This window comes from Bos javanicus, chromosome 10 (genome assembly GCF_032452875.1).
Source record: "Bos javanicus breed banteng chromosome 10, ARS-OSU_banteng_1.0, whole genome shotgun sequence".
NCBI lineage: Eukaryota > Metazoa > Chordata > Mammalia > Artiodactyla > Bovidae > Bos > Bos javanicus.
In genome coordinates, this window is record NC_083877.1 from 43,563,948 (window position 1) to 43,636,036 (window position 72,089).

At 38.6% G+C, this 72,089-nt stretch overlaps 1 protein-coding gene across 1 annotated transcript; it reads left to right on the forward strand.

The window, feature by feature from the left end:
* The first annotated feature begins 38,074 nt into the window (after positions 1 to 38,074).
* On the forward strand, positions 38,075 to 51,351 carry TMX1 (thioredoxin related transmembrane protein 1). The gene is made up of 8 exons (XM_061430972.1): positions 38,075 to 38,350; positions 41,130 to 41,245; positions 42,530 to 42,575; positions 44,590 to 44,718; positions 46,636 to 46,681; positions 46,784 to 46,885; positions 47,000 to 47,066; positions 49,731 to 51,351. Exons 1-8 carry the CDS (start codon positions 38,199 to 38,201, stop codon positions 49,907 to 49,909), a joined length of 837 nt encoding a protein of 278 aa, XP_061286956.1. The 5' UTR covers positions 38,075 to 38,198; the 3' UTR covers positions 49,910 to 51,351.
* Positions 51,352 to 72,089: the final 20,738 nt, after the last annotated feature.

Sequence of the window (72,089 nt, forward strand, 5' to 3'; positions counted from 1 at the left end):
AAACCTGATTTTCATTAAGTCCTAAGACCAGATGTGTGATCTCAATTAGAAGGCAGTGAGTCTCAGCCCACGGGTTCAAGTCCCAAACCAAGTTTTGGCCGGGTTCAAGCCCCATCTGAGGTGTCCAGTCTCAGGTGTGTGTGTGTGTGCTCAGTTGCCAGTTGTGTCCTACTCTTTGCGACCCATGGACTGTAGCCCACCAGGCTCCTCTGACCATGGGATTTCCCAGGCAAGAATACTGGAGGGGGTTGCCATTCCCTACTGCAGGGTTCTTCCCAACCCAGGGATTGCACCTGTGTCTCCCCCATCTCCTGCATCGGCAGGCAAGTTTTTACCACTGTGCCACCTGGAAAGCCCCTGTGGTCTCAGGTTGTTCAGTCATTCAGTCATGTCTAACTTTGCAACCCCATGACTGGAGCATGCCAGGCTTCCCTGTCCTTCACTATCTCCCTGAGTTTGCTCAAACTCATGTGCATTGAGTCAGTGATGCCATTCAACCATCTCATCCTCTGTCACCCCCTTCTCCTCTTACCTTCAATCTTTTCCAGCATTGGGGTCTTTTCCAGTAAGTCAGCTCTTTGCATCAGGTGGCAAAAGTATTGCCACCTTGGCATCAGGTGGCCAAGTTGTGGTCTCAGGAGCAACATGTAATCCTAACACAGGATGGTCCTGTGGCATCACCAGGTGGAGGCAAGACCACAGACCCTGGAAAACAAGCTGTAGCTTGCAGCTGAACCTCAGTTCTGGCTGCCACTGGAAGTCCATGTCTTTGTAATTTACTTTCCCTGGAATGAATCTGTGTAGCACTAGCTCAGGTGATCACCAGTTTCTGAACTGAGGTGTTGCATGAATGTGTCTGGTTAGGGTGGCCTCTATCACATGCTGGTGCCTAGTTACATGGGAGGTGGGAAAGAGTTTCTGGTTTCTGTCATGAGAAGGACAGGACTCAAAAGATGAAGAATTTCCCAGCGTAGGAAGGGTAATCCAGGAATAGGGTATCCCAAAATATATCAACTGTCTACCCCATGAGGGCTTGAATAAAGTGTCTCTTGCCTTCTAAATTTCTTAAATCCTTTCTTGCCTGAGAAGTAGAGTGCCTGAAACACTGAAATGACTTTCCTGAGGCTTCTTAAGAAGAAATGTTTAGAATTCAAAGAAAGCTCTGAACTTTTAAAATCTAGAGTTTTCAGACATTGATTTAGTAGGTCTCCTAGTCCATTTAGCTGCTATAGGAAGTAATGAGCAACTTAAATGATGCCAGTGTGTTTAGATGGACTTCATTCTCTTCCATGTCTGCCTCATCTCACCATTTTTTTTTAAAGCACTTATGTTTTTCTTCTTGTTTTATTTTAAAGGCCTAGTGATGGATGTGAGTCTGAGTGAACTCCGGGAGTTGGTGATGGACAGAGAGGCCTCGCGTGCTGCAATTCATGGGGTCGCAAAGAGTCGGACACGACTGAGTGACTGAACTGAACTGAACTGATCACTATCTACTGATAGTAAAGTTTCACTTTTTTTTTCAAATTGGAAGATAATCACTTTACAATGCTTTGTGTTTTCCTGCCATACAATGAAGTGAATCAGCTATATGTATACATATATCCCCTCTCCTCCCCTCCCCCTCCAATCCCACCTGTTTAGGTCATCAGAGAGCATCAAGCTGAACTTCCCATGTTTCCCACCAGCTATCTATTTTACATATGGTAGTGTATATGTGCGTGCATACTAAGTCACTTCAGTTGTGTCTGCCTCTTTGCGACCCTATGGACTATAGCCCGCTAGGCTCCTCTGTCCAAAGGATTCTCCAAGTGTATATATGTCAATCCTAATCTCACAATTTGTCCCACCCTCCCCTTTTCCCCCTGTGTCCACAGTCTATTCTCTACATCTGTGTCTTTATTTCTGCCCTGGAGACAGGTTCATCTGTACCACTTTTATAGATTATTTTACTAATTCATCTAAAAGAGAAAATATGAATGAATGAAAGAATATTGAATTGGCAATATATACATATATTAATATATACATTATTTGAAAACATTGTCATACAAATAGCAATTACTGTTATTATATACAATAGTATATAATCAAAGTACAATAAAATGCTATTTATTAACCAGATGCACTCTAATAATCTATTGCATTGATCAGAAATTTGGAGATACAACAGACTTCTAGAAATCTGACTGCGTTAGTTTGGATTCCCTAATAGCAAATGATGAATGAAATGAAGATAGTTGATTTGGGAGGTGAAAAGGCAGAGCACTGATAAAAGAGTAAAGAAATGCAACAAAGAAGGAAAAGTAGCCAATAAGAGGTGCTGTCTAGCCAGCTCTCCATGTAAATGGTGCTGTCCTCTCCTCTGTGGCCCCATCTTCATTCTCCTAGTAGTTTCTTTCCCTCCTCTTCTGTTCTCTTCCTTTCTTGTTCTCTTTTCTTTTTTTGTATTTCCCTCTGCCTTAGTTCCTCCCTCTTTCAATCTTTCTATCTCTTTGAGGGTTGGGATAGTCCCCAAATCTGTTTCTTTAATTTTTTCCAGTTAATTTCAATCCTGGTAAACACCTGGAAGAACTCCCAGCTAAGTGCCAGTTGTTTTATCTGGGTTATATTCTCTTTATTGAGTAAAACTGTTGAGATTATTCCACAGCTTTAGAAAAACAAAGAGATTCAAATTTGGGGGCTTCTCTTCTCATCTTGGGTTGCTAGATATAGCAGATAAACATACAGAACATGCTGTTAAATTTAAATATCAGATAAACAGCAAATAAGTTTTTAGTATAAGTACATATCCCATTTAATATCTGGGACATACTTGTGCTGAAAGTATCCACTGCTTATCTGAAACGCAAATGTAACTGGACAGCCTGTATTTTATTTGGTGACCTAGTCTTAACTCACTTCAAAATTTGCTCTTGCTTTTATTCCATGACTGACCTAGCAGCAATAATTGCAGTTCAATGTTCATTTCCAGCTCTTAAGGCCAAGGAGATATAGGCATGATTTCATCATTTATGGTGACAACAATTATTACAAGAAGTGCTTCATTTGAGAAACTTTCCCTCTGTCTTTGTCTTTTGAAACTGAAGCATTTCCAGGATTACATGGAATAATAAAATTAAGAGTACAATTATGATGTTGTTAAGTGGTAGACAGAAATTAAAAACCTGTTACTCAAGGCAATTCTCATCTACTGCACATGGCCTTTGTGATTACCTGGTAATTTGTTAATGTGAATATTTTGACATGCATTCAGGGAGTTCTGTATAGTATCTGTTGCAATAAAGAGAATTCATATGTCTCATACACTGGCATACAACAATACATCTATATTTTTCCATTTTTATCTTGATATCTTTATCACTTTTTGGGCCTAATTTAGAAACTTAATAGTTGAGGGTACTGGAATTCTCCAGTTCTCCCCTGCTAACCATCCTGTCCTCTGGCCTTGTTCCTCTCATGGGTGAGTCTAGAGAGGGATTTACACAAAGAAAAAAAATAATGAACAACAAGGTAAAACAACAAGGTAATACTATCTCATTACCCGAACCAATGTCCCCACTGTCAACCTCTGGGACATTAAATTGACTAGCTTCTCTATCTGATACGCATCTCATCATGATTACTTTCTGAATTGGTCAGACTCTTAATAGTGTGTCCTATTTGATCGTACACAGTGTGGAGACACTAGAAACCATGTAGGGCACAGCAACAAAATCGACTACAGTGCAAACAGTGCGATCTGTGTGTGTGGAAAAGATTTCTTGAGGGGAGAGGAGTATTTTTTTCAGGGAGAAGATTTTTTGACATTGTTTAGAGTTGTCAATGAGTGGTGAATGATGATAACAAAAAGTAGACTGATTTTTATTCAGTTTTATGATTGTTTAAAAAATGTCTACAGAAAGCACAACTTTCTATTGAGTGCACCCAGGTGGTACGTTCCCATCTCTCTGTTCTTAGAAGGACAGTGATGCACACACAGGGAAAAACTCTGAGGTAGGGTAACAAGAATTATTTGAGAACAGTGCTGTGCAAGGTAGGCATGGGCTATGTACTGAGACTGATTTGTGACAAGTACAGAAATTGACCCAAGCCTTAGATTTTTTTTAATAGCAACTTAATTTTGCTGATATCCAGGAGAAGGCAATGGCATCCCACTCCAGTACTCTTGCCTGGAAAATCCCATGGATGGAGGAGCCTGGTAGGCTGTAGTCCATGGGGTCGCTAAGAGTTGGACACGACTGAGTGACTTCAGTTTGACTTTTCACTTTCATGCATTGGAGAAGGAAATGGCAACCCACTCCAGTGTTCTTGCCTGGAGAATCCCAGGGACAGGGAGCCTGGTGGGCTGCCGTCTAAGGGGTTGCACAGAGTCAGACATGACTGAAGCGACTTAGCAGCAGCAGTATCATTTTCTAGTAATTCATTTTCATTGTACTTCAGCAAAAAGTTGGCCTGTGACAGTGGGGAAATTTTTAAAAAATCATCATTTACCACAGATACTTTGAGAAACACTAGTTTATAAGCTTCCTGTTGAATTACAGGATACACTTGAAAGTCTTGATTAAATAAGATGGTGAATGAATTGATGAATCTGAAAACATACCAAATGCCTCAGCTTGAGGAAGGAATGAACTAGAAGCTGCCAAAGCTGATTATACTAGAATATAACATGCTGTGGTAGGGCACTTTTAAACATCAGATTCTATCCTGGAACAAACTTGATATGGTTCTCCAAGTGTAAAGCTTGTTAACATGGAGAAGATCAAGATATATTTAGATGGGTGCTTTCATTATTTACTTGTTGTTCAGTTGCTAAGTTGTGCCTGACTCTTTGTTGTTAGGTCGTTAAGTTGAGCCTGAGCCCATGGACTGCAGCATGCCAGGATTCCCTGTCATCTACTATCTCCCAGAGTTTGCTCAAACTCATGTCCATTGAGTCGGTGATGGCATCCAACCCTCTCATCTCATTATTTCCTTACCTGAAGGTAACTTATACGCAGAGTACATCATGAGAAACGCTGGGCTGGAAGAAGCACAAGCTGGAATCAAGACTGCCGGAAGAAATATCAATAACCTCAGATAGTGCAGATGACACCACACTTATGGCAGAAAGTGAAGAAGAACTAAAGAGCCTCTTGACGTAAGTGAAAGAGGAGAGTGAAAAAGTTGGCTTAAAGCTCAACATTCAGAAAACTAAGATCATGGCATCTGGTCCCATCACTTTATGGGAAATAGATGGGGAAACAGTGGAAACAGTGGCTGACTTTATTTTTCTGGGCTCCAAAATCACTGCAGATGGTGACTGCAGCCATGAAATTAAAAGACACTTACTCCTTGGAAGGAAAGTTATGACCAACCTAGACATATTAAAAAGCACAGACATTACTTTGCCAACAAAGGTTCGTCTAGTCAAGGCTATGGTTTTTCCTGTGGTCATGTATGGATGTGAGAGTTGGACTATAAAGAAAGCTGAGCACCGAAGAATTGATGCTTTTGAACTGTGGTGTTGGAGAAGACTCTTGAGAGTCCCTTGGACTGCAAGGATGTCCAACCAGTCCATCCTAAAGGAGATCAGTCCCAGGTGTTCATTGGAAGGACTAATGTTGAAGCTGAAACTCCAGTACTTTGGCCACCTCATGGGAAGAGCTGACTCATTGGAAAAGACACTGATGCTGGGAAAGATTGAGGGCAGGAGAAGGGAACAACAGAGGATGAGATGGTTGGATGGCATCATCGACTCAATGGACATGGGTTTGGGTGGACTCTGTGTGTTGGTGATGGGCAGGGAGGCCTGGAGTGCTGCGGTTCATGGGGTCGCAAAGAGTCGGACACGACTGAGTGACTGAACTGAACTGAAGGTAACAGACTAGAACCAGATAACCCCTTGGGAACAGTGCTAACCTTATATTCCTTTTATGGCACAGAATATAACTAATTGGAAAGCTATCAGGAATAAAATTAGTATTATATGGATGGCTGTGTGCAGAAAAGAGTAGGAGGGACTCAGGAATCAATCCCAGAGCAGTGGTAATTCAGTTCAGTTCAGTTCAGTCGCTCAGTCATGTCCGACTCTTTGCGACCCCATGAATCGCAGCATGCCAGGCCTCCCTGTCCATCACCAACTCCTGGAGTTCACTCAGACTCATGTCCATAGAGTCGGTGATGCCATCCAACCATCTCATCCTCTGTTGTCTCCTTCTCCTCCTGCCCTCAATCTTTCCCAGCATCAGCGTTTTTTCCAATGAGTCAGCTCTTCCCATGAGGTGGCCAAAGTACTGGAGTTTCAGCTTTAGCATCATTCCAACCAAAGAACACCCAGGACTGATCTCCTTTAGAATGGACTGGTTGGATCTCCTTGCAGTCCAAGGGACTCTCAAGAGTCTTTTCCAACACCACAGTTCAAAAGCATCAATTCTTCGGTGCTCAGCTTTCTTCACAGTCCAAATCTTAGGCAGTGTATAATTGAATGCATTTTTGACTGAATTAGAAGATGAATGAAAGCGTCAATGTCTAAGTAGCAGGGATTTCTTTCTGCCCCAGTTTTAGTTCTGATTCTCCCTCAATTCTTCTGTTGTTGAAATCTTAAAATGGTTTGGCATTTCCTTTTCAAAAATGCCACCAGTCATGATTCAAGTAGCAGCTTAACTCCAAAATGCCAACTTTCTCTATGTTAGAACACAGAGTAGAAAGAAAAAATATTTATCTCAGGGGATTTTAAACCTGTGACTTTTATCATTTCAAATGTAGATATCATGAGTTATAATTATTAGTTATCTTCATTATTCATCCATTCACTTCATACTTTATGGTGTATTAGGAAATAATCCTTTGGCAAATGAATGGACTAGATGGATAGAAAGTAGATTGGTATATATTTAATTCTGAGGAATGCAAGATGTTCTTGCCTGTGGGAAAGGGGGGATTTTTTTCCCCCCTCCTTGAATCTATTATGCTTGGAAACATCCATTGTTTCACCTGAGAAATCCATTGTTCTGGATATTCCAGTAGTCAGTGGGCTAAAAAATGTAGGTATTTTGGGGTCCAAATGCTTTATGCTTACAATGTTTCTTATGAACACATTCATGTTTTACTGGTTTTTTGAAAAAGACAAATCAGAGATATTTCTTACATAATCATAGGCACTGTAGAAAACATTTTGAACTGATAATCCATTATCCAACATTCTGCCTTAGTCAAATTGCTACTGTGTCATAAAGCAGACTGCAATATTTTAAATAAAAGTCATATTAAGAAAAAATCTTATTAGGTAGCTATCTCATGACCTTGTTCAACATCCAGATCCAGTGTATAATCAATCCTGCCTCCATGAAATTCTTTCCATGTCTAGCTTGAATTTTTCCAGTAATTATCAAATCCCTCTTTAGCTTCTTTCAAGAATTACTTTGGTAAAACATGGCTGTAGGACAGCATGTGGGACCCACATTCACAACCATTTGATAGTTTTTTGATTGAACTTGAAATTTGGACTTTTCTTACCCATTTGTATGATACAGGAGGCAAAGTAGGACTTTCTTGATGGGAGCAAGGCAGAACCTGAGGGAAGAGACAGAAGGAAATAAAGATGGTGGAGGCAGCTGTGCCTCCTGGAGTTTAGACCGCATAGAAGGTTTTACATCTCCAAGGTTTCCTATCCGTAATCCCCATACTTGCCTGGAGCTAATCACTTCTGCCTATTTATCATGTATTATTTCCAGAGGGAACATTGCTCTAAATAAATTCCAAAATTTACTAAAAGAAAGACCCAGCAAAAATGGTGGGTGAATGTAGAACTTATTAATTACTCCTGGTGAGGTGAACTGTGGGTGAGCTTAATGAAGTCTTTCAACACAACATTTCAAATGGCTGATAGACTTCCACAGGCTCTGTGAACACAAATGCACAGAGTATTTTCACTGATCATAACTCATGGAGCTCAACTTTGAAAAGCACGCAACGCAGTCCACTGACCATAAAACAGGCTCCTTTCTTCCCATGAACTAAGTTAGAGCTCTTTTACGCACATAACCTTAATAAAGTATTCTAATTTTGTGACATGAAGTGGAACAATAAGCTATTATACAATTTTCCTTCTCTTCCCAAAAGACATTGAATGTTAAGGTATACCAATATTATTGATAGTTGTCATCAGTGAACTGTTGGTTTGAGGCTCTACAAAACAATTTATATGAGATTTCTCTCCTTACATTTCAAGAAAAAAAATTATAGGTTCAAACATTAGTGTAATAGAAAGTTTGATTTTTGGCTTTTGTGACCAGGGAGACTGGAATTCCTAAATATGTGTGTGTGTTTGCTCAGTTGTGTCCAACTCTTTGCAACCCCATGGACTATATATGGTCCACCAGGCTCCTCTGTCCCTGGGATTTCCCAGGCAAGAATACTGGAACGGGTTACCATTTCCTTCTCCAGGGGATCTTCCCGACCCATGGATCAAACTCCTGCATTGGCAGGTGGATTCTTTACCACTAAGCCACCTGGGAAACAGAATTCCTAAATAACTGCACTCAATTTTGACATGTAAAATCTTATTTAATCTTTGTGTTATTACTATTTTGTTACCTCTATTTTTGTTCTTGAAAATTCAACCTTTGAGTCCCCTGTGTACTTGGATTAAAACAATATGTAAATATTATATTTTACTAAAGATACAATATCTTAAATGGTATCTTACTAAAGGATGATTACCATACTTATATTTCTTTTGATAAATTTAACTGCTGTCTGTCACTATTGGTATTTTGTAATACTTAAGTATAGAGATATTATTTTATTTGTTGTATTTATAGAAAATGGTGCCATTTGTATTAGAAACTTTTGAAAATTTTAATGAAATGCATTTATAAAATACAAAATAAATGTCACTTCTCTATGAAAATTCCAAACAGAAAGAAGTATCAGTGAAAACTAAGTTTAATCTGGATAGATTTCCTGTGTCATTTAAAAAAAATAATGTCATTTAAGAAAAATAAGTCCATGCATTTATCACACTTGAAGTCTGGTGCTTTTTTCCATAATGAGAAAAAATAGTACTTATTTTTCTTGGCTAAACAATTTTGAATACAGTACTCCTTTAAAAAAAAATACCAGAAAGGCTGGCTTCATGGGCCTGCCAAGCCTCTGGGTGGTCAGCTTATAGCTACCTGTATGTGTTCCCTAGTTTCAATGGCATTTGACCTCAGCAGTCCCCTTTCAGTGGAAATATGGAAAAGTGAAGACTTCTTAAAGCCATGGAGGGAAAAATGTGCATCTCTCCTGGGATGAAAACCTCCAGGCATCCAGCACACATGACAGAGGGCTGGGAGGCCCAGAGTCACCTGCTGCCTTGGTCCAGCCAGTCTCCCTCAGAAGGAGCTTTGCCAAAGGCAGCTCAAAAGCAGGGCCAGATCCTATGGCAAAAGCAGCTTTGTTCCATTCTCTGCTGGAGCTAGTTCCTTCTTATTCTTTGCTGTTTTTTAATCAAGTTAACATATGCTACACCAGTGGCTACATGGGCTGGTGGTAGCAGAGGAGAAGGCTGAGACAAGGGAAGATGAGTGAAGTGATGATGAAGGATTACATGTCCACTCTGTCCAGGAACGGTGTATCCAGCGCCCTAACTCAAAAAACAGGGATAGGCTCTGCATTTCCTGCTAAACTGCTGATGCAAGATCAGAGACAGAACTCTGTGCTGCCCCAGAACTGAGTGCCAAGGGATGGTATCTCTTTGATCTCAGAATCCAAATTCCAGATTAAAAAAAATTACCATGTCCTTGAATCAATTTACACGACTCAATTTACATGTTTGCAAACTTGAAAGTTCCAGGTGGCTCAGAGACCTCCTTTGAGTGAGTGAATTTTTAAAATTGTTTTTCTTAAATATATTGAAAACATACAAAGACAATATAACTTTAAGTTTAGGTCATTGGTGGAATTTATGTATGTTGGGAAAATAAAAGGGTAGAGATTTAATTAGTTATGGTCATCTGAATACAAAGAGCCTGAGATGAGTATCGAGGACTTTAAGGTATCTTACCTATTCATCTTTTGCTAATGTTTCATTTGAATTGGTCTGGTTCCTGAATTTTAATAGTCACCATTTTCAGCTGTTTCATTGATTGTCTCTCATTTGTTTTCCAGAAGCCATGTTTTCTTCAAAAGCACCTCATAAATCACTTTTTCCCATTCTCCTTTCAAGCAGGGTATGATCTTTTCTACCCATAGATATTGTGGTACCATTTGTTCTGAATCCAAATGATATAAAATAGGCTGTAAGCCACTGCTAACATTTCTATTTTTGTATCTGCCCCTGCTTTTTGTAAAAGATACCTCCTTTGAACACAGCTCAGATTTCTGTTCTTAGTTAGATTCATGCAACATCTTAAGCTTAATTTTTTTGTTGTTGTTGGAAGTAATTTTAGTTTATCTAATTTTCATAATCCTTGCATTTCATCAGGGTGAACCAGAAGTCTGCAGAATCACATTACTTAACAAAGGAGTAGCTAACAAACCCTTAAAATGTTATTTTACTTCTTATGGAATGATAATTATCTTCAACGCTGATTGTCATCATAGGCTGATGCCACAAGAGGAAGCCCACTGATGCACTGGCAGACTGTTGCACTTTATAAAGATGAGCAGGTCTTGAGTTTGGGAGTTCGGGTTTTAATTTATGCAGGGAGTGGCTAATGTGCCAACATCCATTCTATATACCTGGCCAGTAAGAACTGCCCTTCCCTCCTGTGTGGGATCAGGATGGACTCTTGCCATGGATGGTGGCTGCTTGGCCCATGCTACCTGCCTCCTCCTTTTCCTTCTCTCTCTACATCTCAGCTGCTGTTCCCTGAAGGCCCAGACCAACTGTGTCTTGTAGCAGTGGTGGTTTACTCACTAAGTTGTGTCCAACTCTTGCAACCCTATGGACTGTAGCCCGCCAGGCTCCTCTGTCCATGGGATTTTCCAGGCAAGAGCACTGGAGAGGATCTTCCTGACCCAGGAATTGAACCCAGGTCTCCTGCATTGCAGGCAGATTCTTTACTGACTGATCTATGAGGGAAGCCCAACTGTGTCTTGAGGCCCATACTAATCAGATTGGAGCCCACAAAGCATTTAAATAGATGGACAAAATACTCTTCTCAGTTTGCCAGAACCCCAGGGGTCTAATCCCAGTTTCTAAGCCCTTTGCTAGGGGGAGAAGAGCTCCAGACTATGACTTGAATTTTGAGATGGAACTTGCAATAGATGTTCGCAAACCAACAATGTAACTAATGATGCTTCTGGGGTCCAGGACTATGAGCACATTACTACAATTTATCTGTGTAATTCCTATGACAACTGGAGAGATCTGACAATGGAAAACACAGAAAACTGTGCTCTGTTTTCATGGAAGACTTCTATCATGAAGAAATTTTCTAATCACACTGAGGATTACCAAAAGCTGTCAATGTATTACAGATCCAGTTGCTCCTAAGCTCAATTTATATTTCCCAGCCTATTTCCTATGTCTAAATGGTATTTTCCCTTCAGAAAGAAAAATTATAATCCAATTATAAGATTTTCTCTGATATTTGTAAGGTGTTTCCTTCAGTTTCTGTCACCTGTATTTCAAGATGGAGAGAGCTACTAGTACTTTTCCAGCCTGTTTGAAAGACATAAGAGTAGCAGACAGATCACTCAGATAACACACAACATACTTCAAAAGCTATATAAAGGCTGCAAGTGGTTCTACACCTACTCCTTTCAAAAATATGAACAAGAACTTCTATGAAACAGAAATGTCATTCAAAGGAAGTCAAGACAAAGTAATACACTTTATATATATACTACATTCATGAAAGAATATTAAGCTCTGGTAATAATACTCTTAAAAAATTCTGGATTAGGATGGAAGAATCTTTTACTAATGAGATAATCTGATCTTTGGGAGATGTGATTTTGAGTAGAATATTGTCTGACTGCATTATATTTTGTAGAGAAGATATTTTACATTTTGAAAGGTTCATTCCATTGGATCTTATTGGTATAAAAGAAGTAGCAGGTTTTATAGTTTTACTAAGTAAGTGAATGAAAAGCTTATTGTACTCCCAAATATAATATACTTAAATCTCACATTAGACTACACCAAGCAGAACAAACAAGTTACAGATCTTCGATTTTAATTTCAGCTTCATACCACACTGGGTACCATTCCCTACAAGCATGGTGTTAATGTATTTTATGTGAGGTATTCATCAATGACACCCTGATGTGTCAGGCTTCCAGTTACACCCAGCAGGTTCCTATAGCCTAACAGATGGCCCACTATTCAAACACATCGGAACACCTGTTCTTTAGGGGACTTCTCACCCAGGCTTTCTCCCTAAACTTGAAGAAAACTTTTTTCAACACTTGTAGAAGTCATTCCATTATCTTTTATTACACAAAAAGATAGTTTATATTTCAGATCTCTGTTGGTTTGGGGAGGCAGAGCTGGAAGAGCATGTGCTTGAGCCCCCAGTAGGTTTTCATTTGTTTCTGATTCTGAAAGCTTCAGAGAGTTTGTGTTGTGGCCTGTAAGCAGATGAAACCATGGAGTGGGTCCCCAACAGCTACCCTCTGCTCACTGCACCATCTGCTCTGCAGCTGGGACAATATCAGAGGAGGGTTAGACAATTAACTTACGCTGCCGAAGGCCACCTTTAACCTAAAAAGCAACTACTAAATTGCCCCAGATGGTGGATTAATGCCAGTCCATGGCCTATTTAAGATGATATGGGCAGCAAAATCCTGAGATAAAGTGTTTAATTGATTTTTTGGGGAAAAAAAATAACTTTTAAGGGACTAGTCATTAAAGGTCTTACTTTAGAGTTTCATTTTTAATCTGCAATTATTTGAAGATACAACTGTACATATTTAGATAAAGTATTCCCAGTGGCATAGAAAAAAGAGCCAGTCATAGAACCTTAAATTATTTTGATCATGAGGAGTACTAGAAAGATCACTGTGGGTTGTGGCAAAAGTCAGGCATAAAAATCCCTTGGAGGAAAAAGTAATCCCTTGGATGGTTCTCTAAAATTCAGACTCTATAACTGACTCTGTTTTCCAAAAGTATAATCATAGGCAGTAATTATTTCATTGGTGTAGCAAATTAGTATTTTTACATGTTCAACTGCAACTCAAAATTCAGGTGTTACTGGTAGTTTGCATTAGGGCAAAATGGTAACCTATACTTTAAAATAGAATGCAGCCAAGACATGGTAAAACTAAATCTCAAAGTTCGTCACTAAAAGGCAAATTAATGAAAACAGAATTAGGCCATGAGGCAGAGGGATATCTAATTGTAAAATGAACCAAAGCAGGTCATTAAATTGACAAACAGGATGAATATCTGGTTCTCTAAACCAGAGCCCATTTGACAACAATCACTACATAGGAAAGCTCTTGACTAGGCATATAAAATAGAGGACAAAGGGCAAAAACGAAGCTTCCAGAACTGGGGACAAATTAAAATCTTAGTAACATTATTATCTGCATACTTCTTCACAGAATAGTCTACTGCTGTTTACAGCTGCTTGAGCTCACTTAATCAAATATATTCTCTAAAAAATGTTCTAAATCCTTGTAGTGGATCGTAGGAGTGGTCTGAGAAGGGCAACAGTGTTGAAGAGCAGCAGTCTGTAGCTGTAGCTTTGACTTTCTAGAACCAAATGGGTCATGAGAGAGTCAAAGTGAACATAAGGAAGACTGCAAATATATGGGGTTCTGGGGAACCAGTATTAAGTCAGATGTATCTAGTCAGTGACGTCGTGGGGGTAAGGCCTAAAGTCAAGTCAATAGAGATGAAAGGAAAAGAAAAAGAAGCTAGAATGGTTTCCAGTTATTGTCATTCAGTTCAGTTCAGTCGCTCAGTTGTGTCTGACTCTTTGTGACCCCATGAACCGCAGCACGCCAGGCCTCCCTGTCCATCACCAACTCCTGGAGTTCACTCAAACTCAAGTCCATCGAGTGGGTGATGCCATCCAGTCATCTCATCCTCTGTCGTCCCCTTCTCCTCCCGCCCCCAATCCCTCCCAGCATCAGAGTCTTTTCCAAATGAGTCAACTCTTCGAATGAGGTGGCCAAACTACTGGAGTTTCAGCTTTAGCATCATTCCTTCCAAAAAGAAGTCCCAGGGCTGATCTCCTTCAGAATGGACTGGTTGGATCTCCTTGCAGTCCAAGGGACTCTCAAGAGTCTTCTCCAACACCACAGTTCAAAAACATCAATTCTTCAGAGCTCAGCTTTCTTCACAGTTCAACTCTCACATCCACACATGACCACTGGAAAAACCATAGCCTTGACTAGACGGACCTTTGTTGGCAAAGTAATGTCTCTGCTTTTGAATATGCTATCTAGGTTGGTCATAACTTTCCTTCCAAGGAGTAAGCTTCTTTTAATTTCATGGCTGCAATCACCATCTGAAGTGATTTTGGAACCCCAAAAAATAAAGTCTTACATTGTTTCCACTGTTTCCCCATCTATTTCCCATGAAGTGATGGGACCAGATGCCATGATCTTAGTTTTCTGAATGTTGAGCTTTAAGCCAACTTTTTCACTCTCCTCTTTCACTTTCATCAAGAGGCTTTTGAGTTCCTCTTCACTTTCTGCCATAAGGGTGGTATCATCTGCATATCTGAGGTTATTGATATTTCTCCCAACAATCTTGATTCCAGCTTGTGCTTCTTCCAGCCCAGTGTTTCTCATGATGTACTCTGCATATAAGTTAAATAAGCAGTGTGACAATATACAGCCTTGACGTACTCCTTTTCCTATTTGGAACCAGTCTGTTGTTCCATGTCCAGTTCGAACTGTTGCTTCCTGACCTGCATACAGGTTTCTCAAGAGGCAGGTCAGGTGGTCTGGTATTATTGTCATATCTCCCCATAAACCCTACTTTGGGTTTGGGAGTAGGAGAAGGGAAAGAGGGAGGAGAAAAAGAAATAGAACTCAAGGAGAAAGGGAGGAAAGAATATAAATGTGAAAAATGAAATAAACACACCTCAGAAATACTAATGGCTAACACATTTTGAGAACTTACAGTGCCAACTATGCTATTTTGGTTTTAAATAGGTACACACATATTTAACACACTTACATAAATATATAATATATTATAAATTGAACTTATTCTTTAGGATGACAAATCGTAAAAACAATATGAACTGGTGATGTACCGGTGTACTAATTAATGTTTAACACCCAACACTCAAGAAAAAAAGGCCTGAGTTGTACTGTTTGCCTATTTCCACATGTACATACACTCCACCATAGCCAATTTCAAGCTACCAATCTGATATTACTGAATATGGGACTTGGTCAGAAATTCACAGGTCAGTTCAGTTGTTCAGTCGTGTCTGACTCTTTGTGACCCCATGAATTGCAGCATGCCAGGCCTCCCTGTCCATCACCAGCTCCCAGAGTTTACCCAAACTCATGTCCATTGAGTCGGTGATGCCATCCAGCCATCTCATCCTCTGTCATCCCCTTCTCCTCCTGCCTCCAATCCCTCCCAGCATCAGAGTCTTTTCCAATGAGTCAACTCTTCACATCAGGTGGCCAAAGTACTGGAGTTTCAGCCTCAGCATCAGTCCTTCCAATGAACACCCAGGACTGATCTCCTTTAGGATGGACTGGTTAAATCTCCTTACAGTCCAAGGGACTCTCAAGAGTCTTCTCCAACACCACAGTTCAAAAGCATCAATTCTTTGGTGCTCAGCTTTCTTCACAGTCCAACTTTCACATCCAAACATGACCACTGGAAAAACCATAGCCTTGACTAGACAGACCTTTGTTGGCAAAGTAATGTCTCTGCTTTTCAATATGCTATCTAGGTTGGTCATAACTTTCCTTCCAAGAAGTGAGCATCTTTTAATTTCATGGCTGCAATCACCATCTGCAGTGATTTTGGAGCCCCCAAAAATAAAGTCTGACACTGTTTCCACTGTTTCCTCATCTATTTCCCATGAAGTGATGGGACCAAATGCCATGAACTTCGTTTTCTGAATGTTGAGCTTTAAGTCAACTTTTTCACTCTCTTTCACTTTCATCAAGAGGCTTTTGAGTTCCTCTTCACTTTCTGCCATGAGGGTGGTGTCATCTGCATATCTGAGGTTATTGATATTTCTCCAAGCAATCTTGATTCCAGCTTGTGCTTCTTCCAGCCTAGCGTTTCTCATGATGTATTCTGCATATATGTTAAATAAGCAGTGTGACAATATATAGCCTTGACGTACTCCTTTTCCTATTTGGAACCAGTCTGTTGTTCCATGTCCAGTTCGAACTGTTGCTTCCTGACCTGCATACAGGTTTCTCAAGAGGCAGGTCAGGTGGTCTGGTATTCCCATCTCTTTCAGAATTTTCCACAGTTTATTGTGATCCACACAGTCAAAGGCTTTGGCAGAGTCAATAAAGCAGAAATAGATGTTTTTCTGGAACTCTCTTGCTTTTTCCATGATCCAGCGAATGTTGGCAATTTGATCTCTGGTTCCTCTGCCTTTTCTAAACCCAGCTTGAACATCTGGAAGTTCACAGTAGCCCACCCTTATGTGCTATTTGCTCCATATAGATTAAATAACTGTAAATAATCTCAGAAATATAAATAAATGTAAAACTTAGTAAAATAATTAAAAATAAGTTTTGAGTATTTGCTACCATTGGTTTAATGTTATTTATTAAATTATATAAAAAATTTTAATATAGGCTGTCTTTAACAATGACTTGCAAAATTTCTGGAAATGTAACAGTTGGCTTTTTCACACCCTTGCTTATGAAAGAAGTATTTTTATTATCCCTGCTTTACGTTAATAGGAAAATGAGGCGGAGAGAAGTTTAGCGATTTGTCCAAGTTTCCATAATTTGTGAATGACTGAGCTGAGAGGTAACAAACTGGCTCCAATGCTTTTCTGCTTCTCTGATGGGGAAAATATGACAAAACAGCCCCCAGTGGCCCCAAATCATCTCTATGTGCATGCTAATTACTGGTTGTGGGAAAAATTATTTTGTAGCTCTGTAGTGGGGAGGGCAGTTTTAAGAAGGGTTGGATGACTCTCCAGCCTGCATGATTAGAAGGTTGGTGAGAGGGAATCCCCAAGTAGCTAAAAAGGACTGCTTCTTTCCTCTGCCCCCAGGAGCAGGCTGCATCTGAACCCAAGCTATGATGCAGAATATTGTTGAATATTCTTTGAGGAGAGTAGCAAAGTAAACTTATTTTTCTTTTTAAATTAACATAAACATGAGATGTCATTTCTGGCTAAGATGAACGAATTTATTGAATTATAACACTGTTTTGGGCTAAAGCCACATTTTCTCCAGAATCCACAGAGATTTCTGAGGTCATAATTCTCAATGAGAAAGACACAATATTTAGGGGTGAGTGAGGAAATGTTACCATTCAAACAAAGAGTTTGTTATGAGAATTAAGTAAACATAGATGATCATCACTACTACCAACAGTAAACTGACAACAGTAAATTACTTTCATTCATGACTTTTGATGATTCTCATTTTGTGTATATATTTTGAAATTATAATTATTTCAAAATTTAGAACAGAATAATATATATCTTATAGAATAAATCAAATACTTTAGAATAGAGCTCTAATATTAAGCTTGATATTATGTATAAGATTTTCTTTTCATTATAACTGCAAATTTTAATGATTTGTAGCTCATAAAAACAATTTACATTATTAAACTGTTTTTTTGCTATGACATTTTGTGATGAACTAATTAATAACTTTAGACTCATAAAGTGAATATCTCAGTGAATTAATTTTATATTTATAACCTATGATCCTAGGCTGCATATTTATGAAACTTAAGCAAGTAAAAAAATCCATATTCATTTTTTGACAAAAATATAATCACTTCAAAAATTATTTGAAGTGAATACCTACATAACAACATTCATTGCTTGAAGGATAATTCATTTGCATTATGAATTTATGAAGATTGTGCCTCTTGTGGTTTCCATGGTAACAATAATAAAACAAGTTAACTGAAAGAGGTTTCTCTTAATCTCCATAAAAGGGGTTAAGGCCCTTTTACAACATATTCAAGTTTGAAGCCATCAAATCAAATTTACATTCAGTCAGCTTCAAAGATGAAAAAGGTGATCAATACACTTGAATGTGATTTTCAATAACCAAACAACACAATTATCAAAATCAGCACTAGGCATGTGTCCTTCATAGTATAAGGATAAAAAACAATGTTGTAATCTATTTCAAATATCACTAAACTATTCACTAATACAGTTGCTTAATGAGCCTATAGCCTCATTAATTTTCTTATTCAGGTTGTCAGTTTTCATTCTACTAATGAATATTGGCCACATTGATTGATCATGAGTTCTCTGGCTGCCAGAGGTGGAGGCCAGGTCATGCTAAAGGCAATGGAAAGTGAACTCAAAGGAGAGTTGTAAAGATGGCAGAAGAGCTCTCATTGCGGTATCTAGGCAGTGCCATCAGTGGACTCAGGTAAACCTTAGCCCCTGCTTCAGCTACTATATATCCATTTTTCCTCTTTCATGCCCATCCACAGCCAGTGTCTGCTCTAAAGCCTTACAGAGCCACATAACATTTTAGACGTCTCAGTAACAGAATTCACTAGCCAGGCAAGGACTGTTTCATGATCAATAAAACGTTTTCCTTTACCTCCTGGTCACATGGCTAAGCCACAGTTCCCCATCTCCCTTGCACATGACTGAGCTATGGCTGAAAGAGGGCAAAACCATGCTGACCATTTCTAGGCCTGACCTGCAAACTTTCTATGTGATCATCTATACACATTTCTACGTGAACAGAGAAATCAGATCCTAGTGAGTCATAGCCACATGGGGGAAGCAGACTCTGGATGACCACACTGAAGGCCATCTTCCAATCCAGAATGCCCTCATTAGGTTTTAAAAGAGAGCAAAAATAAACTTTTATTGTGTTAAGCCATTGACATTTTGAAATTTGACTGTCATAGTAGTTAGCCTTATTTACTCTACTGCAATGGGGAAGGGGAAGTAGTTTTATACAGTATGAAATTTTTTATTCTTGATGCCTTTGGCAAGGCTGCCCCCTTTTTGTTAAAGCCACATTACTGTTTTCAGTGGAGTGATGACCCATGACACTTAGCTAACCAATAGCTATTTTTAGTAGGAAAACAAAAAGTATTACAAAGGCCCAGTGAATTGGAAAAAAGTAAAGATAAAAATACAAAACATCTGACTTTTATGATTGCATTGCATAATAATACATATAAAAATCATGAAAAACATAAAAATATAGGCAGTAATCTCTTTTTAAATAATGAACAGATAAATAGAATCCAACATTTAACTGGTGAAATTTCCACACAGAAGTTGCTGCGATGAGTTCATTCACACTCCTTTCCAGGGCCGAATATACCATCTAACTCATAAGATTCTTGAGAGTCCCTTGGAATGCAAGGAGATCAAACCAATCAATCCTAAAAGGAAATCAAGACTGAATATTCATTGGTTGGACTGAGGATGAAGCTGAATCTCCAATACTTTGGCCATCTGATGTGAAGAACTGACTCATTTAAAAAGACCCTGATGCTGGGAAAGACTGAAGGCAGGAGAAGAAGGGGACGACAGAGCATGAGATGGTTGGATGGCATCACCGACTCAATGGACATGAGTTTGAGTTTGAGCAAAATGGCATCATTTTCTGATAGTGAAGGACAGGGAAGCCTGGCATACTGCAGTCCATGAGGTTGCAAAGAGTCAGACAAGACTTAGCAACTGAACAACAGAATATAGAAAGGAAACACAAGTAAAAAGATACTTAGGAAAACTTTATCAGTTAGGAGGTCCAGCCCTGTGAGATTTTCTATGAATCATGGAGCCCTGTGATATTTCCACATGATCACTGCCCCATTTCAGATATATATAAAAGTCACACGCTGCCACAAAGCTTAACATTAACCGGTATTGCCTCCATAATCTCTCACTTTTCCCATTATATCTTTCAGGCTGTTTTTAAGTTTTTTTTTGTTTGTTTTTTTGAAATAAGGAAAAATGCTTCTTTGTTAGGATGGATGTCTTCTGCTACTTTGAGGCTTTAAATAATGGCATCATTTTCTGAAGATGAGCACTTTGGATTGCAAAAACTAATTTTTTAATGACATTTGATTTCACTTTATTTTCTACACATGTACTGTGACACCATTATAATATTATTCTTGTCAATTACACAGCAGCAGGGGACTTAATTTTCTTTTGACTAGAGAAAAGTGTATAAAACACTGGTGAAAATTTGGCTTTCATTCATAAATTATCTTTTCTTGACAAACAGGCACAATGGAGAGAAGGTTTTGAGAGAATGGATTAAACATGATAATTTGGAATTAGGTTCAAATGGTGACTAAATGGGGAAAGGGATAAGAGATTGGGCCAATACATCTGTTAAGTCCTTAATAAACTATTTCATAAGGCCTATAAGGACTAAGCTCATAGATATTATAATAACATCTAAACCATGATATCATAGAGTGGTTAATTCTTCTAAAAAAATTAAACATCTTCCCAGTTCTGACAGTCTGTAGAATGAAGTTGTTAATCCCCAGGTGCTAAAATCCATCAGACCTGGTTTGAATCTGGTTTCTGCTGCTTATCTGTGTCTTGGGCATTTTGTTTCTTCTCTTTCCAAGACTCAGATTTTTCTTCTGCAAACAGATTAACAGTGTTTGCTTCCTCTGGCTGCTGTGAAAATTAAACAGCAAAATATCGGGACACCTCTTCATCTGATGCCTTGTGCACAGTTATCATACAATAAATAGCTATGGTTTTGATATTATTATTGTTGTTGTTATTGTTACTATAATATAGGCAATAGGCCAAAATTGCTACCTGCAGGGCCATTGGATACTAGCGTAACATATTAACCTATGAAGTGAAGCTTTTTATGTCTTCTAAAACCTGTTTCCAACTGAAAATATTTTTCAGGCTTTCTCATTGTGATAAAAAGAAGCATCCTCTGCCACCTAGTGGCTCTTTATGACCAGTCAAGAAAAAAACATAAAAAGACACCCTCCAATCCCCACAAGAGCCACCATATTTATTTTAACAAAGGAATCGCGCTGTAGATTTTCAAAAGAAGCAAAACATAGTAGAAAAAATATAATATATTAAATTGAATTTATTGAATTTAATATATTATTTTTTCTTAATAATTTTCTATTGATCAAACTGTGTTTCATTATTTAATTACTAACAGCATCCCTGCAGAATGACTGGGAGCCTTTATGGCTTATAGGGGCACAAGTAAATTCCCTGGTTTCTTCATGATAGAGGTGGTACATAAACATAAGGATTTCATCTTCAATGCTTTTAAAATACAAATATCACAAATGCTGATTTTTTCTTAAAATGTGGAGATTTCAGGGGCCTTCTATTTCTAAACCTGTAAGAACATGTTTTTTTAATTATTATTCTTTAACTAAATGTATCTGTTTTACATAAGAATGATAGTTCACTGGCAAAGGAAACAAGAAGAGTCATCTAGGGAGAGGGGACGCTGGAAGCAAAGGCAGTATGTGTGTCACAGCAAGTTCTGGAGACTGCAAGTAGTTCTACATGTTTGGGCTGTAAGGTTCATGGTGAAAGCAGTGGGTTGAAAGGTAGGTGAGGCCAGATTCCCAAAGGCCTGGCCTGTGATGTATCTGGATTTACATCTGTGGGATATTAAGATGCCACCACAGATCTTTACAATAGAAATTGTTCTTGTTGTTTAGTTGCTAAGTTGTGTCTGACTTTTGTGACTCCATGGACTGCAGCACTCCAGGTGCCTCTGTCCATGGAATTTTCTGGGCAGAGTGGATTGCCATTTCCTTTTGCAGGGGCTCTTCCAGAATCAGGAATTGAATCCACGTTTCCTGCTGGGCAGGTAGATTCTTTACCACTGAGCCAGCTGGGAAGCCCCACAACAGAAATTAGCCCCACAAAAGAAAATATTGATAAAGACAAAAACTACCAGTGAATAACTGCCTCCTGTATACCAGACCCTTTTTATTCTAAATGTTGTCTCAATCCTTAAAATAACCCTTGAAACTCTCCCCCTCCACTCATTTTGCTTTGTGGAAAACTGAGGCCCATGGAAGTTAAGTAACTTACTTGAGATCACACAGTCAATAAGAGGAAGTTTGAATTGAAAGATAACCTATCGCTAAAGAATGAGTCCATTCTAGTGAACTAGAATATGCCATGCATCCTGAATGTGGTCACATTTGTTTTAGGACAGTAATTAGTGTTCTCTTAGTTTGATTGACTTTTTGAAAATTGGGGAATATACTTTTAAGGTGAGGGTAGTGTCTTTAAATGTGTTTGTCCACCAGTGAACACAGTAACTGTTCAAATGCTTGCTGGATGACTCAATACTAGTCTCTAACTCTAGAAAGGGCAAGTGGAAGGCATGAGAGAAGCATTCTCAGATGTTACTATATTTTCACCCAGTTGCTCATAAATGTACAAGGAGGCATTGTTTGAACAAACTTCCTAGGTTTTCTGCCCCCCTCATATAATAAATCATGTGTTTTGAGTATGTATGCATATATTAACTCATATAAACCTCAAAATAGCCCAAGACTGAAGCACTGAGAGATTGTATAACTTGCCTAAGGTCTCAGGTCACTGACTGGTAGAGATAGGATTCAAGGTCAGAAATCCTGTGTTTCAAACCCTAACTCTTAAGCACCTTGCTATGCAGTCCCCACTGTGCTAGACTGCCTCTCAGTCAAGACTTGTTCTACTTAATAGGATTCAGCAGGACAGTTGTCTCCCAGAAGGACAGCAGAAACATGGGTGGCCTGTGGGCAGCACAAAGGAGGCAAAGACTCCCACTGCTCACCACTGTGCTCCAGGGTTTCCAGCCAAAGGCTGAGTGAGGCTCAGATTCACCTTGCGTCCTGCAGAACATAAGACCCCACTGTCTCTGCCAAGTCGAGACCCCTGCAGGGCTTCCTCTCCCAGGAGGAAAGGTTTCCTTCTCCTAATTTACAAGAAAGCACCAGACAGGGCAGCAGGCCAGCAGGCCAGCATGAGGATCTGACTTGCCAGGGAACAGGGGGTGTGGATAGAGGTAGAGTGTGTGGAAGAAATGACTAAACTTCCAGGAGAATTCCAAAAGTTGAAAAGTCATAAAACCTGATCCTCTGCTTCAAATTTGGACTAGAAAGATCCAGGGCACTGCTCAACCATTAAAGGCTCTTTAAAAGTCAAATCTTGAATGAGCTTAATATGACTAGTTTATAATACATTCATCTGTCCTGGGGAAAGCCTACTCATTTGGTGGGGAAAGACCAATTTTCAGGTAGGGCCCTTTGGAAAAAAAAAAAAAAGTCATTTATAGGTGAAAAATCCTCCCCTTGCACTTCCCAGTTGCATTACTTGTCAGAGCATTTCAATTATAGCTTCACAATTATAGCTTTGCTTTAAAGTATTACTGCCTATTTCCTATAAATGACAAAAGAATTTGAGAAGAGTCAAGTACCATATTCCAGGTGGCACTGTGGTGAAGAATCTGCCTGCCAACGCGATGATGCAAGAGACCTGGGTCAGGAAGATCGCCTGGAACAGGAAATGGCAACCTGCTCCAGTATTCTTGCCTGGAAAATTCCACGGACAGAGAAGCCTAGCAGGCTACAGTCTAGGAGGTCACAAAGAATCAGACATGACTGAGGGGCTGAGCACACACACACAAAGTCCCATATACACGTGAGATATTAAGGTGGTCAAGGATGATGGGAAGGATGTAGATGATGATGAGATTGACATCAGCTAAGATTTATTGAACTCATGATGTGGTGGATCAAGCAATGTGCTGAGTAACTTGCATGTATTCTTTACTTTTTAAACAAATATTTATGAAACACGTACTCTAAGCCAGGCAGACTTCTAAGCACTAAGGATAAGGTAGTAAATGAAATATAGTATTTATGGACTCATATACTAATGAACGAGAGCACATAAATCAAAATAGGCAAACAAATATATAATAAAATGTCAAGTAGGGATAAGTGCTATGAACAGAAAAATAAAGAAGGACAAAGGAATGAAAGGAATGGCCAGGAAGGTCTCTGGGGAGGTAACATTCAGGTAGGGAACCTCAATGAAGTGAATGAATGATCCATGAAAACATACAGGGAAAAGATGTTCCACGTAGAGGTAACAGCAAGTGCAAAGGCTCTGAGATAGGAGAGAACTTAACATGGGTGAGCAGAAAGGAGGCCAGTGGATAGAGTGGAGTGAGGAAGGGAGACAAAGAAACCAGATCAGAGCTAGATTAGGTGGTGGTGGTGGTGGCAGCAGTAGTGGCTAAGTCAGTTAGTAGCTAGGTCTAGATCTGATAGACTAGTTAAATTCCAAGTCTATGGGAAGCCCGTGGAAGACTTTAAGTTATAAAATGACATGATCTGACAGAAAGGACTATTATATGGTCATTAACTCATTTAATGCTCATAACAAACCTATGAGATGGATCTACCATTTCCATATAACAGATGAGGAAACAGAGGATTAGAAAGAGTATGTAGGTAGACAGTGCAATTAAAAAGAGAGTGCTTGTCTATCCAATCCCAGAACCAGGTTCTTAGCCATGAGATTTAAGCCATTATGACCATGAAAGTGGAGCTATTAGGTATGGTAATCAGCCTCCACAATGGCCCCCAGTGATCCTTGTCTATGTGTATCACTGTCTTGTATGATTCTCTCTCACTATGAATAGGTCTGTCCTTTAAGACCAGTGGTATATTGCAGAAGCAACCGATGGTTAGTGGTCTCTGAGGCTAGGTCATATAAGGCATCACTGGTTCTGGCTTGCCTTCTTGGATGGCTTGCTCTGGAATCATGAGTTTATAGAGAGACTTAGGTGGAAAAATGCTAAAGCCCCTGACCAGGCAGCACCAACTTGCCAGTATATGAGACCCACTTGCAAAGTGGCTCTTTCAGCACCACTTAAAACTTTCAGATGACTACCATGGTCAACAGGTTGTCAACAACCTGATGAAAGACTGAGCCAGAACCACCAGGAATTAAGCCACTTATGAATTCTGAAACTGTGAGACATATACAGAAACTGTGAGAGATCATGTTTATTTAAGTTACTAGTTCAGTTCAGTAGCTCAGTCGTGTCCAACTCTTTGTGACCCCATGAACCGTAGCATGCCAGGTCTCCCTGTTCATCACCAACTCCCAGAGTTTACCCAAACTCATGTCCATTGAGTTGGTGATGCCATCCAACCATCTCATTCTGTATCGCCCCCCTTCTCCTCCTGCCCTCAATCTTTCCCAGCATCAGGGTCTTTTCAAATGAGTCAGCTCTTCGCATCAGGTGGCCAAAGTATTGAGTTTCAGCTTCAACATCAGTCCCTCCAATGAACACCCAGGACTTATCTCCTTTAGGATGGACTGGTTGGATCTCCTTGCAGTCCAAGGGACTCTCAAGAGTCTTATTCAATAACACAGTTCAAAAGCATCAATTCTTCGGCGCTCAGCCTTCTTCACAGTCCAACTCTCACATCCATACATGACTACTGGAAAAACCACAGCCTTGACTAGATGGACCTTTGTTGGCAAAGTAATGGCTCTGTTTTTTAATATGCTATCTAGGTTGGTCATAACTTTTCTGTCAAAGATCAGTGTCTTTTAATTTCATGGCCACAGTCACCATCTGCAGTGATTCTGGAGTCCCCCAAAATAAGGTCAGCTGCTGTTTCCACTGTTTCCCCCTCTATTTGCCATGAAGTGATGGGGCCGGGTGCCATAATCTTAGTTTTCTGAATGTTGAGCTTTAAGTCAACTTTTTCATTCTCCTCTTTCACTTTCATCAAGAAGCTCTTTAGTTCTTTACTTTCTGCCATAAGGGTGGTGTCATCTGCATATCTGAGGTTATTGATATTTCTCCCGGCAATCTTGATTCCAGCTTGTGCTTCTTCCAGCTCGGCGTTTCTCATCATGTACTCTGCATATAAGTTAAATAAGCAGGGTGACAATATACAGCCTTGACATACTCCTTTTCCTGTTTGGAACCAGTCTGTTGTTCCATGTCCAATTCGAACTGTTGCTTCCTGACCTGCATACAGACTTCTCAGGAGGCAGGTCAGGTGGTCTGGTATTCCCATCTCTTTCAGAATTTTCCACAGTTTGTTGTGATCCACACAGTCAAAGGCTTTGGCATAGTCAATAAAGCAGAAATAGATGTTTTTCTGGAACTCTTGTGCTTTTTGACGATCCAGTGGATGTTGGCAATTTGATCTCTGGTTCCTCTGCCTTTTCTAAAACCAGCTTGAACATCTGGAAGTTCATGGTTCACGTATTGCTAAAGCCTGACTTGGAGAATTTTGAGCATTACTTTACTAGCGTGTGAGATGAGTGCAATTGTGCAGTAGTTTAAGTATTCTTTGGCATTACCTTTCTTTGGGATTGGAATGAACACTGACCTTTTCCAGTCCTGTGGCCACTGCTGAGTTTTCCAAATGTGCTGACATACTGAGTGCAGCACTTTCACAGCATCATCTTTTAGCATTTGAAATAGCTCAACTGGAATTCCATCACCTCTGCTAGCTTTGTTCGTAGTGAGGCTTCCTAAGGCCCACTTGACTTCACATTCCAGAATGTCTGGCTCTAGGTTAGTGATCACATCATCGTGGTTATCCGGGTCATGAAAATCATTTTTGTACAGTTCTTCTGTGTATTCTTGCCACCTCTTCTTAATATCTTCTGCTTCTGTTAGGTTTATACCATTTCTGTCCTTTATTGAGCCCATCTTTATATGAAATATTCCCTTGATATCTCTAATTTTCTTGAAGAGATCTCTAGTCTTTCCCATTCTTTTGTTTTCCTCTATTTCTTTGCATTGATCGCTGAGGAAGGCTTTCTTATCTCTTCTTGCTATTCTTTGGAACTCTGCATTCAGATGCTTATATCTTTCCTTTTCTCCTTTGCTTTTCACTTCTCTTCTTTTCACAGCTATTTGTAAGGCCTCCTCAGACAGCCATTTTGCTTTTTTTGCATTTCTTTTTTTGGGGGATGGTCTTGATCCCTGTCTCCCATACAATGTCACAAACTTCTGTCCACAGTTCATCAGGCACTCTATCAGATCTAGTCCCTAAAATCTATTTCTTACTTCCACTGTATAATAATAAGGGACTTGATTTAGGTCATACCTGAATGGTCTAGTGGTTTTCCCCACTTTCTTCAATTTAAGTCTGAATTTGGCAATAAGGAGTTCATGATCTGAGCCATAGTCAGCTCCTGGTCTTGTTAAACCTTAGGTAATTTGAGGCAGCAACAGATAACTAATATATTAGAAAAAGTCAGGGCACAGCCAAAAATAAAACTAAAACAAAGCAAAACAAAACAGATACTTCTATGCTATTGGGTCCAAATATTATCTAGAATGGAAAAAGAAAAGCATATTGGCATACTGACTTAATTTTTTTTTTTAAATGACAGTCCTAGTCTATTCAGGCTGCTGTAACAGAACACCACAGACTTGATTTAAATATTAGATATTTCTTTCTCACTGTTCTAGAGATAGGGAAGTCTAAGATTAAGATGCCAGCAGTTTGGATTCTTCGTAAGGACTCTCTTCCTGGTTTGCAGATGGTTGCCTTCTTGCTGTTATCCTCACATGACAGAGAAAACAAGTTTCAGTCTCTCTTCTTCTTCTTATAAGGGCACTAATTCCATCAAGGGGGAGTTCCATCTCCATGATCTGACTTAAACCACTTATTTCACAAAGGCTCCACTGGTGGGTGGGGCAGAGTAGGGTGGGTTAGTGCTTCAACATATGAACTTTGGGGAGACACACTCAGTCCATAATAACAACCAGTGGTCATTTCCCATAGTTACTGAATTTCAGAGTGAGATTTACATGTAAGTATGATATTTCTGTGTACACATATGAAATTTGATACTTAACCTACTATAAATAATATAATAGGTAAAAATAAGTTAAGAAGCAATGTTGCTCTATATTAACTGCCAACTCTCATGGGCAGGGCAACTGTGAGATCCATGGTATGCTCAAATAACCATTTCTTTCCTGGTTTAGTTCAAGCATTTCTTGTTGTCCAGAACTGCATTATTTATGATCCTTTCTATGCCTTGAGCCATCTATTTGGGAAAAGCTGCTACTTGTGTCAGAGATTTTCATGCCAAGTGAACACACTTCTCTTTTTCCTCCTCAAATTAGCCAGACTTCAGAATTTAATTCTGGTTATCTATAGCTTTAGCGTTCCTTGTGCTTTTGGACAATTGCAATAGCATATATTAAGCTAACCTTGAGCTACAAATACTCTGTGACTTGCCAAGTAATTATGTCAGTGATTAGTAACTCCTTAGGTGGCCAGATCTTCATTTGTTAACTCTAATTTAGGGTTTCACATGATAGTACCCCTTTGAAAAGCTAGAATTTTCTCTAGCTAGATTGAAACATTTTATGCATGAACATTATAAAATATTTAATAAGCTTCTTTAAAGTTAAATTTTAAAGCCAACCTCATAAATTTAGAATAATCTGTACTTTTGCCTTTCTGTATCCTGATGGGAGAGGAGAATAATTAATCTTCTTAATCTTCACTTAAAGAGCTGTCAGACCATCTGAGGATGCTAGCTCACTGTTAATGTATCAGTAGTTGTTGGAGAGTTTGGCTAAGCTACTCTATAATATGCTGCCTTGGCATCCATTTTGTGTGACCCAGCAGCCTGCAGGGGCCTTGAACTAACACTAGCCCCTCCTGTGAATGTATGCCACAGATAATAACCCTGAGGGTCACAAGTGAATGTAAGTTACTGATATGACCCCCCTCCCAGTGGCCCTTGTGATAAATAGTCCGCCTCATCCTCTCAAGGGCTTCACTGTGTACCTCTTAGATAAGACCCCTGTGAAGCTTACCAAAACCCTGCTCTTCCTAGTTCAAATTGCCCAGGAATTCCAAAGCACTCTACCCACTGACCCTACTAAAATCATGTGCCCCAAGTCCTCCTTCTCTCTGCCTGTACCCTGCCTCACCCTTCCTGTGCAGGCCCTCAAGGCATGTTGCATACTTCCTTCAGGACTTGTGAGTAATAAACTTCTCTATTTCCATTTCCCTAATGGTCTTCGGTTGCACAGCAGCTATCCATCCAACACCCCAGAACTCTAATAACAAAATCACAGCAAGTGGCTCTACTAATATTAGACAAAACAGACTATATAAGAATGTTGGTAGATATAAAGAGGAAAGTTTTATAAAAGAGTCAATCCATCAGAAATACATAACAATTATTAAGATATAGAAAACAGGCCCACAAACACATGAAATACAACTCTCAGAATTGAGGAGACAATAGTTGGAGACTTTAATATCCCACTTTCAGTAACAGAAAGAACACTATTAGGCAGAAGGTCAGCAAAGAATTAAAAGACCTGAACAACATTATATACCATCTTGACCTAATAGACATCTGTGGAGCATTCTGCCCAATCACAGAAAAATGCAAATTCTTTTCAAGGGCTAGAACATTCTCTGGAATAGATCATATACTAGGCCATAAACCAAGTGTCAATAAATTAGAAAGAAGTGAAATTACACAACTATGCTTTTTGATCATAATGGAGTGAAACTGTAAATTAATAACAAAAAAAATTGGGGAAATTCAAAAATATATGGAAAAGAACAACAAACTTCTACATAAACAACAAAGAGATATCAAAAGGAAAATCAGTAAATAGTTTGACATGAATAACATGAGGGACATAATATAACAAACCTAACAAAAGTTATGGGATGCAGTTAAAGAAGTGTTGAGAGGAACTCAGAGGTTCAAAGCCTACATTAAAAAAAGAAGAAACATTGCAAATCAATAACCTAGTCTTCTACTTTAAAATACTTTAGGGAAAGAGGAAAAGCAAAAAAAAAAAAAATTGAAAGCATGCAAAAAGAAGAAAATAATGAGAAACAGAATTTTAAAAAATAGAGAAAACCAACAAAACTTAAAGTTGGTTCTTTGAAAACATCAACAAAATTGACAAACTTTTAGCTAAACTGACCAAGAAAAAAGAGAAAAAGCTCACATTACTAAAATTAGGAATGAAAGAAGAGACATTAATATTGACATTGCAGATATTAAAAGGATTATAAAGGAATACTATGATCACTTATAGGCCAACAAATTAGAAAATTCAGATGAACTAGATATAGTCCTAGAAAGATACAAACTATCAAAACTGACTCAAGAATAAATAGAATATCTGAGAAAATTAATGAGATAATCCACAATGAAAAACCCAGCTCTAGATGACTTCACTGCATAATTCTACCAAACATTTAAAGAGGAAGACAACAGAAATTCTTCATGAATACTTTCAAAGAATAAAAAAGGAGGGAACATTTCTCACCTCATTCTGTGAAGCTAGTATTAGCCTGATAACAAAATGAAATTAAGACATCACAAGACATCACAATGAAAACTACAAATCAGTATCTTTTGTGAATACAGATATAATGATTTTCAACAAAATGCTAGCAAACTGGATCTAGCAAAATACACACACACATATCCCCAAACCCCTAAATACCATAACCTATAATAGAGATGAAGAAATCTGACTCCATATTGGATCTGCCTCTTTAATCTTTGTATTCTATTGCTTTTTCTACAAGTTAATCACTAAAGGGATTTTGCTGATAGCTTAAAGTAGAAATAATGGCCCATCTTCAGGGACTGAACCTCCCATGCCTGAAGGTCAAGCTAAAATTCCTTTTTTTAAGCTCACAGTAAACATGCTAACCAGACCCAACTGTGAATGACTGTGGGAAGTTCAGTTCAGTCACTCAGTCATGTCCAACTCTTTGTGAACCCATGGACTGCAGCAAACCAGGTTTCCCTGTCCATCACCAACTCCCAGAGCTTGCTCAAACTCAGGTCCACTGAGATGGTGATGCCATCCAACCATTTCATCCTCTGTTGTCCCCTTCTCCTCCTGCCCTCAATCTTTCCCATCATCAGGGTCTTTCCCAATGAGTCAGCTCTTTGCATCAGGTGGCCAAAGTATTGGAGCTTCAGCTTCAGCATCAGTCCTTCCAATGAATATTCAGGACTGATTTCCTTTAGGATTGATTGGTTGGATCTCCTTGCTGTCCAAGGGACTCTCAAGAGAGTTTTCTCCAACACCACAGTTCAAAGGCGTCAATTCTTTGGTGCTCAGCTTCCTTTATAGTCCAACTCTCACATACTGGAAAAACCATAGCTTTGACTAGATGGAACTTTGTTGGCAAAGTAATGTCTCTGCTTCTTAATATGCTATCTAGGTTGGTCACAATTTTTCTTCCAAGGAGCAAGCATCTTTTAATTTCATGGCTGCAGTCACCAACTGCAGTGATTTTGGAGCCCCCCAAAATAAAGCCTGTCACTGTTTCCAGTGTTTCCCCATCTATTTGCCATGAAGAAATGGGACCAGATGCCATGATCTTAGTTTTTTGAAAGTTGAGTTTTAAGCCAGTTTTTTCACTCTCCTCTTTCACTTTCATCAAGAGGCTCTTCAGTTCTTTACTTTCTGCCATAAGGGTGGTGTCATCTGCATATCTGAGGTTATTGATATTTCTTCCAGCAATCTTGATTCCAACTTGTGCTTCATCCAGCCTGCCATTTTGCATGATGTACTCTACACATAAGTTAAATAAGCAGGTGACAATATACACCCTTGACATACTCCTTTCCCAATTTGGAACCAGTCCATTGTTCTATGTCTGGTTCTAAATGTTGCTTCTTGACCTGCATACAGATTTCTCAGGAGGCAGTCAGGTGGTCTGGTTTTCCCATCTCTTTAAGATTTTTCCACAGTTTGTTGTGATCCACACAGTCAAAGTCTTTGACATAGTCAATACAGCAGAAGTAGACGTTTTTCTGGAACTCTCTCTCGCTTTTTCTATGATCCAATGGATGTTGGCAATTTGATCTCTGGTTCTTCTGCCTTTTCTAAATCCAGCTTGAACATCTGGAAGTTCACAGTTCATGTACTGTTGACACCTGACTTGGAGAACTTTGAGCATTCCTTTGCTAGCGTGTGAGATGAGTGCAATTGTGTGGTAGTCTGAACATTCCTTAGCATTGCCTTTCTTTGAGATTGGAATGAAAACTGATCTTTTCCAGTCCTGTGGCCACTGCTGAGTTTTCCAAATTTGCTGGCGTATTGAGTGAAGCACTTTCACAGCATCATCTTTTAGGATTTGAAATAGCTCAAATGGAATTCCATCACCTTCACTAGCTTTATTTGTAGTGATGCTTCCTAAGGCCCAGTTGACTTCACATTCCAGGATGTCTGGCTCTAGGTGAGTGATCACACCATTGTGGCTATCTAAGTTATGACAATTTTTTTGTATAGTTCTTTTGTGTATTTTTGCCACCTCTTCTTAATATCTTCTGCTTCTGTTAGGTCCATACCATTTCTGTCCTTTCTTGAGCCCATCTTTGCATGAAACGTTCCCTTGGTATCTCTAATTTTCTTGAAGAGATCTCTAGTCTTTCCCATTCTATTGTTTTCCTCTATTTCTTTGCATTAATTGCTGAGGAAGACTTTCTTATCTCTCCTTGGTATTCTTTGGAACTCTGCATTCATATAGGTATATCTTTCCTTTTCTACTTTGCCTTTAGCTGCAGGAAAGAAGTTAACACATTTCCTCTGGAGTCCAGGTGGGCCCAGGAAATATTTACAACTTATTTGTATTACCTTTTTTTTTTTCTTTTAAGTTTACTTCCTTACCTCCCAGTCTTTGTTTTATAAGAGAAATTAGCATTCAAACCTGGGCAAGATAGTTCTTAGGGGCACTAGTTCACCATCTTCTTGGTCTGCTGGCTTTCCAAATAAGTCACTATTCCTTGCTTCAACAATGCATCTCGATGTTTACTAGCCTATCATGTGGCAAGCAGTATGAGCTTGGACTCAATGGGATTGATATAAAAAATGCAAGGTTGGTTTAACATTCAAAAATCAATTAATAAACCATATCAATAGAATTGAACTCCAGTACTTTGGCCACCTCATGCGAAGAGTTGACTCATTGGAAAAGACTCTGATGCTGGGAGGGATTGGGGGCAGGAGGAGAAGGGGATGACAGAGGATGAGATGGTTGGACGGCATCACCGACTCGATGGATGTGAGTCTGAGTGAACTCTGGGAGTTGGTGATGGACGGGGAGGCCTGGCGTGCTGCGATTCATGGGGTCGCAAAGAGTCGGACACGACTGACAACTGAACTGAACTGAACTGATCAGTAGAATAAGGACAAAACTACAGGATCATCAGAATAAATGCAGAAAAAGCATGTGATAAAATTCAACATTCCTTCAGGATAAAAATACACAACCACCTAGAACAGAAGGAAACTTCCTCAACCTATAAAGGGGATCTTTAAAAAACCCACACTCACATCATACATGTCACATTCATCATACAATAAAAGGCTAAATGCTTACCCCCTAACTGTAGGAACAAGACAAGGATGTCTTCTCTTGCTGCTTCTATTTCACATTGTATTGGAGGGTCTAGCTAGGGAAGTTATGTATGTGTGTGTGTGTGTGTGTTTTAGTCACAGTCGCCTCTGACTCTTTGGGACCCAATGAACTGTGGCCCATCATGTTCCTCTGTTCATGGAGTTTTCCAGGCAAGAGTACAGGAGTGGGCAGCCATTTCCCTCTTCAAGGGATCTTCCTGACCCAGGAATCAAACCAAGGTCTCCTTCATTTCAGGTGAATTTTTTACTTTTTTTTTTTTTTTTTACAACAATTTTCTTTATTGTCTGAACCACAGGGAAATTAAATAAGAAAATTAAATAGAAGGCATCCAGATTGGAAAAAAAATAGTAAAACTATCTCTACTTGTAGATCACATAATCTCATATATAAAAAATCCTAAAGAATCCACTAAAAAGTATCTAATTATTTATTAGAACTAATAAACACATTCAGCAAAGTTGCAGGATACAAATGAGTACCAAATTCTATTGTATTCTATACAGCACCAATGAACAAAACAAAAATAAAGAAAACAATTCCACTCACATTAGCATCAAAAAGAATACTTAAGAATAAATTTAATAAAAGAGGTGCAAAACTTAGAACTTGAAAACTATAAAATATTGCTGAAAAAAATTAAGAAGACCTAAATAAATGATAATACTTCCCCTGTTCACGGGCTGGAAGGCTTAATAGTATTGAGGGCAGGATTCCCTAATTTGTTTTACAGACTGCAAAACCCCAGCATGCTTTTTAATAGAAATTGATATGCTGATTAAGAAATTTATATGGACAGTCAGGGATCCCAGAATAGTAAAAAAAATCCTGAAAAAGAACATAGTTGGAAGACTCACACTTCCTAATTTCAAAACTTAAAGTAATGAAGAAAGTGTGCTATTGGCATTGAGAAACACACAGATCAATGGAATAGAACTGAAAATTCAGGGGAAAATTAAATCTCCTCGGACATCTATGGTCAATTTTTGACAGGGGTGTCAAGACCATTCAATGGTGAAATAATACTCTTCTCAAAAACAGTATTGGGACAACCAGTTATGCACATGCTATGGAGTGAAGTTGGACGCCCATCCCACACCATATATAAAAAGTAACTCAAAATGGGTCAAAGCACAAATGTATGAGCTAAAACTATAAAACTCATATGAAAACATAGGTTACCCTGGATTAGGCAATGGTTTCTTAGATACTGCACCACAAGCATTTCCATTTCAAGGTGAGAGCCCACGAGAACATTATGTCCCAACAAGAATTTGTATATGAATGTTGACAGTAGCATTACTCATTATAGCCAAAGAGTAGAACAAAGCAAATGTTCATCAATTAATGAATTGATAAACAGACATATTCATAAAATGGAATGTGACTCAGCAATCAACAGAAATAAAGTACTGATACATACTACAACATGGATGAACTTTGAATATATTATGCTAAATAAAAGAAGTTAGTCACAAAGGATCACATATTAAAATATTCTATTCATATGATGTGAAATATCTAGAGTACACAAACCAGAGGCAGAAAGTAGCTTGGTGGTTGCTTAAACCTGGGGAAACTGGTGGTTGGGTAGAAATGGGGAGTGACTGCTCATGAATATGGGTTTCTGTTTAGGTGATGAATATGTTCTAAATTTGATTTGGTTGCACAACTCTATGAACATACTAAAAACTGTTGAATTGCACTCTTTAAGTAGGTGTCCTTATGGTATATGAGTTATATACCAATAATGATGTTACAAAAAAAAAAGAAACTCTACAGACTCCAGGAAAAAAAAAGATGATGACATATATCCAAGCTGTTATAACAGATATGAGATCAGTTTAGGAGTTAGCATGCACAGGACTTGATGACTTAGTTGATTAGTTAGAAGGGTTAATCTGATTTTAGTGACTCAAATTTGATAATATTTCCTTGAGGGCTTTTTTCATGGTAAGATGGAGCAATGAAGGTAGATCATCAGTGGCTCCTCCCCCTAAACCTAATGAAATAAAACAATGAAAAACTAGTTGGCAGAGATAGTTATTCAGTTACATTGTGATAATAAAGTTACACCAGTTGCTAAAATACTGAAATACTTCCATGATGGTTGGTGAGTAACTGCTACCTGGAGCCACCTACTTCCTCCCTCCACATCTCAGCTCCTATGAAATGTGAGCTCATTAGTGTGTGATTTTTAAAGAGTAGTTTATGTGCATAGAAAGTTCTGAAATTATACAAAAGAAAATGTTAACAGCAATTGCTTAAGAGGTGCAGAATCTGGCAGGAGATCGAAACAGAATCTAGAAGATATTTCTTTTCACTTTCCAACCTTTTGTACTTTGCACTTTTTAGTGATAAGGCTGCATTTCTTTTGTAATATAAATGAAATATTGAAATAGTCATAATAAATTTTCATGAATGACTTAGTGTAAAAAGAATATTCATGAACATAATTCATTTTATCATTTTACCAACTCCATGAGATATAAATGGCAGGTATTGCTCCATATTACATATAAGAATATATTTATGTCCTTTTACCAATGCAGCCCATACATTACAGTAAAAGCACAGCATATCTATAATTTTAATTTTCCTCATTCATTAAACAAATATTTATTGGACATTTATTATGTGACAGGTTCTAATGTGGCTTGGCATTAAACCTTGAAGATTACAGTAATGAACAAAACAGAAGTTTCACATTTTATTGGGTGAGAAAAGAAACTAGAGAATAAACACAGATGCAAATCAGTTTAATACTACACAGAGAATTAGCATGGACAAATATGATGGATAATGTGATTTACAGGCTGATCAGTTAAAAATCTATTATTGAGGCAAGAGATGATAGAAACTTGAACCAGGCTGTGGAGATGTAAAGTAGAGAAGGTACAGTTCATCAGACTTGCTGATGGAGTACATAAAGAACATGTGAAAAGAGAGAACAATAATAAAGAATTAAAATGCAAATTTTTGTCTTGCACAACCAGGTGGACCTTGGGGCTCTTAACTGAAATGTAAAACTAGGAGGAGAACTAGAATTTTACTTTTTGTTCCTGTTATATTAGCTACATATTAGATATCCAAAGACGTCCAGCAAAGAGTTGAATACTGTTGAAAAAGAAATGTCTCAAAATGGAGTTATTTGTCCCCCATGACAGCAATCCAGACTTGAAGAGGCAATCTCACGATAAAAACCTTGCCAGTTCTTTTCCCCTCAAAAAGGCCTGAAAAATAATACTTTCTTTACTTTTGCTAATAACTCTCTCCTCTCACCCTTCTTCCTACGAAAGCCTTCCATTTTGTACAACCTGAAGGAGAGCTCTTCTAGCTGCTGGATGGGATGCTGATTCAAGAATCACCTAATAAAGACAGGTGGATCTTTAAATTTATTTGGTTGAATTTTGTCTTTTAACAATATACATGTCTGAAGTTCCAAGAAAGGTGAGAGCTGGAATGACAGGCATATTGATGGCTTTTAAAGCCAGAATTAAGGTTATCTGGAAGAGTGTGTGGATATAAAAGGGAGGGGGCCAGTACAGCATCCCAGAGCAAGCCAGTGTCTGGAAGTCAAGTACAGAAGGACTGCCAAGAAGTTTCAGCAGGAGCAGCTATGACAAAAGGAGGGGGGAAGAAAAAAAAGCAAATGAGGCACCACATTGCACCTTTCAAGAAAACTATGTGACAGAATGCTGCTGGCAGTCAAGTAAATTACTAGTGTCCTACAAAGGGCCTTGCACGGAAAGGGTGGGGAAATTAGCCAAATGAATTGAGTTTATGAGAGAATGTGAGGCCAGGAGGTGTAATGGCAATTATTCAATTATTTTCATTTGACTGATTAATACTTTTTAAAGACAGCGCTTATTTTGATTTGCAGTTGTATTTACAAGTGCTTGGGAAAAAATCTTAAGTATTTGTTACAACCCTATGTGTCTTGTCCCATTTTGAATTTCTGATCTAGTTATTTCTGTAACTAATGATTTACAAAAAACTGAGGGATAACATACATCCTAAAGTGCATACAAGTGCATGAAACATGTACAGGTCGATGGTTTTTTAACATATGTGTAAACCCGTGTAACTACTTTTCAGACCAAGATATACAATATAAAGGGAACCCAGATCTGATGAAGTCTCCCTTATGCTCCTCCAGTCTCTCTAATCCTCCAGAAGTAAACCAATATTCTGACTCATATAAACATCCATTAGCTTTCTTACGAAAATTTTCAAATGAAACAAAAGAAAACTCTGACGAGCATTTACTTGTAAACTGCTTTAGTGTAAACTTACCAACTGTATTCAGGAAGTATAAATGTCAAACATTTGGCGCCAAAATCCTGATGCAAATTTTTAAGCCTTTCTTTTCCAAAGTCCCGCCCCATTTTGTACACCACGCCCTGGGTTCATTTTTCCTGCAAAACGGCTCTGGGGCAAAGCAGAAAGAAGGCAGAGAAGGTTCTCGTCATGCGCACTACGGGCGCTCCCTTTTTCTTTCCTCAACCAATCCACTAGTATCCAGCTTTGTCCTGCGCATTGCGCGTCCTCAAGACGCGCGCGCGCGCGCGAGCCCTGCCGCGCTCATGCGCACAAACTGATCAGCGGGCGCGGGCGGAAGTGAGGAGCTGCTGCGCGGAGGTGGGGGCCGCCTCGCTCGTTGTGGGTGGGCGAAACGGCTGACATGGCGCCCTCCGGGAGTCTCCGGATCCCGGTGGCAGTGCTGCTACTGTTGCTTTGGGGAGCTCCCTGGGCCCACGGGAAGCGGAGCGACGTGCGCATCATCACGGACGAAAACTGGAGAGAGTTGCTGGAAGGAGAGTGGATGATAGAATTGTGAGTGGGGGGCTGTGGTCTTGGGGCCCCTCGGTGGGCTGAGGTCCTAGATCCAAGTCTGGACGCCCCGGTATCATCCTCATTCCTCTCATGCGGATCCCAGGCTGCCCGGGACTGCGACTCTGAGTTGTGGGGCGGGAGCCCCCCGACTCCTCGAGATTTCCTGACTCCTGTTGGGATCCTCCACCGCCTTGGTCTTACTCTCTCCTCGTTTCTTACCGGGGAATGCTCTTAAATTTCCCCTAAAGTGTGCATCCTAGTTTGATTGCTAGGGCTGAGGTGCGCCTGTGAGGTTACGTTCAGCTTTGAATTCTTTCAACTTTTCCTGGCCTTGGGGTTGAGGGAGGTGGGTCTTTCTACTTCCTATACAATTATTTATTTGAGAATGAGTCTTCAGAGACTCACAGACTTATTTCACCAAACTCTACAAAAGAGGGAAATTAACTGAAGTCTCCTCTCCTTTTCTCTAATTACCCTTAAAAAGTAGTCCACTTAGAATGTTACAGTTGGAAACTTTTATTTAAAATTTTATTTTATGAATTAGGCATATTTTAAATGCCAAATAAATTCAACTTGGATTATTTTTTAAAAATCCTCTTTTTTTGGTTGTTGTTGCTTTTCTCTGCCCACATCTCATTTTTTCCTTTCGGTGTGTGTTTTTGCGACGTACTGAATGTTATGGGTTGTTACTCTTAGGTTTCCTAAGTGGTATTGCAAAACACGCTGTTTGAATAAAGTCATGTCTGTGCTAATTCCATTATAATAATGTCCCTTTTGTATCGGTAGATATAAACTATTTGCGTTTGTTCTTGTCGCTAAATTGGTGGTGGCAGTATTACTGATATTAGTGATATTAGTAGAAAACACCCATTTTGAGTGTTAACTGGTGATGGACAGGGAAGCGTGGCCTGTTGCAGTCCATGGGGCCGGGAAGAGTGGGACATGACCCAGTGACTGAACCAAACTGAAACACTTCTAAGCACTTACATACATTATCATATTAAATTCTTTACAGATTCTATAAGATAGGTCTTATTTCCTGGATTTTACATATGCGAGACATAGCTTTAATTAATATGTTCAGGTATTGCCATAGTGGCTTTCTTTTTGTCTCCAGAAACTAACACAGTGTACACATGCAAAGGTTATTAGAACAACCCTTTTCCTTAACAAGATTCAGGTGGGTGTTTTCCCTGTATGGTTGGGTTGCCAGTTAAGGAGGAAGGTGGAGGTGGACAGCTCCAAGGGAGAACCCAGAAGGCCAGATCAATAACTCCAGTCATAAAATCAAACAAGGCATAGAACATTAGGGGAAATGTTTATATAGTATGCATATAGTTTGTAACTCAGCGAAACAATTTTCAGAAAGTGTTGAAGATGCAGGGGTGAGGAAATAGAACCAGGGACAGCATTTGGTTTTCATTGTCCTCAGTAACTTGTTTTAGATTGTGCCTATAAAATACTCAACGATTTCATAAATAATGTGTTGAGCAATCGTGATTATGAATTCATATGCAAATTACAATCCAGTATTACTCAAGGAGATTTTTTTATCAATATAAGAAAAATTGATCCAACTAATCAATATAGCAGTCAAAAGTGAAATATTAGGGAATTTGAATTAGAGCATCTGTATGAAATTAAGAATACATATACCATAGTATTTTTTCCCTTAGCTTACTGAATATGAAGTTAAACCTTATAAAAAGCACCTAAGAAACAAAAGAAACTTGAAAAGGGTCTAGTATTTCTAATAATAGGCTGCTTCTATTACAAGTTAGTTATCTACGTTAAATCTGTTTTAATCAGGAATTGTGTTACAGAGATACTTTGATTGTAATTCAATTTATTGTTGTGGACTTTGGCTTTTGTGTGTGGTACTAGTCTTTTTCCACAATGCCAATTACTTTTAGAAGTTTTATTTTCATAAAATAAGTCAAGAAAACAGAAAATGAAGTACAGAAACTGTATTATGTTTAACAGGTATACATTTTATTCTACCTGGTTCCATTAAAAAAAAACCGCGGTAAATTATGAGATAATATACAGTATGGGAAAAGTTGAAAGATTCAGGGCCTTTCAAGGGAATACCAGAAGAGTAATTAAAATGCTTAGTATGCTTGGCCACAGATTTGAAAACCCGAGGTTGACCAAGGTCTGGCCAAAGAATTTCGTTTGGCCTGCCTAGTGTTTGTGTCTGGGTTAAGTTTTGGGGTAGCATTTTTACATAAAAACGAGGATTTTCAGCTCCTTTTAAATTAGAATAGCCTGCAGTCCTGGGCCAGCTTCCCTGGGGCCAGCTGTTCCCCTGACAGTCAAACTGGGTAGTGTTTCCCTCTCTAAAATGAGGCATGCGTGTCCTATTCACCACAGCACTGGGTGCTTCCTTTTTTTCATATTGGCCCTTTTACATTTGTGACTCTTGCACATAAAATTATTAAAACTGATGCACCCCAAATTCGGCTTTGAGCTTTCTGGCCCCATTATATAGAGAAATCCAAAGGTTTTTAAAGAGCTGTTTTGCACATAAAAAAGTCCCCTTGTGTCTTAAGAACTTATTCCCAGAATTACTTTTCTGTGATTAGCATTATCATTTCATAGTTCTTGATTTCCAGAGTGTTAGATTCATACTTAAAACCTTTTTGTCTTCACAAAGTTAAACCACTTTGCTATCTTGTTTTTAAAAGATGTTCTTTACAAATTACACATTTTAGAATTTTTATCCCTAAATGCTTATATTAGAGTGTTCTAACTTTTCTTTTTAAACTGTATTTCTTAGTTATGCTCCATGGTGTCCTGCTTGTCAGAATCTTCAACCAGAATGGGAAAGTTTTGCCGAATGGGGAGAAGATCTTGAGGTTAATGTTGCAAAAGTTGATGTCACAGAGCAGCCAGGTAGTTTAAGTCTCTGGTTCATTTTGCAGGTTGGGATGTGTGTTGATCCTGTTTTCTGCATTACATGGTCTTAATTCTGCCTTTCACTGGGTTTTATGAACAGCTGGTTAAGCTGATTTACCCACCTCCTTAATGAGGGTTCAGTGTGAAGTGTGTTCCCTAGTTGTGTATGGCAGCTTAATTCTTTTCTGTATTTCTGTAAGGGAACTTGGAGGAATCTCCCTCCCCTCACTGTTCCCCATGTAACTTCCTCTCATCTTTTTTCCTTAGCATCCCAGGCCCCAGACAAGTATGTAAGACATCTGTGAGAAGCCATAGAACCTTATGGCTCAAGTGGACATTGGTCACCCCAGTATTTACATATGTACCAAGCTTAGAATAAGGAGCATGTGGTTGAAGTTCTTTGTAGAGTCCAGGTCACGTTCCCTGACAAATTATCTAAGTCTCTGCAGTTGGGTTCCAAATTTAATCCGTTAATAATGATTTGAGGATATGGGCTCTTAATTACAGAGCCCTTATGGTTGTGGCCTCCTGACTTGGCTCCCTGGACAGGTGTCAAGCCCTGCGCTTACGTGATGCTTATTACCTGTTCTTGGCCACGGTAAACTTGGATTCTTGGCTCTGCCCCTATCCCAAATGGGAATAATCTCTAGTATTTGGTGAGCACTCACTACTCTTACAGGTACTGCTCCAAGTGTTTTGCATTTATTTTGTAGTCCTTACACAACCTTGTGGGATAGATAGTATCCCAGTTTTACAGATGTGAAAGCTGAGCCATAGATTGGTGTTCATCATTTTCATGTTTAACACATGGTTAATGTTAGCTGATATTGTTACTGCCCACCTTTTGAAAGAGTCAATTCCATTTTTAACAATACTTTAGAAACTCTGTGCTTGTTTTTTGATTATCAAATGCAATTTCCTTTGGTTTTAGACATAAGACTACAGTTATATCGTGCTGTCCCATGACTCATGCTAGTAATCTTAGGGTGGTATGATTGACCAAATGTTTATATGTATATATGTTCACAAATGTCTTCAATATTCAGATTTTATGTACTTTTAAATTAATATATAGTCTTTTTTTTTAAGTTGCTTTAAGTATGTAAATGAAATTTCTTTCATTGTTTGTGTTATACAGATAAACTCTTTTTAGGTCTAATTTCATACTCTTTGCCTATTAGTATTTAAATAATAGCGTCAACCTTTAAGTAGTAAAAGATCGGCTCATGTAAAACCTGTATGTTCTTTCTTGTATTTAGTTCTAATCTTTCTCATTTGTAGGACTAAGTGGACGATTTATCATAACTGCTCTTCCTACTATTTATCAGTAAGTATTTGAAGATTCTGTGGTTATGAGGGATGCATCATAACATAATCAGAACAGTAGCCTCTAGCCTTGATCATGTGTAAAGAGCATTATATTCAGTAAGTTTATTAGAAGGTTTGTTTTGCTTAGTGCTATCTTAGGTGCCTTTAGCTGGATGAATGAGGTATGAAATAATCCCTGATCTTCGGGATTTCTAATTGCCTTAGAAAATGACGTGCACGAGAAATAGTGGCATAAGTGATCATGAGCCCAGAGTTGTGGTAAGTACTGCAGGAAATTTGATAAGGGGGAAAATCACTGCACTGGACTGGTTCCTGAGAATATGGAGATTAAACTCAACCTTGGAAGTAGAATTATTAGGAGTGCAGAGTTAAGTGTTCCATCTGAGGATTGTCTCATAAACAGTCATAAGTAGGAGCATGGAATGTCTACACATTAGCTCAGAAAGTGCTCTAGCTCAGCCTTGGGAACAGTGGTGGATGAAACAGTTAAGTTAGAATAAACACCATTATGTAGTCTTCAGTGTAGGCTCTTTAGTTTGTCTTTATCTTCTAAATTAGCCATAAGAAATCTCTGTATCTGCCCTGAACCTTAAGCTGATGTGTTGACTGACAGGAGGCACTTGTCTCCTGAAACAAGAATTCAGCGATTCTGTGTGTATCTTGACATTCCTTGTCTTTTCTTTCATGTTCATATGTTTCCCCTTTTTATTTCCCCTTTGTATCTGTTTAAATTCATGTTCCCTATAAGTGCTTCTCACCCTTTTCATGCAGTCCTGTTCTCCACATACCCCTTATTAGTCTCCCAGCTTTTTCAACACTCCCTGAAATTTTCTAGAATTTCCTGCCCTTTTCTTTTAATCTTATTGTTTATCATGCCCATTCCCCTAAGTTTTGCCTGTTGAAATCGTACTTATCCTTCAAAACTAGCTCAAATGCCATTTTCTCCAAAAATCTTTGGATTTTTGAGTGGGAGCTAACCTGTAATTTTTTGGATGGATAAAGGGTCCTGTAATCTTACTGTAAGTAGTGGGGCGTTTTTGCCTGTAAGTGATCAAAATAGAAGTGTTAAGTAAGTAGGCCTAGACTGGCAATATTACTTAAGGTAGATTGGAAATGATGAAGATACGGGAACAGGGAGAGCACTTATGATCCTATGGCAGAGCTCCATATGTTGGAGAGGAGGAGGAGGTGGGTGTCAGGAAGCAGACTGTAAAATAGAATCACTGCACTGCACCAGATGCCTCCAGTGACTTAAAGCTTGATGGCTGAGATGATGTGATTATGATCGAAAAGACCAGAAAAATGCCTCAAATTGTTCACTTCTAGTTTAATAGTAGCTAATAAATAATAAATGTTAGACACTATTCTAACCACTTTTTCGTGAAGTCGTCTTTTTAATGTGTGTATTGTGGCTTAAAAGTAATTTTCTGATATGTATCTACATACCGGATTTCTTTTTCTCCTCAGTTTTTTACTGAGATGTAATTGATGTAATTACACTGAGATGTACTGCTGAGCCACCAGAGATTACAAGAATCTGCCTGCCAGTACAGGAGATGAGGGTTTGTTCCCTGGTTTGGGAAGGTCCCCTGGAGGAGGAAATGGCAACCCACTCCAGTGTTCTTGCCTGGGAAATCCCATGGATGAAGGAGCCTGGCAGGCTGCAGTCCATGGGGTTGCAAAAGTTGAATACAACCTGGTGACTAAACGACAACAAATTGACATGTAACTATTAATATAACTAAATTAATATAACTAAAACTTATTCTACAGTTTTATTGTTTAGAAGAATATAATAAAGTCTGAAAGCTTATGACTGTTTAAAAATATAACCTCAGTGGTTAATGAAATACGGGGCTAAGATGTTAAGGGTAGGTAATTAGTGTAATTTGCTACTTGTGTATTGCTCATTGCTGATTTTGAGTACAAGATTGATCGTAAAATGAGATTATAGAAATAGCAAAACAAGGTTTATGTATTCAGTGCTAATATTTGCTTCTGATCTTCATTAGTTGTAAAGATGGTGAATTTAGGCGATATCAGGGTCCAAGAACTAAGAAGGACTTCATAAACTTTATAAGTGACAAAGAGTGGAAAAGTATTGAACCCGTGTCATCATGGTTTGGTCCAGGTTCTATTTTGTAAGTATAAAGGGTTTTTCTCTTTATTTCAGAATTAAGTGGATCATGTATTTCATGTAAATAAAGCATTTATATTTCGTTTTAATTCTAGGACTGTTACAATATGTTCAGATTTACTCTGTGATATTTTTAGTTTAGACTTTTATCTTCTAAGTCCAACAGATAGTGTGGTCCTTTTTTAAGGTAGAGAGAGGCATTCTATAGAACTGAGCTGAAAGTCTTGTTAGGAATATTTTAGCTCTGTAAATATGGTCATTTGTATCATCAAAATAATTCCTCTAGAAGTGACATAATGGGTAAAGCTATCATTCGAGCTTAATATTGAATGAGAAGCCTCAACCATATACTGACTTGTGCAACTTTTAGATTTCTCTCCTTGTTTTAATGTGACTGAATTATTCCACCTGTTGTAACTTTTTTGTGTGAATAGTATGGATGAGCATTGTCTATGGGGCAGTAAGGATTGGGCATAGCAAGAAGGTTTTTTGTTACTTTCTTGGGGAGCAGGGCCTCACAGGTCATTTGAGAGACCTCTGGGAATATTGAGTTTTTCTGAGGCCATCGCGGACTCATCCTAGTCTAGCTAAGTTATCTCTTCCTGTCCTCTTACCAGTTGTGTCTTTGGAGGATGGAGAATTGGAAATACCAGTATATAAGAGAATGCTCTGGATTCTGGGAGTGCAGGAAAGTTTATCCCTAAACAGTGTTTTAAAATAGAAGTTTATCTGTAGGACCTTTTCCTTATATCTCTGAATTGAACTGTTAGAATTCCCCCACTGAACCACCATGCCCACCAAACCCAAGTAAGGGACCTAATGTTCCTGACAGAATCTAAGTAGCACAGGCTGCAGTGAGCCTGCACGGTGATTTATGTTTTGGTTCCTTGTTCCTGTTCCCATTTTGTGTTTTAAACAGAAGCAACATGATTAAAGTACCTTTCTTTGTTGGAGTGAAAATGTAACTGATTTTATTTGAAATCTCGTGTTGTAAATGATTCTTGCTCTTTCTGATGGCAGAAGTGGGGGTTGCTTGGAAGTCTCTGTTGACTCCTCAGGGCAGCAGTTCATACCTTTCTTGTTAGACTGAATAGAGGGTACTCCTAGGGTTGGCTTGGCAGGGGCACCCGTCCCCCCACCCAGAGACTGGTGATTGGATTAGGTCATTCTGAGTACAGGTGCTCTGGCTTATGTGTGAATTAGTTTGTGTTGGTGGATGCCACTTATGCTAGAGAGAACCCACAAACCTAATTTGGGGAGCATACCTTTTTTCTGACTGCCTGTCAAAACTACTTGGGTTTAAAAAAAAACAAAAAACTACTTGGGTTTAATTATGTGAAAATAGGTATTTTTACTTCTGTGGTGACTTATTTCTTAGGTAATTATTTTGTTGTTATTAAACTGTATCAAACTAATACTATTGTAAGTTCTATTTAATTTTAATATGAAAGGAGGGTAATTCTTAGGTGAGAAGGATTGACTCAGCAAGTGCTCCCAGTCTTCCTTCAGGTTCCCTTCCTTATGTGTTCTTTGGAGGATTTTAAGGGTGAATAAGTTTCCATTTGCTTATAGTGTGCCTAACATCAAACTAGCTGGTTCCATAGAGCTCATCCCATATTCACAGTACATTGGAGAAACCATCAAGTGAAAGGTTAAAGGCAAAACAACAGGAGAAAAGGAAAAAAGATCAAGCGTTTTGTTTGAGGGTATTACATACTGGCAAAAATTCTGAAACTGTTGATTTTTGCTAATAAGCCTTCTTATGGGCCTGAAATCACTGTTGTTTCACTAATCTTGAGTAATATCACCAATAAAATCTGTTGTGTTGGAAATTATAGAGTCAAAAATAGAAAATATAGATAATATACACGTCTTCTACTTCAGAGCTGTGTATATGACTTGGTTTTTCTTTTTATTTTAGGATGAGTAGTATGTCAGCACTCTTTCAGCTCTCTATGTGGATCAGGGTAAGGGCTCAAATTTATTTCTATTTTAAACATTTTGACATTGTCAACTTTTTTAAGAAATGGCTATGACTTTTAGTTTATTTTTTGTTCTTTTGATTTTAGACTTGCCATAACTATTTTATTGAAGACCTTGGATTACCGATTTGGGGATCATATACAGTGTTTGCTTTAGCAACTCTGCTTTCAGGACTGTTATTAGGACTTGTAAGTTCTTCATTTTTGGAGTACTAGGAAGAAAAATATTTTAGAATTTTGTGATTTAATATAATTGCGCTAGCTTTTTATTATACATTCAGATTCTTATGTTTATTTTTGCAGTTCATGATATTTGTGGCGGATTGTCTGTGTCCTTCAAAAAGGCGCAGACCCCAGCCATACCCTTCCAGTAAGTATATTTTAAAATTTTTTTGTTTACTGTAATCCCATTCATTTCTGTAATAAACACACTCACACACACAACAGGTTGCCTTTCTAACTAGGGTTTCTAAATTCAGAGTAGTGTCAGAAGAGAGACACATATTTCATGTAAGAATGACATGGCAGCCCAGTGCATTTAGGAACATAATAGTCATTATTTTGGCTTTTATAGTGTGGAGAATTTCAACACTGCATGTACCTTAACAGATATTTGATAACCATTGACCTGATGTCAATTTGTTTGAAAATTCCATAATATTCAGGGATCCATATGAGTATATTTGGGTCCAAAAAAGTTGAATATATTCCAGTCTTGAAGTCATCTCATTGGTATAGTGACCACATTTGAGGCTTTTTCTTTGTATATGAGTCAAGTTTTTCTGTTAGGATACTGGGAAAAGCAATTCCTGTCATTGCTTTAGGAGTCTCATTAGCTGTATATTTTACTACAAGATGGGAATTAGAATATTCACTGCTATTTGTCTTAATATAATTTTACCTACCTATCATTTATTTTTAATTTTGAAAATTATGCTGTTATGAAGGCCTTCTTACTGTCTGTAAAGAACTTCCACTTTCTGTCATCCCGTTTGCTTTTCAGCAGCTCTTTAAAGTAGACTGCATAAGTGATACTCTTCCCATTTTGTGATTGAGTAAACTAAAGCTCCGAGAGATGAACTGTGTTTCCAGGTTTACGCAAAAATGAGAGCTGAGAGTAGAACCTAAATTGAACTCTTAGCCTGATATTTCTGTTTTGCTGCCTTCGTGACTTAGGACTTACTGAGGTCAAAACTTCTGAAATGAAATGGAGCAAGTGCAAAGTCAGAGAGAACTGAGCAATTTAGAAACATTTCAGTGAAGATGGCAGTTAAGTATTCATTGTTGAAGAACTGATAGGGTTTTAAAAAATTTCTTAGATAGTTGCATCGATATCAAAAGTTACATGCATGGAGGGGAGGGAATAATTTTATCCACCAAGGGACACTGATCTGTCGGAAAAGTGTAATAAGCGCAGATTACTTATTGGACAGTTAAGTCAGCAAATGTATGTTTTTTTATATTTTTTGCTTAGAAAACCTTAAACCTAACAACAGATTTGTCTTAGGTAATCTGTTACACTGCTGATGTTAATCCATACTTGAATGTGATATTGCCCCTTCTATACCAGGCTTCTGGATTTGAGTTGTTTTCCATTTTGTGTTTTTGGCTTAGATTTTAAGTTGCTGGGAAAAGACCCAACTAAGTCAAATTTGAAGCAAAATAGGAATTTATTGGTTCATGTAGTGAGGAAGCCAGAGGACAGAGTTGACTAAATCCTGGGGCTCAAATGTTTCTGAATTGCTCAGTTCTCTATGACTTTGTGCTTGTTCCATTTGGGGCTCTTTTTAGTCCTGAGCATAGAATAACTACAGAAAGCTGTAGCTCATAATTCCAGAGTAAGAAGGAAATATACTTCTCCCTATACTCACCTGTCTTTTGAAAAAATTCTGGTGTACTCTGTGTAGAGTACTTGTGTAGAGGGCTCACTTTTTTTTTTTTTTTAAACTGTAAATCAGAATTTCTCAGCATTGGCTCTGTTGGTCTTTTGAGCTGGTTAATTCTTGTGACAAGCTCTCTTTTGTACATTATTGAATCTCTAGCATCATCCCCCTGGTTGCCCCAGCACTGCCCCTATCACTTGTAGCAATCAGAAATATCTCCAGACGTTGCCAAGTGTTCCAGCAGAATCGCCCCTGGTGGAGAAGCACTGCTCTCAGCTGTTGTTTGTACTCAACTACAGCTGCGTGGGATGGGGCGTAGGGAAGGAGTTAACCCAGTAGAAAGAGATATGCCAGACAGATCAAACAACAGATTGTCCACTGTATGGGAATTCCTGTGGTCTCTTCTACCTTATCCCCCTTTTCTTCCTGCTCCGTTCTGTATTGCCTAGAATTAGGGACGGTCTTGGACCACTGAACAGAGAAAAGCTCATTAGCCAGAGTCTGTGTTCTGTATCTCTGTAACATGGTATGTTCTAAGTGTTCTAAGTTTAAGTTAACTTGCAATAGTTCCTATTAAAACTGGGGTGGGGGGGGATAGTGTGCGTATGTACATACTAAAAAAGTGATTGAGCTATATACTTAAGATAGGTATATTATGTTGTTTGTAATTATGCCTCAGTAAAATTATATATATGGAGAGGAGGAGGCACATTTATGACTCCACTTAAAAAAGAATCATGTCTAGGAAAATAGCTTTCGTCTGATTCCTGTTTGCCTGGGAGCTGAAACAAGGGTACTATTGAAGTTTGTCTTAGTATCTTTATTAGCTAGAAGATTTAATAGTAAATGTAGTTTTATTTAATGCAGTCTATTTTCTTATAGACATCCATATTCACAGCATTAATTCTGATTCATTAATTTCAGTTCAGTTCATGAATAGGTGGGTAATAAGAATGAATTCGGTAAGTAAAATGGACCTTCCAAACCAGTTATTTTTATAGTGTCATTTGTTCTTGAATACAGCTTTTTCCTTTTGGAAATCCAAACATGATTGATAAATCATTGCCAAAGCAGTTTATGGGCATATGAATTGTATCTTGATTGTATTAGAATACATCAACAACAAAACACTTCTGGTTGTTATCTTTAAGGAAAATTACTACCAGAATCTTCCCAACCTTTGAAAAAAGTGGAGGAAGAACAAGAGGCTGATGTAGAAGATGTTTCAGAAGAGGAATCTGAAAGCAAAGAAGGAGCAAACAAAGACTTTGCACAGAATGCTGTAAGACAACGTTCTGTGGGTCCTTCACTGGCCACAGATAAATCCTAGTTAATTTTTACAAGTATTTTCATATGATATTGGCAGAAACAGAAGATCGAGCATTTGTTTTGGTTTGAAGTGAACTGTGACTTGCTTGTACATTGCAAGGTTCAGCCTGGATTGTCATTAGGTTGAACATTCTACCTTTGGAAAATAAACGTAGCACTGTGAAAAAATAGGATTTGAAAACAGTATGGTGGTTCAAACAGTTCTTTATTTTTGGAAAATCTGGTGCCAAGCAATAAGATTTCTGTATGTTTGTTTCATAATAACTTTCAAGTCTGAGTTGAAAAATTACATTTCCCAAGTATTGCATTATTGAGGTATTTAAGGAGATTACTTTAGAGAAGAAGATTTCTCATTTGATATAATTTTTGTCAGTTTCACTGTGTGAAGAGAACATATTTCCCATTAATGGGAACTTTGCCCATTGTCTCAAGAAATGTGTATTTCAGTAACAACTCTGAAACCCTTTATCTCCTTTAAAGTCCAAAATTTATTCATACTTTAAGATTATGCGACTAATAAAAACTACCTTACTTTAATTACAGTTTTCTACCCATGATAATACAGGATATGTTTAGAAAGTTTATAAAGGTTGGTTGCCTTTTTTGTTCTCCTGTGTTCAGTGTATGATTTGTATTTTTCTTACCATGGGTTACATTTTTTATTTTCCAAATTGGATAATTTCCTAGAAATGTCTTTCATGTTTTAATAAATTGTTTCAAACTGAAGTTTACTGAAGAATACTTAAAGTGAAGAGCCATCTGATAACTTAAAATTTTGGCTACTTGTTTCAGATTTTACATCATTTTTGTTGAACCTATACTTGAACTTCTTTTTTTTGGATGTGAAGGCAAACATTCCTGATTTTTATTTGATTTTGTGGAAAAGCCTTGGTATTTTCTATTTTGAAAATTCACAGAAGCTTAATATGATATAAAGTTAGTATTCTACTCAGGAAAAAGCATCTTACAGTGTGTGTTTTCAGTGTATATTTGTCCTCATCCAAAAAGTTCTTAGTTGATTGTACAAAGTCAACGTATGTTAGATGATTTAAACTCATAAAGTTTTATGTTTTTGAAAAGACAAACTGTATTCTCTACTTTCTATTGTGGTATTTCACAGATGGGTATCAGCAAGATGGGACATTTAATATATTTTTTACTCCTTAAAGAGAATAGTTTTCACCTTACAGCAAGAGGAAGTGGGTGGAGTTGTGGGGCAGCAGTAAAGAAATGTATTAGCTGCAGTAAAAGGAAAAAACATAGATACTCTGAATGGATCACTTCTCTGTTATGGTAATAGACAATTTCTATAATGTCCCCTTTAAAGGCCTCTTCTTTAGAATATTAAATATTCTACCACTGAAGAGTTTGGATGTGTAATAATTTTGTGATGCTTTAGAAAAATCTAAGCACAAAATAAACTTTTCTAAGTGCTTCACTGAAGCTGAAGGCAAGTGTGATTTCTAATTGATGCTTAATTAATACTTAATATTTAAATATTTAATTGATGCTTAATATGTATTTAACAGTGTTCAAGTGAATAGTGGTGTCACTGTATACATACTTGATACATGTAATCAAAAGGCTAGAGTCATATATATCTCTGTTATCTGAGATGATCAAGAAATGCTGCTCATTAATTAAGCATTCTATTTTTCTAGTCTTATACATCATATATTTTTAAGTATTTAAGTGATTAAAAAATGTAGTATGTACACAAAGTTACAGGTAGACTGAACATGTAAACTTGATATTTCAGAAAAGATATGTATCTTGTATTTCTTCAGGATTGTCACTGTAGATACCTGAATAGTCCATTTTCTCTCACACCAGAGGCTTACTTACAGAAACTATGGGGATCATTTTACATTTAACAGACCCCCTTTTGTTTCTGCATTGGTTTAAAAGGACTCCACATGGCAACTTAGCTCCAGATCATCTCACGAGTGAATAAGATGCAGGATCAGCATCCTGGGGAACCCTGCTTCCCTCCCTACCCCAGGCATTCAGCTCCATCATTGAAGTATTGAAATCTGATCACTAGAAAATACAGCATTTACTATGTACTGCCTAAATACTTAAATGAGTGAGACGGACAAAAGTTTAATGATTCCATAGGTAACATTTTTCATTCATTGAGTATTGGAGTGGTGCTATTTTTCTGTGATTATTTAATCTACTGCAGTATGTGATAGCTGAGCCTTATATGTGATTCAGTTGAAGGCTCAGAGAACTGGCAGAAATAGGTAAAATTTGAATCTACAAGATTTCAAGTGCTGTGCTTTTCTTCAGTGTGAGTACTGCACGTCTAGCAATTTATATATGAAAATACAATTTAGAATTTTACTCCTATCAGAATATTGCAACAAATGCTATTAAGAAATAACCAGAACTCAGTACTTGCAGTCCTGTGTTATTGGGTAATATATAAAGAAGGTTATTACAGTAAATGATGCTCTTGAAAGAAATTTTCTCTCAAGGCACTTGTGTCTTTATTGAACCCAGTGCATAAAAATGCATAGTTTTGGATTTGTGATGAGAGACATTTTTGAATGAACATTTTAACTCATTTTAGAGTTACCTAGGATATTCTGATTTATCGTGGTAGTTAGAATTCTTTCAGTAAATTTTCCCCCCAGCTTTATTGAGGTATGATTGACAAATTACTTTTGATATGAATCTTTTATTCATAATTGTTAGGGTTTGGAATTTAAATGAATGGTCATATTGAGTATAATTGTAAAGTCCTAAAAGTAAATTTTAAATTGACTATCCTACTGCAGTTTTAGATATGTTGGTATTGCACACCCAGCAACTTTTGTACCTGTTTAAAACTACTGACACTAGAAAAACATTTAAGTTTAAATCGGAACTTTGATAATCTGTAGGTAGTATGATTTAGTTACACACTTGAACTAACATCTAAACTGTTCCTTTTCCTTTAATGATTTTTTTTTGTTTGTTTATGTTGATTTATTCATTACAAATGGTGATAATATTAGTACCGGATTGTGGCCATTAATGAAATCAGCTGTCCTTCCTTAGTACCCATTTGACTATGTGTGACATTACTTATAAGCTTGTTTTCATCATAATATCACAGCTCAGACAGGTTGAATCTTGAAAATGAAATGGGTTGACCAAGATTTGATATATCTAAAACTTCTTTTAAATCAAAGCATAATTGAGAAAGTCCTGTTTTAAATTCATTGAAAGTATGCTTCACTTTGAAGAATAACTTTTTTTTTTAAACTTTCTAAGCTTCAGTGTTTTAATAAAGTATATAGTAGAAATAAGGTTGTTAGTGGATTAGACTATATCAACTGAAGTAAGTACTTAAAGTTTCAACATACTGCTACCAAGGCATTCCTAAGAAGCTTTCTTCTGTGTCACCCGAATTAAGTATATACTTGGTTGAAAATTTTATATGCTCTTAACTCTGTCTCTCCTGCCCCAACCCAGCTGATGTTCCTGAAACTACCTGAACAAGTGAAGCTATTGTTCTGTGAGGCTATATCTCATTATGTGTTAGTTCAAGAGTCAGCTCAAATCCTGTGAGTCCTTTCTGGCCCACGGTCATTTCTTTCATAAATAAGCTATTTTGCAATTTTTCCCATTTTAAATGCCATACTACTTTCTAGTATTTCTTCTCTTGGATTTATTTATAGCAATTAACTGACATTGAATAAATCATAATACATCTCTAGGCCTCAGTTTATGAGTAAAGTGATTTCTGAGGTTCTCTACCTTCAACAAGATAAACATTGCTGTCATTGGGGGTGAATCTCTTTTTTAATAACCAGCATCTTAAAAAGTATTAGACTATTTAAAAAGTTATTTATTTTGCTAACTGGTCTTAATTGGGCTTTGAGTTGAGAGTTAGAACCCTTACTGTATCCAAAGCACTAAAATCATGGTCCACCCTCAAAGCATGTGTGTGTGTCAGATCACTTTGTTGTCTTAAAAACCTGATTGTTACCTCTTTGAGGCCTGACACTTAGTGTGAGACAAAATATAGTGTTGTGGGGAGACTTCTGGGCAGAGGTCAAGGGACCTGGCTCCAGATCTTTTCTCTGCTCCACATCATCAAGGGATGTGACTGCTGCCTCTCCGGACATTGATTTTCATGTTAGTGAAATGAAGGTGAGTTGAGTAGTCTAGTATTCCCATAAATGACTTGGGGAAATTCTTGAACATTGACGTTATTTGTAACTTTATCTTCCTGGGCAAGTTTCCTAGAATATTAATGCCATTTGAATGAAGACAGTCAAGTAGTAAAGCTGTTAATGTTGACTGTAAGCTATGTGAGTGTCACTAGGAGCTAACTTGGGTCCTTAGTCTACTGAGATGGGGGAGCAGGAAAAGAGAAGACTCCCCTGCCTTTTTACTCTCACGGTTAACACTGATGTCATCCTTCACACCAGAGCCCAGATTTTAAATTCTCCATTTCTTGGCATCCCTGTTCTTTAGAGGAAGCAACTTCAGCCTCACGATGGGCAAATTTAAATCCTATTTTATTTGGATTTTATATTTAGTGAGCAAATTCTTAAATGTCATTTTTGACAGCAACTTGAGTCTTCTGCTGAGAATGGGAGCAGTGTAAGTATGAAAGTGATGAAAAAGAATTACCTGGGTTTCCCTGGTGGTTCAGACAATAGGGAATCCACCTGCCATGCAGGAGACAATACAGCCTTGACGTACTCCTTTCCCGATTTGGAACCAGTCTGTTGTTCTTTCTAGTATGTTGTTAAAATATAATATTGTTATTAATAACCAGTCTGTTGTTAGTATAATAACTTTTCCTTTATCATGCTACTCTAGTATGGAATTTTTTTTTGTATGATACCTTATAATTTAAGCTTCCTACTCTATTGTCCTATGCTTGCTCCCTGAAAATATACCAGAATCATCCTATTGATAAACCAAAACTGAGTTTATTGCTACTATATTTGGTAAAGACAGTCATTACATTGATAAGTCTTAGTAGTGTCTCAGATAGACTCAGGTTATGGCGTTCTTTGGGGATTCTCTTTAAGGTGTTTATTTTATGTTTTATTTGAGGGCTTGTTTATGATTGGACATATTAGGATCAAAGTGAAAAATCATCCCAAGTAAACAGTCATTCAGTGCCATTTATTGTTTTCAGAAGGAAGTATATGGTTTGCTGAGGGTAAGTTGAGTAGTCTAACATTCAGATAAATGACATTGAGAAAGTTCTTGAACAATAAAGCTGTTTACAACTTTAGCTTCCTGGGCAAGTTTCCTAGAATAGTAATACTGTGTGAATGAAGACAGTCAAATAATAAAGCTGTTGATGGTTAACAGTAAGTTAACTGTTGGTTTCAGTTCTCAGTATGGTCCCCTCATTGTCATTCTTTGGCCTGAATTGAAGGGTTCACAACTGGGAATGTGATCTCATGATCTTAACGGCAGAACTTCAAAACTATTTGTAGCATCATGGTCATGTGTCAAGTTCCCCACATGGTGGTTTCAATATCCATAAGTGTTAGATTTTTTTGTTCTTTTTACTTGATCATTTTTAAATCATGTGGATGACAGCTGCACGTCATCTATTTCATAGATAAAACTTGTAGTCTGTAAAACTTGTCACCCATCTGAGCCACTATATAACGAAAACCAAGGAAAGGGTTAATGACCAGAATTTGTAGTTCTAATGCATGAGCTACATGCTTGCTTCAGCAGCATATATCCCAATGCATGACCCAAGAGTGCCCCAAATTAAGCTGGAAGAACAGATGTCATTTCTGATGTAATGAGCCTGCAGTACCAGATATGGGATTATTAGCCAAATTACCCAATTTTGTAATTTTTTCATTAGTTTACCAGATCTCTTAGGTAGTAATAGTGATGCCAGAAAGTTTTACATGGATATAAGCTGCTGTTGTGCCCTGCCTGCGCCAAAAAGGACTTGCTCCTCCTCAAGACACCAGTTATGTATATCTGAGGGGCTCATTCCATTCAATTTTCTGAACCTTTTGGATGATGAGTACCTTGGTGGAACTTTATAGCCTTGGTGGCTTTGTTTAGCTCACCTGTGTCTGCTTTTCTCTGAACCATAGCATTTAAGGTGTCTCCCTACTTCTAGGCCTTTTAGAAGATGAGGTAAAGAGTCAAGAGGAGAAAAAAAGCAATCCAGAATTCCCCAGGAGTTGTTAGGGTTTCAGTTCTCCAGTCAAGGCCCGATTTTCCTCTTTATTAAGTTATCTAATCTCTAAGAGGGAAATTGATGAGTCAGAATGAACCCTGGTTGATGTCAGGCTATCCTTAGGGCAGGCTTCCATTTACCAAGGTAACTATCCCCATCCATAGAATGCAGGTTGTAGCCAATAGGCTTTTGTGTTTAAGAAGTAATTGTGTTACAAATTGAATTCTGTGTTACAAATCTAGCCATTGGTCGGGCTACCCAGTCATCTGTTTTTGGTCAAAATACCCCTATGAGTTGTCAAATAGTTTTTTATGGTTTGGAGGCCACCTAAGAAGGCAGTGGCACCCCACTCCAGTACTCTCGCTGGGAAATCCCATGGATGGAGGAGCCTGGTGGGCTACAGTCCATGGGGTCGCTAAGAGTTGGACACGACTGAGCGACTTCATTTTCACTTTTCACTTTCATGCATTGGAGAAGGAAATGTCAACCCACTCCAGTATTCTTGCCTGGAGAATCCCAGGGACGGGGGAGCCTGGTGGGCTTCTGTCTATGGGGTCACACAGAGTCGGACACGACTGAAGCGACTTAGCAGCAGCAACATGAAGACTAGTCTGGCTCCAGGTGATGTAAGGGTCAATAGCTTTTTCTTTTTCACTTAAAGAAGATCCTTTAACACTTCAAGTAAGGTCAGTATCAATAAACTCTTGTTTGAGAAGCTCTTTATCTTTCCTTCAATTCTGAATGATAACCTTGCTGGGTAGAGTATCTCTGGTTATAGGTGTTATTCTTTCAGCACTTTAAATATATCATGCCACTCCCTTTTGGCCTGCAAAGTTTCTGCAGAAAAATCAGCTGATAGACTTATGAGGGGGTCCCTTATATGTGACTCTTTGTTTTTCTCTTGCTGCCTTTAGAACTCTCTTTAACTTTTGCTATTTTAATTATGTATGTGCTTCCTGTACCTGGGTATCTGTTTCCTTCAGGTTTGAGAAATTTTCAGCCATAATTTAATCAAATACATTTTTGACCTTTTTCTCCTTTTCGACCCCTATATAATGCAAATGTTAGTATGCTTGATGTTGTCACAGAGGTCCCTTAAAGTTTGTTTTTCTCTTTGCTGTTCTGATTGGATTGCTTATGCCTTCTGTATCACCTAATTTGGTATTAATTCCCTCTAGTGTATTTTTCATTTCAGTTATTGTACTCTTTAATTCTGACCAGTTCTTTTGTTTTCTAGTTCTTTGTTAAAATTCTCACTGTGTTCATCTACTGAAGTAAAATTATCATTTTTATTACATTTGCTTTGAACACTTTATTATGGAAATTATCTCTGCTTCATTAACTTTTTTTTCCCCCGAGTTTTTTTCCTTATTGTTTTGCTTGAAACATACTCCTCTGTTTTCTCATTTGAACTTTTCTGTCTCTATAAAATTAGTTAAAACCATTGCATACCCCAGTCTTGATGGCACATCCTTGTGTGGAACCTCCCTCTGTAGTCTTCGCATGCCCAGTGGCTTTAGTGAGGGAGCTGAACCTGGAATGAACACTGACTGCATCTCTCCCTAGGGTGTGGTGGCAGCCACAGTCTTGGTGGGAGGTAGGGCTAGAGTTGGAGGAGCTAGAACGAGAGCCAGGTGCAAGCTGGGATTTCTCCTAGGCCATCACCATCCTGTGGAGGAAGGGGGACTGATCGGGCCTGAGGTTCCAGAGCAGGAGCCCCGAGGGAGTTGGGTTTCTCCCAGGTGTGCTGGCAGTGTCTGCCGTGGTTAGGGGCGTGACGGGCCCTGAGGGCTTGGGTCTGCATTTCTGTGCTGGTTTCCTTTCCCCTCCAGTGGACGTGCCTTGGTTAGAAGCCAGACTGGGGCTGGAGGGGTTGGTACTACATTACTGAGCTGGTTTCACTCCCTCCCAAGTATATTCACTGATGCACACACTGGCAATGGCTGCTTCCGTCCTGGTCAGAGGCAGGGCTGGGGCCCAAGCAAGCTTCATTTTCTTCAACTGTACACACTCTCCCTGGCAGCCCCCACCTTAGTGGGAAGCAGCACAGGAGCAAGAGGGGCTGGAGTAGCAGCCTGGTGTGGATGGGGTATGATAGGGTGGTCCTGGGAAGCAGGCGAGAGAGCCCCAGGCAGTTTTTAGTTTCTCGCATCCACACTGACTGTGAATAACCAAGTCTGTGCACATGCCCTTGTGGAGTCTTGGTTTTTTACCGTCCTCCAGTAAGTCCCACTCATTTTCTAAGGGGCTTGTCTTCCTGGGGTTGGACCTTGTGGCTGGGACGCCTAATATGTGGATCGAACTTCTCACCATCCCCCACCCCACCAGGGAGGATCCTTGAGCCCGTGATACCTCTCTCCTTTCCTATGTCCTGTACTAGGGGTATGGGTCTCAACCAGACCCCTTGCCCTTCCTACGAGACTCTGTGTAGACCTTTCTTTACAGCCTAGGTGGTAGAAAAGCTGTCCTGCTGATCCCCAGGTAGATTTCAGTGAGAGTCCCTCTATATGTAGTTTTGAGGTGTTTGTGAGAGGAGGTGAACCCAGAGTCTTCCTACTCCACCATCTTGGTCTCTCCTATAACTATACGTGTTCTACTGGTTCTGTTTCTTTGGAGGACTCTGACTAAGTCCAGTGGCCACAGTGGCCAATATTTTCTTACTGTGGTGAGTAATTTCATGTAAACTTTACAACATTCCATGCTGGGGATACCAGAGATGATCCTTAGTTCAGTTCAGTTCAGTCACTCAGTTGTGTCTGACTCTTTGTGACCCCATGGACTGCAGCACACCAGACTTCCCTGTCCATCACCAACTCCCGGAGCCTACTCAAACTCATGTCCGTTGAGTTGGTGATGCCATCCAACCATCTCATCCTCTGTCATCACCTTCTCCTCCCACCTTCAATCTTTCCCAGCATCAGGGTCTTTTCAGATGAATCAGTTCTTCCCATCAGGTGGCCAAAGTATTGGAGTTGCAGCTTCAGCATCGGTCCTTCCAATGAATATTCAGGACTGATTTCCTTTAGGATTGACTGATTTCCTTTAGGATTGACTGATTTGATCTCCTTGCGGTCCAAGGAACTCTCAAGAGTCTTCTCCAACACCACAGTTCAAAAGCATCAATTCTTTGGCTTACAGCTTTCTTTATAGTCCATCTTTCACATCCATACATGACTCCTGGAAGAACCATAGCTTTGACTAGACACACCTTTGTCGGTAATGTTTCTGCTTTTTAATATGCTGTCTATGGTGGTCATAACTTTTCTTCCAAAGAGCAAGTGTCTTTTAGTTTCATGGCTGTAGCCACAAAATCTGCAGTGATTTTGGAACCCAAGGAAATAAAGTCTGTCACTGTTTTTCCATTTATTTGCCATGAAGTGATGGGACCGGATGCCATGATCTTAGTTTTCTGAATGTTGAGTTTTAAGTCAGCTTTTTCACTCTGCTCTTTCACTTTCATCAAGAGGCTCTTTAGTTCTCCACTTTCTGCTCTAAGTGTGGTGTCATTTGCATATCTGAGGTTATTGATATTTCTCCTGGCAATCTTGATTCCAGTTTGTGCTTCAACCTTACGTGATTTGTGTCCAGATTTCTCCCAGCACCTCTTTTCAACTCTGGATCTAATTGCTGGCATTCTGTAAAAGCCTCTTTGAGCTGCTCCAAAAATTGGGTCTTTGGGGATTTCATGGATGCTAGGATCTTAGCAGGAGATGCCTGTGTCACATACTGGCCAGCTGGGGCGTTTTGTTGAGGGTTAGTCATTTTGGAAATGGGCCCCACCTTTTTTAATAACCAGCACCTTAAGTTTTAGACCACTTAAAAAATTACTTATTTTGCTAACTGATCTTAACTGGATTTTGGTCTGAGGCCAAGAACCTTTATTGTATCCAAAGCACTCTGAAACATGGTCTACCCTCAGAGCATGTGTGTGTGTTCAGTCGTGTCTGACTCTGCAATCCTTAAAGCATATCTGCTGTCAGTTTATATATCAATGCTCTTATCTTTAAATAACCAACAAGCCCTGGTGAGTGTAATGAGTTCTGCCATCTAGGCAAATTTTGTCTCTTGCAAGGGGTCATATTCTAGAGACGAAGTGAGACCTGTTATCGTGTATCTCCGTTGGTGTTTTTTTTTTTTTTTTTTTTTAATGTAAGTCTTAAGATATGATCCATCAACAGAGAAAGTTTGTTTGGATTTTCTAATGAATTAATTTGGAGAATAGATAGTTCACACACAGAGATTAAATGGTCATAAATCTTTCCTTCTCCAGGTAATAGAAGAGTTGTGTTGTTGTTCAGTTGCTAAGTTGCAGCCTCATAGACTGTAACATGCCAGGCTCCTCTGTCCTTCATTATCTCCCAGAATTTGCACAGATTCGTGTCCGTTGAGTAGGTGATGCTATTTAACCATCTTATCCTCTGCCATCCCCTTCTCCTTTTAGTAAAAGGCATCAGGATCTAGCATCAGGATCTTTTCCAATGAGTTGGCTCTTCACATCAACTGGTCAAAGTATTGGAGCTTCAGCTTTAGCTTCAGTCCTTCCAATGAATATTTGGGGTTGATTCCTTTAGGATTAACTGGTTTGATCTTGCAGTCCAAGAAAATAAGAGCAGCATCATTTAAAATATTATAACAATGAATGGAACATGTGGAAGAGAAAATAATAGGATTTCATATGGAGTAAGCCCACTTGCTCAGAAATGTGTTTTCAGCAAGCAACAAAGATTATGCAGCATAAGACACATCACGAGGCTTCAATAGTACATGAACTGAGAACTTCCAGATGTTCAAGCTGGATTTAGAAAAGGCAGAGGAACCAGAGATTAAATTGCTAACATCCGTTGGATCATCAGAAAAGCAAGAGAGACCCAGAAAAACATCTACTTCTGCTTTATTGACTATGCCAAAGTCTTTGACTGTGTGGATCACAACAAACTGTGGAAAATTCTTCAAGAGGTGGGAATACCAGACCACCTTACCTGCCTCCTGAGAAATCTGTATGGAGGTCAAGAAGCAATAATTAGAACCAGACATAGAACAATGGACTGGCTCCAAATTGGGAAAGGAGTACGTCAAGGCTATATATTGTCACCCTATGCTAATGCTATGCTAAGTCACTTCAGTCGTGTCCGACTCTGTGCGACCCCATAGACAGAAGCCCACCAGGCTCCCCCATCCCTGGGATTCTCCAGGCAAGAACACTGGAGTGGGTTGCCATTTCCTTCTCCAATGCATGAAAGTGAAAAGTAAAAGCGAAGTCGCTCAGTCGTGTCCGACCCTCAGCGACCCCATGGACTGCAGCCCACCAGGCTCCTCCATCCATGGGATTTTCCAGGCAAGAGTACTGGAGTGGGGTGCCATCGCCTTCTCCGCTATTGTCACCCTACTTTTAACTTATGTGCAGAGTACATCATACAAAATGCTGGGCTGGATGAAGCACAAGCTACAATCAAGATTTCCGGGAGAAATAACAATAACCTCAGATATGCAGATGATACCACCCTTATGGCAGAAAGTAAAAAAGAACTAAAGAGCCTCTTGATGAAAGTAAAAGAGGAGAGTGAAAAAGCTGACTTAAAACTCAACTTCAACTCATGGCGTCAGGTCCGATCACTTCATGGCAAATAAATGGAGAAACAATGACAGACTTTATTTTCTTGGGCTCCAAAATCACTGCAAATGATGACTGCAGCCATGAAATTGAAAGATGCTTGCTCCTTGGAAGAAAAGCTATGACCACCCTGAAGAAGTGAAGTTGCTCAGTCGTGTCCGACTCTTTGCGATCCGGTGGACTGTAGCCCACCAGGCTCCTCTGTCCATGGGATTCTCCAGGCAAGAACACTGGAGTGGGTTGCTATTTCCTTCTCCAGGGGATCTTCCTGACCCAGGGATCGAACCCAGGTCTCCCGCATTGCAGGCAGACACTTTAACCTCTAAGCCACCAGGGAAGCCCCTAGATATGACCACCCTAGACAGCATATTAAAAAGCAGAGACTACTTTACCAACAAAGGTGCATCTAGTCAAAGCTATGGTTTTTCCAGTAGTCATGTATGGATGTGAGAATTGGACTATAAAGAAAGCTGAGCACTGAAGAATTGATGCTTTTGAACTGTGGTGTTGGAGAAGACTCTTGAGAGTCCCTTGGACAGCAAGAAGATCAAATCAGTCAATCCAAAAGGAAATCAGTCCTGAATATTCATTGGAAGGACTGATACTGAAGCTCCAATACTTTGGCCACCTGATGGGAAGAACTGACTCATTTGAAAAGACCCTGATGCTGGGAAAGATTGAAGACAGGAGGAGAAGGGAATGAGAGGATAAGATGGTTGGATGTCATCACTGACTCGATGGGCATGAGTTTGAGCAAGCTTCAGGAGTTGGTGATGGACAGGGAAGCCTGGCGTGCTGCAGTCCATGGGGTCACAAAGAGTTGGACACCACTGAGTGACTGAACTGAACTGAAGACACATCATATTTAAAGGAGACCGTGAAACAAAATTCACAGAAGCCTTCACTAGGTTAAATGCTGTAACTATCAGAGCAGTAGGTTTTGCCACTAGGTCAAAAAGAAGGTTGTGGTAAACCTTTGACCTCTTGATTCCCATGAAATTAAGTCAAGAACATTAAAAGCTTGTACACATGGCTATTGTACAAATAGGCAGAGAGATTTATTAGTAACTAGGAAAACCTAGAGTTAGACACTGTCAAAGAGTTCAACTTTGCTGTTGTAGCACAAAGACAGCCTTGGACAATGTATAAAGCAAGTTGTGTAACTGCATTCCAGTAGTGCAGTATTTATAAAACAGATGCCTAGATCAGGACCTTTTACTGGAGAATATAGTCCTTTAATATTTATTGTTGTTACTGATATATTTGGATTTCTTTCTACCAATTTATTTTGTGCTTTGTAAGTGTCCTGCCTTCTTTTTTTAAACGAATAAACTTTTATTTTTTTTAATTTAAATTTATTTATTTTAGTTGGAAGCTAATTACTTTGCAATATTGTATTGGTTTTGCCATACATCAACATGAATCCGCCATGAGTGTACACGTGTTCCCCATCCTGAACCCCCCTCCCACATCCCTCCCTGTACTATCCCTCTGGATGTCCTGCCTTTTATATACATATTTTCTCTTTTCTTTTGGATTGATAGAGATTTAAGAATTAAAAAAAAAAAATTCCGTCTTTCTTCTTTGTTGAATTTGGTGCTGTTTTAATTTTTTGTGGTCCTAACAAGCATGTTTAACTTAACAAATTCAAAATCACTATTTTTGCCCACCTCCCAAATTATATAATTAAAAAATTTTAGTTCTCTATATTTAACCCCACAATTTAGATATTACTGTTGTTGCTCTCTTATACAGTCAATGTTAGTTTAGGTTTCTCCATATAGGTTCCATTTATTTTGCCCACCGTTGGGTTTTGCATTATGTACCATGATTTTGGGCCTATTTTACTTCTTCCTGAATTTTAGAAGCTAGTTATTGGACTAATATTTTTAAAGGTAACTTGTCTTTTTTCCTCTGACTGCATATATGACCTGCCTTTTGTTGTTCTGTGGTGTTTAGGTGTGAATCTCTTGAAGCTTTTTAGAATTCATCCAGATTCTTAAATCTGAGGATTTGTGCATTTTATCATTTTTGGAAAATCTTCAGCTGTTCTATCTTTGAATATTGCTTCATCCCTATATTATCTATTAGCTCATTCGTACACTGTTATTAGAGATATGTTAAGCATTCTCCCTTTGTTCTCAATGTCTATTAAATTCCCTCTTAATTTTTTTGTCTCTTTATATTCTTTCCTTATTCAAGTGTAATTTTTTCAGACCTATCTCCAGTAGTAATTCTTTCTTCAATCATGTCTAATCTTCTATTTCATCTCTTCATTGAGTTTCTAAATTCAGTTGTTTTCATTTCTATACACTTATGAAATCTGCCTGTTCATATTTTAAGTACTATCTTTTGAATATATTCAGTGTAATTATTTCCAGTCATTGTGAGTCGGATGTGCTTGTAATCTGTTGAGTGTCAGTCGTGCATGCTAACTTGTTTCCTTCTGTGCCTAAGAATTTTTGATCTGAAGGTCTTATTTATCTGTAAATCTTTGGAGGCCTGGCTTTAAGATATGTTCCTCTAGGATTTGCCTTTATTCCTGCCAGTCAGTTGGGGTGTTTAAGCTACATTCTCATCATGGATTTTTTTCCTACGTAAGGGAAGTACAGATTTTTGTCTTTGTGTGCAGGGCCAACATGTGGATGGAAAGTTTCAGAGAAGACTTTTCCTTTCCCGCAGAGTGAAGGTAAAATAGACACATTTTCTCATCATGTCTGTGTTCATCTTATCTCTGAGGGAGTTGTTGGCAAGTCTCGTCTCATCTGACCTGCCATCTTAGGGTTTTTCTCTGGTGCCCCTGTTTTTATAAGGAACAAAATACTGGAAATCAGACCTCCCCAAGGTGGGCAGAGTCTTCAGTGGCAGTTGTTAGCTGTAGCACCTAGCTGTCTCATGGATTCAAGTCTTTGCTTTATGTTTGGCCTGCGGAGCATTTCTCCTTAAATGCTCAGCCATAAATTTAAAGAAATAAAAAACATTTTGTCTGGATATTTTAGATAACTGTCTTGGGAGTTTTTCTCGAGTTATGCACTCCACTGAATTGTGTAAAACAGAAGTATTCTCCTATTCTTTTTGATATTTTGTAGATTTACACTTAAAAAAATCTCAAAGTAGTCACCATTACTTTAGCCGTGTTTTGAGAAAATTAAAGATGAATAAAAATGTTTTATTGTGGAAGATCATTTAATTATAATATTTGGCGCCATCTTTATGCTGAAGCATAAGGGTGATGTCACAAACAACAGAACTGAATAGTTTAAATTTATAGATGCATCTATAACTGTGTGATGCATTAGTGTGATGCTTTTGTTCTTCCCTTTCATTGTTAAATATATTATTAAATCAGTTGGGTTTGACAGATGAATGTACATATCTAAGGAAATGTTGCTGCACCATTTCACTCAGTTAAGCTGTGATAACTGATAGTTTCAAATGATAAATTCTACTCATTTTAGTGAAACTTTAAAATCATGCAAAGTAGGTATTAGACCATGGGCTCACAAAGAGTCGGGCACGACTTAGCAACTGAACAACAACAAATGCTTTCTATTATATTAGCTCTTTATTAAATTTATAAAGGTCACAGAGTGATCTTTCATGAGATAGAAGAGAAATTGTAGAGAGAATACTTGGAAGTTATTGTGTTAAAATCTTATTTAGATAAAAATCTATGTTTTGCAGCAGAGGATGAAATAATTAATTAACTTGGTAAAGATAAATTTTGTTTTCCCTTGAAGAACACACATTTGTAATTAATTTTGTGCCTCAGGTTGGATTGACTCAGCAACAAATTGTCAATCCCCATTGTTTGATGCAAACCTCATTTATTTGAATAGAAATGAATAAAGCAAGGATTCTAAACTTGTGATATGGGCCTCAGAAAGTTTGAGAGCCCCTGAAATTACAAACAGTTTGTACATATATATTCCTACAATTTCCTGGGGCCAGCAACCCCTTCGTTGGCCCTCACATCCCTCTGGTGCATTTGTGCAGTGCAAGCTGCATAACTGTATGTGGTGGTTAGATTTCCTAAAAGCTTGCATCCTGTAGTTTGAGAAACTGAAATAGATAAATGAAAGCAACATGATTTGACGTAGTGAGGAAAGTTTGTCTCATGGGGATGATAAATCATGTCTAAAGTTTAAGTTTCCAAATCAAACTTACACGTTATCTTCATCAGGTGTGTTAAATATGGAGATGATAAGAGTAAACTCTCAGAGTAAAACATCATTTTTTAAAAAAGGTATAGTTAATTTACAACGTTGTGTTAGTTTCAAGTGTACAACAAAGCTCCCTGTGCTATATAGTAGGTCCTTGTGTTTACCTCTTTATATATAGTAGTATGTATATGTTAATCCCAAACTCCTAATGTTTTATTATGATGTATAAATAATGTATAATATGCATTATTTTTTGTTTATACTAAACTCCTTTGTGCATGTGTTTACCTCACCTGGGAGGAGCTATTCATCCCAGGAGAAGTAGCTGTTTTACAAATCTTTCAAACCTTGCCGGATTTCTTGACCAGGTTTAAGATACACTATGTTGAGTAGCAAATAGGAAAAGGAGTATGTCAAGGCTGTATATTGTCACCCTGTTTATTTAACTTATATGCAGAGTACATCATGAGAAACGCTGGACTGGAAGAAACACAAGCTGGAATCAAGATTGCCAGGAGAAATATCAATAACCTCAGATATGCAGATGACACCACCCTTATGGCAGAAAGTGAAGAGGAACTAAAAAGCCTCTTGATGAAAGTGAAAGTGGAGAGTGAAAAAGTTGGCTTAAAGCTCAACATTCAGAAAATGAAGATCATGGCATCCGGTCCCATCACTTCATGGGAACTAGATGGGGAAACAGTGGAAACAGTGTCAGACTTTATTTTTCTGGGCTCCAAAATCACTGCAGATGGTGACTGCAGCCATGAAATTAAAAGATGCTTGCTTTTTGGAAGGAAAGTTATGACCAACCTAGATTGCATATTGAAAAGCAGAGACATTACTTTGCCAACAAAGGTCCATCTAGTCAAGGCTATGGTTTTTCCTGTAGTCATGTATGGATGTGAGAGTTGGACTGTGAAGAAGGCTGAGCACCGAAGAATTGATGCTTTTGAACTGTGGTGTTGGAGAAGACTCTTGAGAGTCCCTTGGACTGCAAGGAGATCCAACCAGTCCATTCTGAAGGAGATCAGCCCTGGGATTTCTTTGGAAGGAATGATGCTAAAGCTGAAACTCCAGTACTTTGGCCACCTCATGCGAAGAGTTGACTCATTGGAAAAGACTCTGATGCTGGGAGGGATTGGGGGCAAGAGGAGAAGGGGACGACAGAGGATGAGATGGCTGGATGGCATCACTGACTTGATGGACGTGAGTCTGAGTGAACTCTGGGAGTTGGTGATGGATAGGGAGGCCTGGCGTGCTGCGATTCATGGGGTTGTAAAGAGTCGGACGTGACTGAGCAACGATCTGATCTGATCTGATGTTGAGTAGCTGACTATTTTTCCAGCTGAAATTTCAGATTGGCAAAGAATGTGGTTACTGGCTGACCACAGTCTTACTTCACAATTCCTCTTGTTTCTTCTCAAGGGGAGTAGCTAATACATCTTTTAAAGAAAGCAAGCTAATGTATTACCCTAAAGAAAGGAAATTCAGGGAGAGAAGAGCAACAAAAGTTTTGTGTTCCAAATATAGAATAATGTGACTGTAATTGGCATAAATTGATAGCTAGCTGTTTTGTTTAAAAAAATTGTTTTAGTATCTATATGGCTGAATTTATTTTTTTTAACAGGTTGGATGGAAACTTTGCTAAACTGTATTTCTTTTAGGATCCTCTAATTTTTTTGTTCCTGCGTAAAAAACCCAAGTATTTCTTATCTGGTATTTCACGAAAGAAACCCCTCCCTTTAAAAACTTGTAGGACTTATATAAACAAGTCGGAAATAACATCTTTTTCCTACCCAGGTCAAAATGTTCTCATTTTTCGTCTTTGCTGGCTAATAGTGGACTTCTTTCAGAGCTCATGTACATAAAAAGTCCTTGAGCAGTGGTGGTGAAGCCTTTTGACAGTCTTGTTTTCCATGTGGCAAAAAGAAAACCGGTTCCTGAGTTGTCTCTCCTTGAATGAGGAATGCCCTCTGCTTATTCTATCACTCTCTCAAAAAGTTATTACTCCTTCAGGGATCAGTTCACAGCTTCCCTCCATCTGGAACAGATTGTTCACTGGGTAGAATTCTCATTGTGGACGTCTTTATGACTGTTTTATGTACTTGGTAATATACTCCCACTGATTGGTGTCCATTTCATACTTGTGTCTGCAGTTTATACTTAAAGGTAAGCCCATAACTTTCTTAGCTTGTGTCTCTACCATCCATTCCTCCACGCTCCCTTTCACCCTGTTCTCTCTGACCCCCTAAAGCAGAGCTCAGGACAAAACCTGATGAGTAAGTAATTTGTTTGGAAGTGATCCCATTGAGCGAGGATGAGGAATCAGGGGAATTGAATAGGAAGGGAGGGAAAACTAATACAGTGAAACATTATCAAATTTTCCATTCTTGTGGGTCAATAGTGCTCGGTATTAATAGGAGATTTAAACGTGTCTCTGAACTATTTGCCTGGGAAGCAAAAGGGGGAAGCATTTGTTCTCTGGTTTCTGCCTCCTGTTGGTTGAGGCTAACCCATGCAAGTGTTAACTCCATAAGGTGGGACCAAAAGGATTTACATCAGTGCATAAGAAGTGTTCATTAAAAATTCGCAAACCTAACAGGCCCCAACTCAGTTTTGAGTGCATAGCATGCACTAGTGACTGCTGGGTTATATTTCTGAAAACATGGAAATAGCACAAATAACTCCTAGTTATTATTCCTAGTTCCCCAAATCTGCTAAATAAACAAATAGGCTCCATTTTATTTTGTGATGTTTTAAACAAAGTATTGTTCTGCTGATGTTTTCTCTGGTGTCCAGTATTTTTCCTACAGAATTTACAAATTATTATCTGCAGAGCAGTTTAAGGTCAGTAATTATGAAAAGGTGTTACACATGTAATACTCTTCAGAAATGTGCCACACGGGCATGTTTTCACTTTACAGCATCACTTCTTAATTATTTAAAAAGATTTTTATTTTTGAAGAAAGTATAAAGTGAAGTGAAGTCGCTCAGTCATATCCAACTCTTTGCGACCCCATGGACTGTAGCCTACTATGCTCCTCCATCCACAGGATTTTCCAGGCAAGAGTACTGGAGTGGGTTGCCATTTCCTTCTCCAGAGGATCTTCCTGACCCGGGGATCGAACCCAAGTCTCCCGCACTGTAGGCAGACGCTTTACCGTCTGAGCCACCGAAAAGACTTGTAAAAATAATACAGAATGTTCCCATATACCCTTCATCCAGCTTTCTCTCAGGTTTACACTTAAACAGAAAAATTAGGAAATTAACATTGACACTCTGCTATCAACTAATCTATAAACCTTATTCACATTCAATAATGTTCCCATTAATGTTGAAGAAATTGTTCTGGTCCTGGATCTATCTAGTCCAGGATCATGCATTGTATTCAATTGTCATGTTTCTATTATCTCTCTAATAGTCTTTCATGACCTTGACACTTTTGTAGAATGTCCCTCGTTTGGGTTTGTCTAATGATGTCTCACATTTGGACCGAGATTTTGCAGTTTTTGCTAAGAATATTGAGAAGTTATGCTGTGCCTTTCTAACTGCATTCCATCGGGGTGCATGATGTCGCCATGTCTTGTTACTGGTGACGTTCATGTTGATCGCCTGATTAGGATGTTGTATTGATGCTTTTGAACTGTGGTGTTGGAGAAGACTCTTGAGAGTCCCTTGGACTGCAAGGAGATCCAACCAGTCCATTCTGAAGGAGATCAGCCCTGGGATTTCTTTGGAAGGAATGATGCTAAAGCTGAAACTCCAGTACTTTGGCCACCTCATGCGAAGAGTTGACTCATTGAAAAAGACTCTGACGCTGGGAGGGATTGGGGGCAGGAGGAGAAGGGGATGACAGAGGATGAGATGGCTGGATGGCATCGCTGACTCGATGGACGTGAGTCTGGGTGAACTCTGGGAGTTGGTGATGGACAGGGAGGCCTGGTGTGCTGCGATTCATGGGGTCTCAGAGAGTCGGACATGACTGAGCGACTGATCTGATCTGATCTGATCTGATGCCAGGTCTGTGCGCTGTCAGGTGGCTGTTTCTTCCTTTGTAATCCTTAAGTATCTTGTAGGGAGATACTTTGAGACTATGGCAAAACCATGTTTCTCATAATACTTTTTGTCTACTAATTTTATTATCCACTGATGATGATTCTCTGGAACAGTTACTAGGTACGGTGTTTGCCTAACCCTGATTCTCTGTTTCCATCACTTCTTCTGCATTTATTAATCGGAAGGCTGATTTTCATCAATTGGAGTATAATCAATCACTATCATATGGATTGTTGCGCAAATATCAAAATGTACGTTGTTCCTATCTTAAGCTCCTTCCAGTTGGCTCCTGTATCCTTTCAGCACACCCCTATCATTCTTTGAGCACTCCTTCCTTTCTGGCACCAGGAAATGTTTGAGGTGCATCTCTATTTTTCCTGTCCCAGTCTGGGATCCTGCCATTTCTCCAAGGGGCTTTGGTTCCATTTATTGGAGAGTGGTATTCAGAAACCAAAATTGTGGAGTGAGGTGTGCTCATTCATTGCTTCTAGGCCCTCTCAGAGGATAGAGCTGGAAAATATATGTATGTATATTAACCCATGCACACACACATTTTCATGTGTTAATATTTTCATAGCTATCCATCTGTACACATATTAAAAAGTATGAGTTCATATGCTGCTGCTGCTAAGTCGCTTCAGTCGTGTCTGACTCTGTGCGACCCCTTGACACCTTCAGTTCCAGTCCAGTACCATAGGATTCATTTCAGCACTTTACCTCCACTTCCTTATTTGCAATGTCTTTCTTTGATAACAAGAAACCTGGCTCCTATTCATAATATATTTACTTGTTTGTTCACAACCAGTATTTACAACTTGACTAAGTAGAGTACAATATTTGTGCATATTTCTTTCTACTTCTTTTTTAATAGATAGTCAAAATACTGCATCTGAGGATAGTTCTTCCTTTTCCACCTCCTTCAAATGGACACATTATCCATCTGTAATCCTGTTAAGTTCATTTGTTATTGCTCATTCCATTTGGGTTCTCCCCACCTCCTAGTTTAAATCATTTATTTATTTTGGGGTGTGTGAAACATTACATTGTTTTAAATATCAGAGTTATTTAAATCAAAGTATACTCAGAATACTTCCACTCCTCCCATCACTACCCTGTTTCTCTTTCCCCATTTGTTTCTGCCCTGTTCCCAATCACTGTAGGTAACCAATATCACTAATTTAGAGCTTGTTTTTTTGACATTTTCTTTGTACAAATGAATAGATACTGAATTCTATATATGAGTATTTTATATATGTATATATCTTCTTTTCTTTCATGAGATGAGATAAAGGTGTTATGTGTGTGCATGCTCAGTCATGTCTGACTCTTTGATTCTCCAGGCAAGAATACTGGAGTGGGTTGCCATTTCTTCCTCTCCAGGGGCTCTTCACAACCCAGGGATTGAACCTGCATCTCCTGCAGCTCCTGCACTGGCAGGTGTGGTCTTTACCGCTCAGCCACCGGAAGCCCTAAAAGTCAGTTATTCAATTTGGATGAATTTTTCAAAGAGAGTGCTCATGTTTGCTCAGTTGTGTCTGAGTCTTTGCAACCCCATGGATTGTATTCCACCAGGCTTCTCTATCCATGGAATTTTCCAAGCAAGAATACTGGAATGGGTTGCCATTTCCTACTCCGGGGGATCTTCCAACCAAGGGATTGAACCCGTGTCTCTTGACAGGTGGATTCTTTACACTGCATCACCTGGGAAGCATATATATATATATACACACACACACACACACACACTACACACACATAGCTGATATATATATATATATATATATATATTTACATATTCCCATCCGTCTTGTATGAAAGATAGCATACTATAGATATTCTTGCATTTTGCTTTTTAAATTTGTTTTTTCTGTGTGTCCTGGAAAGAAATCAGTCCATATAAATTGGTCTTTATTCTTTTTTATAGCTGCTTAGTACTTCATTGTATGGATATATCATAGTTTATCCATAGGAGATTTTAGCCACCCTCTGATGTTTGGCATTGAGCTCGGTTGCTTCTAATATTTTGCAATAGTGTTGCAGTGAAAAACCTTGTAAACATTCATTTTGTATTCTTGGAGAGTTATCTTCTTCAGAAGATTTATCTATCAGTAGATTCCATTAAGTACATCTATAGATTTTGTTAAGTATTATCCAATTTCCTTCTAGAAGAGTTGTACTAATC

What these genes read in the sequence shown, in the direction of transcription:
- TMX1 (XM_061430972.1), top strand. Translation starts at nt 38,199, where the DNA reads ATGGCGCCCTCCGGGAGTCTCCGGATCCCGGTGGCAGTGCTGCTACTG. An exon ending in GGAGAGTGGATGATAGAATT is followed by an intron (nt 38,351 to 41,129) that starts GTGAGTGGGGGG and finishes TGTATTTCTTAG; the next exon opens with TTATGCTCCATGGTGTCCTG. An exon ending in AGCTCTCTATGTGGATCAGG is followed by an intron (nt 46,682 to 46,783) that starts GTAAGGGCTCAA and finishes TTTTGATTTTAG; the next exon opens with ACTTGCCATAACTATTTTAT.